Consider the following 70,557-nt stretch of genomic DNA (forward strand, 5'->3'; position numbering starts at 1 on the left):
CATTGGCAATGCAAAAATCGAGGACAAAACATTATGCAATGCATGAACATGCAAATCTAATGAGCTTTCACAAGTATACCACAAAGCATTTGCAAATGCTAGAAACGTCAAAGGGTTGCGGAAAGTAGAGGATGGAGCTCACAATTGCAAAAAAGCTCAAAAAGAGACAGTGACACAAGAACATGAAGCTTCACAAGCTAAATCCGAAGAATTGGTTAGCACATTTAATTTCACATAGCCGAATAATGTTCAAAGCGACTACCACATAAGCATCCACTCGTACCGAGGCAATACAAGCATTAAGAACTAGCCAACTTCAATCCCAAACAAAGCAAACAAGCATTCATGACAGTAGGCTTTGCAAACGCTCACATATGAAACTGAGACTTAGTTAGATCACGTGATTAAAACAAAACTGATCTTTTCGGCACATTTTTTCATTTTTTATCCTCAAGTTGCCTCTTATCCAGGCGAAGTGTCGCGCGACTGGGTACGGTAAACACCTCGAGGCTTCAAGACAACAGTATTGGATCACATTTTTGCGCAAGAAACTTGATTTTCACAAGATTATTCAAACTTCACAAGTTATCAAGTTTTCACAAGATCAAGTCAAGTAGTGTCTTCGCGACACAAGGAACACATGTTCCCCCAAGATTTTATCGTGAGCTAAACATTTGACAAAGATATAAAATATAGTGCAATGTTCCCCAATCCACTGACTTGAATCAAGAAGCCTAGAACAATATATCCTTCAAACTAGCCTTCGCACAAGCATTAACTAAGCAAAAGCAATTACAAATATGGTGATCAAGAATGTAGCATTTCATAGTCTACATGATTCATAAAATTGTCAAATTTCATCTTAAGAAAAGCTAGCTTGCTTGAAATGTTTCATGTCAAAGCATCAAGAAGAGTCTAAGATTAAAAGCTTACTCCACACAACTATTTAACTTAGTCCAAATTCAAGTCTAGCAACTGAAAATGCTAAAGACATACAAGTCAAAGCTCAACTACTATGATTATCTTACAAGATGAGATGCAATACAAATGCAATAAAAATTAGCTAGAGAATATACAAAGGCAACTCCTCCTAACACAATGCCATATGAAAAAAACACATCAAGAATGCCAAGGAAACCGAGAAAAGACATCAACATCTAACTCGAGAAGCACATACCATATCATCCCAAAAGTGATGTACTCATGCCGCTTCGTCGGGGTGAGGCTGGAGAACCAATTTGAATTCTCGGTCATATGATGCAAACAGCCGAAATCCATGAGCCACATGTTCTTCAGGCCTTCGTCTTCCACCTACATATGAGAGGAATAATAAGTGGATGACTCAATACTGGGTTTAGACAAAAACCTCATGGGAATCCAGTACTAGGCCATCCGCCTTGAAGCAGTAAAAATAGGTGCATGCAAATCCACACTCGCACCAGGGCGAGTACCGCCAAAGTGTTGTGACTCAAATCCTCTTACACGTGGATCAAAATCATATGAGTCATGGTAAAATCCACGCGGGGCACCGCCTCTAGGAGGGAACTGAAGAACGCCAGAAACACGTGGGTGAGAGTGAGAAAAAGGCTCATGTACACTAATAGAGGGGCAGTACACATGGGTGAGAGTGAGAAAAAGGCTCCACTCCCACTCACGCTGCTAATCTCTACTGCGGCGAAAGCAAAACCCAACCAAGTGAACCTCTCTCCGGCAGTAGGTGCAGTGGTAGCGTCTCTAGGGAACTCAACTGCCGGTCACTCTGGACTCTCTCATAGACTCTCATCTTAGGCTATGGAGCTCTCTTGGGTTGTAGTGTTGGCTTCTTTTTTATAGGTTGTGGTGTAGGTTTCTTTTTATGGGTTGTGGTGTGGCATCAATTTTGAATTTCTTGGCTTCTAGAGTAGTAGGTGAAGTGAAAATAGTCTTATCATCCCCATTGTAAACCACCCTCTCAAAACCCAACCCAAGAGTCAAACCCTCCTTGTCAGTACACATCTTGGTCTTGGCCAAGATCAAATTCATTTTTTCTTTGCCCTCTGAGCACTTCTCCACTAGAGAAAGGAGGTACTCATTCTATATCAAGAGCTTCTGAACTTGTCCTCTAACCCAGCTGAGCTTATTCTGAAAAATAATGCAAGTGGAATAGGTTGGCTGCACATTCTTCGAATACTCAGCACTCTCCAATCTAGACTCTAGCTCCTTAAGGCGCTTGTCTTTCAGTTCAATATCCTTTGCAAGTAGAGGACAATTCTTGCAAGCACCTAAGAGAGTAGACCTAGACTCCTCCTCAAGGAGCTTCTTCTCAGTAGTCTCAAGCCGACTAGCAACTTGAGCATGCAAAGTCTGAAGCTCGGCAAGCTCACTCATGACCACACTGCTCATCATTGGCCCTAGACTTAAGTGACTCAAGCTCAGAAGATGAACACTCTAGCCTAGACTTGAGTTCCTCAACCTCATGAATCGCTTTCTTAAGCAATTTATCATGCCTGATGAGAGCATCATTCAAGGTATCAACCTGAACAGAAAGCTGGTCATAGGTAGGCAATACCTTAGAGGGATGAGGCTCAGTCCACTGTCATTATCGTCCGTCATGAAGCAAAGGCCAGTAAAGTCCTTGTTATTCTTCTTCTTGTCCTTCACGAGCGGCTCCTCCTCCTCCGAGCTCTCATCCTCTCTCGAGGATGTGTCAATGTCGTTGATTGCTACCACGAATGGCCGTGAAGCCGCCATGGCCACCTTCTTGGTCATCTTGTCGCGGTTCTTTAAGAAGAGCTTCTTGTTCTTCTTGTGCTTGTCGTGGTCGTGATTGTGGTATTCCCTCCTCTTGAGCTTGGGGCAGTTCGCTTTGAAGTGGGTGGTATCATCACACTCAAAGTAGGCACGAGAATCGCCCCTCCTTCGGTCTCGTCTGTTGTTGTAGAAGCAGATGAACTTCTTCACAATCAGCGCAAGGTCCCCATCATCAAGTGCGTCCACGTACTTCTCTGTAACAGACACCAAAGAAGACAAAGTAAATCCACCAAATAAAGTATTAGCACAAGAAACACCAACTCCAACCTAATTCCCACCACTATGTCCTGAAATCAAGCTCAAACAATCTAAAACTCGACAAGCCAAATCGCTTCATTTTTTTCATTTTATTTTAAGTCTGATGATATATTCAAACCCCACGATCCGTGACAGACAACTACTAGCCATTACCTCATTTTCAAACCATGCAAATTATGTATTAATTAGATGGGTATCTTATCCTCTTCCGCTGTATAATTTTTTGCACAAGCAGGTTTTAACAATGAATTCAATCAAAACTTGGAATTAATTAGCTCGATGGGCAAACAATTTTCCTTCGTACATGTACAATGAAAAGGATTGGATATCTTTTGTGGTTCCTCGCCGTCTGCTTCACACGTACACAGAAAAGGAAAAGGTCTTGCCGGCCGTTTTCGTCGCACACGCTTCCATCGCCACTCGCTACTCGCTAGAGTTGACAAACGGTAACAGTGGGCTGGAACGCGGAACGAAATCGATATCCCACCCAGTGACTTTGTGCGGTGATCTTTGATGATTGTTGACCTGATATAACATGGTTCCATAATAGATATATGTCTAGATCTTTTTAATTCTCTCTGATAACATAGAAATTTCCTTGAGTTTATTGTTAGTATCAGAATCAATAATTGTAACTTTCAGATAGTTTTAATATTTTGCAGTGATACCTAGAAAATTTAAGAATTGAGAGACACATATATAATACTGAAGGGCTACCAAGTGATAACCGGTGCTGAGGTCAGGGGTTCCTTAGGTACGGTCTGGCTGGATGTAGCCGGCCGCCGGTGTCCAACTGGTCTGTCTTGTATGCGCAAATGGTTTTGGGTGGTGCAATTGCATACTAGTTTTCTCTTAATAATGTAGTCATCGAACATAGAGTCGACCGAGACAGAGTCGATGGCATAGATATATTTTTCAACCCAATCATTCTTATTCTCTACAAGCCACATGCCGTTTGTATATCTCTTGGACCAATTCAATGCTCCAAATTTATAATATATTGTACTAAACCACCCTGATGTAATCAACTGTTGAAATATACAACGAGTGCTCGAGTATGTGGGTTTAGGAGAGCTCCAGCTTAAAATTCTTAAAGTTGGATTTGAAGAACTTTTTCAAGTGTTGACTTCATCTACCTGTAATAATGGGTTTAGATGAACTTAAGTTCATATTTGCGATTTCCCCTTGGATATATAGGAACACACTGCAAGTAGTTCTGCTGTGAGGCAAATATTCTTAGGTGTCGAGGGACAAAAAAATGGAAATATTTCACAGTGAACCGTCAAGAAAAGAAGTTCCGGACACGTAATACTAATGGATGACATCGGGAAAACTCCCAACTGTCACTAGACATATGGTTGCTACTGGCGCAATTCTGCTAGTTTTCTCTTAACAATGTAGTCACTGAAGGTAAAGTTGACCGAGACGGAGCAGTTGACATGTACGTATCTTTCTCTCTTACACACTAGAACTATTCGACGCATTATTCTATATTCCTGTTCTCGCCAAGCCACAAGCCATATACATGTTCTTCGATGCATTCTATACAATAATACTCCAGTTCCTTAGCATATTGTATTGATCACAAGGGTATTAAACAAGTCACCTTTTGTAGGATAAATAGAGCGCCCGGGTCCTCTCGACCTCCAACGCCAGAGCAAAGAGCTGAAGATCTAAGAGCGCCGGACCCCTGCAAACTGAGGTGCATATGACTCTCTCTAGATCTCTCCCGCTCTCTTTGTTTCTCGTTCTATTTTTTACGCAGATCTCACCGCCTCCACACGCGGATTGAGACCGGGTGCATTTGCTGTTGGAACTATGTATTATATGCTTGTTTCTTTAGGCTGGTTACCATCTCTTTGACGTACTCTAGATCTGATGAGTAAACTAAATAGTAGCGCATCTATAAAAGATAAAGATCATGCCTAATGAAGACTGGTACCTTATGATAGTCAGTTGGCGTCGCATTATTCCACTAATCATTGTGTCGGACTGATGTCACCTCTTTGAATCCCAAGCCTTTGATTTCATCTCGGATGAAGACGTTTATCATTCGAAAATGCGGCAAGTAGCATAGGTGCACAAATTTGTTATCACTAGAAATCGAAGGACAACACGCCTTTCCTAGGATAAATAGAGCGCCTGGGTCCTCTCGCCCTCCAACTCGAGAGCAAAGAGCTGAAGATCCAAGAGCCCCCCTGCAAACTGAGGTGCATACGACCCTCACTAAATCTCTCCCGCTCTCTATGTTTTTCGTTCTATTTTTTACGCAGATCTCACCGTCTCCACACACGCGAATTAACACCTGGTGCATTCGCTGCTGTAACTGCACAATAGCAACGGGACCGTACCACGTCCATTCATTAATTTGGTAATTAGATGCTTTTCATTCTCTTATGCCAGAACACCAGAAAAGGGCAGCCGCTACTAGTATCCTTCTTTTCGTGATTAGCTGCCGTTGTATAGTGATTCGGTACCTTTTGAGTAGGGATAATTTAGATGTGTTTTGATAAAATATCACCTCACTCTTACTAACACATAGCGGTCATCTGTGTCAATAACATGTGTGCGAGGATAATAAATCTTCAAAACTAGTTAAATTAGTGGTATTCAAGTAATTTTTCCTTTTGAGTAAGGCCAAGGTAAGTCAGTGGCCTCCAATTCTACTCTTATTTTTAGAAGTAGTACAAAACTTGCATAAGTTGCATGCAGAATCATCGATAAACCAAATTGAACATATTTTGTTTCATCAAATGAATAACGTGTTTCCTATTGCTCATACAATATTTTTAGTTGATGAGATTTGGAACACCGCCGGTGAGCTTAGATATGCTCCCTCGGCATAGAGGAATGTCCGGGACAACAAGATGGCTCGACAGTGGTGGTAGACCCACGGGAGGGGTGGCAGGGACTCCACTGGCTATGAGAGGTGGAGGATCAACTGTTGGACAGTGCGGGTGACAGTGGAGATAAGGTGATGGCTCGGTGGTTCGGGTTAGCACGGTAGAAGCCGAGAACTGCAGATCCGACAAGGGGAGTAGCGTTGGAGACGGAGAAGGAGGGCAAGCCGAGGGAGGCAAGCCAGTGTGGTGGCGCGGTGAAGAAAGAGAGAGAGAGAGAGAGAGTTGTAGGATGATTATACACAAAATATGAAGGGGGTGAATGATGCGGAAGCCAAATTCAAATTTTAATTCACCCTAATAAAAAATTCAATTGAATCTCGTATTCAGTTCAGAACAGACTTGTATCACATAACTAAAAAAGATTTACAGAAAGATATGTGGGTCTAATTTCCCTCAAAGTTTAACAGTAGAAACTAGACAACGTTATAAAGCTATTCCAATAAGAATCGAGTCAATCGGATCTCTAGATAAAAAGTTATGATTTTCATAAGCAGACTATGATAGATAGTGTCGAAAATAGATTAAATTCTAATTTCATGATTATACAAGAATTATGAAAATTAACCAACCAAAATTTTTATAACATTACCTAGATGTAGAGTATGATTTTGGATAGATAAAACCAAAACAAATTACATTTACCGAAGTATCCACAAAAATCAACACCAAGTGATAAAACAAAGAACACGGATGAAAGAATGAAATTAGCAATTCATCAACTTACAAAATTTTATCTTCATTACATAGATAAGTTCACAAGATACATCACAACAACATCCTACAAGAGTCTCCACGAAATTCTAAAATCCAGATGATTCTCTTTTTGTTTTTAGAGTAGAAAACAGATTCCATTAGACCCAGGCTCAACTAATCGCTGGTCACACGACTGGTTACAAAATCCCGGAAATGATCACGCCATAGATCAGGATCATCCCCAACTAGGATAGCACCATACTTTGCTAAAACATCTGCTACTGAGTTACAATCGCAGGTGCAATACAATACCCTAGTTTTGGTGAAGTGTATCGATAGCGTTCCATCTCCAAAACACCTAGAGGAGAAAGATCAAAACTAGTTCTCTTCAAAGCAGCAACAAGATTTGACATGAATCGCTGAGACTCTGATCCAACCGTTTCGCCTCTGCTACAGGAAAGAGCGGCGACTCCAAGGCGATTTGCTTCCCTCCGCCGATTTGCCGGCCCCCTCACCTCCGACGGCCTCGCCGGCGTTGGATGACGAGGGTGGCCCGGCCGTCGGTGGCGGGATCGTAGTTTACTAGGTTGTTTTAGCTAGATCCGCTAGTTTAGCTTGCTACGTTCTAGGGTTAGGTTCCCGATGATGACGGTGTGTTGTTCACCGGAAGGTTTTGGCCCTCCAAGGCGGACTTGGTGCAGGAGTCGACGGCTGCGCCGGCGTCTTCTTGGTCACTGGGTTCACAACTTGGAGGTTAGTTTGCTTCCTCTTTTTGCGAAAGGAGGGAAGCCTTGCTTATCCCTTTTAGTGGGTTTGTTTTCCTCGTCGCCGGCAGCGCTGACGACGGTGGAGTTTTCTTCCCCCATCTTCGCCGACGAGAAGACACCGATACGCGTTCTTCGGTTCCAAATTCGCCTCGGTTCGCTAAGGCGATGGCTCTTGCGGCAGATCCAACGTTTGTGGCTTCTCGTCGACTGGATGGTTGGGACTCGTCTTCGGCTTCTGCGTTTCCTAACAGCGAAGGTCACCGGAGTTGTCGTGAAGACCCAGTGTAGCTCAAGCATGAATTTGATGATGTCTAGGGTCTTCCCTGAATATGTTGTAACTGGGGAACCTTGTCTGTTGGGCTTTGTTGTAATTCCTTGTTTCCCCAGGGTGCTACGTGAAAAGCGGGGATGTAAGCATGGTGCTTCCTTTAATATATTTTAATGGGCTTCCAGCCCCTTCAAAAAAAAAAAAGATTTGACGCATCAGACTCAAGAATAATTATGGTCATATCCGAGATGGTCTCCTAATGGAGCGCTGCTAGCGCTACTTCCAGTTCTGCACGGAAAGTAATGCCAACTCTTTTAATTTTTCCTACACCTGCTGCATGGATCTCGCCCATATCATCACATACTACAAAGCTCCATCCTCCTTATTTGTTTTCCTCATTGAAGGAGCCATCAATATTTACTTTTAGTACCTGACAAGATGGTGCTTTCTATCATGCTTTTGGTTTCTCGTTTGGGCCCAGAACTTTCTTTTTCAGCTGGTTAAAATTTGACAAAAGGTAGGCAATATGATGGTTGACTGTATCATTATTCCTATTACTCTCTCCCGAATTTATTTTGTTTCTTGCTAACCACCGGACCCACAACAGAGTGCAAGTTTTTGTCTGCATTGCTGGCTCCAAAGTCCCGAATTTATTTTGTTTCTTCGCTAAGTTCTGGAGCCCAAAGAGCTCCTTGGGGATCGGGCATGCGAGGTCTTCGTTGCCACACTTGCTCACAGGATCCGAGCAAAATGAGTCGTTGTGGTTACTGTAAAGGCTGGGGCCCTGGTGAGTGGCCTCTGGCATGGAGCGAGGCCTCCGGAGGAGCAGAGCTCAGTGAGGTACATGGTGCACTCGAGTGCCGCCAACATCAAATGAGCGCCACAGCACTTGATGACGAGAGCGCGGCGCTGATGTCTGTAGTCTGTGAAGCACGTAGTGGATGCAGAAGCACGCGGGCATGTAGTGTGTCATTTACCCATCCACTCACATGCAACTGTGGCAGCAACCAGCACGCGGAGGAGAGTCGACGCGCTGTTGGGCGGTCCGGAGTACTTCCTCCGGCACAGAGCTTGAAGAGGCTTCGGTCATGGCATGGAGGGCTCCTGGCAGGTGGATGGAGCTCCGGAGCCGGAGTGTGCCTTTGGTGCAATGGTGCAACGGAGAGAGCCTCTTGCATGGTCGTGAGTTGGAGGAGGCCCGGCCTAAGCACGGAGATGCTCTGGCCACCGCTTGTAGAGGCTTCGGTAGCAGACCGAAGGAGCTCCGGCGATTGAGGTACTCTGGTATGGAGAGGATGAACTCCATGGAGGGTGGAGGTGCTTTGGCGTGGAGCGCAGCGAGTCCTGCAGCGAAGGGTGCTCCAGCGTCGATGCAGCAGGCTCAGTGGCTTCGGGCATGAAGATGCGGGGAAGCTTTGGTCTAACTAGGCTCCGGCCGTGGTGGCGCGGAGAGGCTCCGGTCAGTGGAGCAGAAGGGCTCCGACCGATGCAGTGGAGGGCTCCGACTGAGGCCAAGCGGAGGCCTCGGCAAGTGAGCAGATGGCTCCAATGAGGCTCCGACCGAGTGCACAGGGGCATCAGCAGGCTATCTAGTGCTCAAGCCGGAGTTAGCAATGCCCAACACGGTGAAACGCCTCGGGTGTGAGTGGCTTCGTAGCTTTTATAAGCCTGCATGCATGGTGAAATGACAGAGGCAAACACAACACAGCACCGTCAAGCTGCATGGCCTTCATAATACACGTGGGATATAAAAAGCAAGGGACTTCACACAGGTGAGTAAAAAAAGGAGCATGGCATGCTGTAGAGCGCAAAGTTCTAGGTGGGAGGATAAGAAGCAACCTGTAGCACTAACACAAGCCTTAACTTTGCCATATTTTAAACGGGTCTGCTCTCTTTAAAGGAGTGGCTAGCAGGCAACCACCTTGAGATATTTTACCTTTTTAGGAGTGGCTAGCAGGTAGCTAGTATAGAGAGGAGTGCGTACTCAAGTTGAGTTGCTCCTGGCATTTAGGCGTGTGTGAAAATATCCACTCGCAAATGGGACGCAGGCACACCAGGCTGTCATATTTTAAACGCACCTGCCACCAATAACGCGGTAAGCTTGAAAGAGCAAGGATACATGGGTACCGTAAAAAGTCAAGAGCTACCCTTTGGCACCATCCACGTGCAGCCTCTGGACATGTTCCTCATGGACATGTGTTCGGAGGCGTCGTCTCGGCCTACAGACCCGAGGACATGTTTTGCTCTTTTGATGTCTTCCTAACCTCTTTCCTCTCATGGCTTTTTGTATTTGCATCCCCACAGACGGCGCACTGTTAGAGCAAGAGTTCATCTTGCCCCATGAAGTACAGCGAGATTTTCTTCTAAGTAGGAGACTCAAGTTTGGAGACCAAATTTGAGAGGAATGAACACCACAAATGTATTGATAGTAAAAATATGGACCGGGTTAGGGGGAGTATCACAGGAGGATTTTGTGATTGTGCTCCTCCGTGCTGTGTTGAGCGTGCCCCTTGTGACCTCCCCCTTCCCAAATGACCACGACCCCCTATTTATAAGGTAGTACGTAGCTTAGTGTATAAATTATCATGATGTACAAATATCTAGGACCTGGTCTTATCCTAGATAACTACTTTTTACCCTACATAGCAGATAAATATCTATTGTGGTCACTATTATGGTGCCTGCCCCCTGAGGGGTGAGCCGGTTGCCAATTGCGGCCCGGCGTCGCTCTGCTGTGGGGTGTCAGGACAACTTTCATAGCGCTGGGGTGTCAGGATAAGCACCACTTGCACCGGCATTAATCGCCCATTGCCTCGTGTCAGATCGGCTGCAGGGGTGTCCTTTCTTCCCTGATATTATCTCCGGAGGCCGGCTGCATCTTTAGGCTTTGGAAGGGCGCATGGGCACCGGAGGGGTGGCCTGAAGGGGTCTGCAACCTCTGGGGGCCCGACCTCCTGCTGGGAGTCCAGAGGCCGAAGGCTCTGGAGGGACTTGTTGTGGCTTCGAGTCTTCGGAAGGTCACGTACGTGCCGGAGGGGTGGCCCGAAGGGGTGCGCAGTCTCCGGGGGCTATGCCTCCTGCTGGGAGTCCGGAGGCCGAAGGCACCGGAGGGACATTTGATAGCGATCGTCAACTAGTATACTCAGGCTGGTCTATTTTCCCCAAAAAGTGAGTTCCTTTGTAATGCTCCATTTTATATGTATTTCTACAATTTCATGTGATATTCTTCTTTTAACTCAATTTGAATTCAAACATATACAAACCTAGGGCTAAAAATAATTTTAAAAATTAGTCCATCCTATAAGAAGAATATTAGTGAATTTTTTTTTAGATTTTTAAGAATTTATTTGATGCCCTAACAATTGCTAGAAGTTACAAAAGTACACTTTTTTAGAGAATTTTAATTTAAACTCTACACATGCTTTTTAGATGAATACAATTAAAATGGGTTGCACATGGATTATGAAACATGTAAAAAAAATTAGGATTTTTATAGTATCTAAAGACCACTATTTTGAATAGAGAAATGCAAAGAGAAAATTGAACGACTGAGTATTGTTCACCGTTGGAACAGTACTAACCGCATCTCAAATGGCTGCAAGGGCTAACCGCCCTCACAAAAGGCGGTAAGACCTGCACTTACCACTGTGGCATCATTACTACCTTCTGAAAGGGCTGCAACCCTTTTGAGAGGGCGGTGGGCGTCTATTCCTGTAAAAATTTTTATCTAGGGTGTATTTATTTAATTTTTTAAATTAGAAAATGTAAAAGACTCTTAGGCGAGCCACCTAGATGGATCGATGCGCTGATGGGTCACCAGGCTGTCTCACGCCTGTGCTCCCGGGCCTTAAGACTGCCCCAGCTAAGACTGCCCCTACCTACGCCACCACACGCCAGTACGCCCTGACTACTGAGCTCCACCGTTCCTGCAGTACCAGGTCACGCGTCTCTACCACTACAACACCTTTTTTAAGTCCCTTTATTTTAATTCCATAGCACAATGCATGCTATATGGAATAATTCTTTCATGTAATACATCACATGACACAATTTTCCGCACCATAGACTATACACATCTCCTGTATACGTCTCATAGTGCAACCCATCTTCACGTGCACCGTAGCTCAAATGTATCGCATGACCTCATGACCGTTTTGACCTTAGTTCCTTCTTGAACCTAGTCGTGATTTTGTCACCAACCACATTCGTCCTCAGGACACACCTGTATATGAACAAAGCCAACAATCAATTCCGAGCACATGTTCTTCCCAACTTAACTCAATTTCAATCCACACAAAATCATCAATATACTAAACACTTCTCTTTTGCCAATTTCACAATAAATTCAATTTTCACCATTCATGATTTCACATGTGTGTTGCATGTAGGACTTCCAGTGGAAAGAAGAAGAAAGGGTATAGATTGTTGGATGTTAATCCAACGGTCTCGAAGCAACGACTACATCTATTCTAAATTTCAATTGTCTGGACTGTAGTCTCTCCCAATAAATAATCTAGAGATTAGGGATGGCAATAGGGCGGGTCAGGTGTGGGTTTAGCCAAAATCCACCTGCGATGAAACCTAAAATAGAGAAACTGACCTGACCTTGATGACACTAGTTACGCGTACAATATTAGTGCATGGGTCATCTATAACTTTTCACCTAGAGTATACAAAGGTTATGATATCCACAAGCATCAACAAATAAATTAGATCAGAGTAATTACTTTATAGTAATAAATTAGATGTACTCATGGATATAATTGAATAAGAGATGATGGCAGTGGTTGTAATGGTTGTGAGAAAATAGATACAACACAGAAGATAGATGTACAAGCCTTAACTAGATATGCATTAAATTCTATCTCAGTAGCTAATAGTTGTGGTTTGTAGCCAAATGATGATATTGTATGATGCATGAGAAGCATCTTTAACTCTGTTATTTCTCTCGATTATCACCTACTAAACTCTCAAAGACTTTCCTAGTTCCCTGATACGTCGTAGGTAATTCAATTCTCTAACTTTTTTGTAGATAGAATCTAAGCAGATAGACTTGCTACTAGAAAATACTTAACAGCTCTCAGAAGTCTATAAGGCTTATAGAAATGCAGGATCTTCCAGAGACGTTCCAACTAGGTTAAACTCGGGAAAGACTAGCAATGTACCTACTTAGGCTATACCTTAACTGCCATAATTATTTTGAGTAACATATTTAATTACCATGATTAAACCTATTAGCTAATCATTTAGTGATGAATTAGACTAAGAATAAAGCATACTCATGATAATTAGGACCAAGAGAAAAACAAGATTGCTAACTCAATATAACAATAGATAACACTTCATTGAAGTATGGATACAATCACCATCATGGCATACCTGGATGGCGGCTGATTTTGCTATGAACATTGATCTAGTTAGAACCCAATGGCCTAACTAGATAGCCTAGAGTAGCCTAAACTAGCATAGGGAACTAAAGCTAAAGTGGCGCGAGTTTCATTGATATTAGCTCTGGACTTGAGACCTTGGATGCCTGGAAAGTGTAGAAGGGGTCTCCTATTTATAGTCTTGGAGGTGGTGGTGGCTGCCAGGGTGAAACCCAAACGATGCTACGTGACACTAGAGTTGGTGCCCTATGACACATGTCAGCCTTTGCACTGGCAGCCACTGCCTTCTGGTATGTCAATTTCCCTTCTTCTAGAAGATGTCCAGGGGATTCCATATGGTTCCAATGTGCGTTGATTTCTCTGAGATAAACTCTTAAGGATAAGTCTAAATCTCCAATGATTTTGGATTTCATGTTGATGCTTTAGAATATCTCTAGCGGTGAATCATAGTAGCTTCTGGAAGACTTGCGTGAGGGAAAATCCTCAACCTTGGATGGGCCAAGAGGGCCCCCGAGGGATGGTGCCACGTGGCAACCTCCTAGCTTGGGCCCCAAATGGCCCAAGCCCTAGTGGATGGCCGCCTCTTTTCCAGTAATGTCCAAATATGCCTGATTACATCATCTTTTCTGCTGATTCTGCAATACATGCTCAAACACTATGTATGAAAACTATCAAGGTTAGCAACAATAATCAATAATGATAATGATTTATTGATAATATATTAAGATAATTTGATACTAAAAGTGCTAGCATCAACAAGCCCTGGAGTGATAATCGGGTGGAAATTTGCCACCTAACCTAAGCCCAACGGGCACCCAAAACCTAGCTAGCACCTAGTGGGTCTGGTAATACCAGCAAAGAAACATCTCAACATGACCTGCTCCGTGAGTATATTCAAAATTTTCAATTTAGGAATGCATTTGAACAACATAATCACTCCATAGACTTAACCATATCGACAAGAAAACAACAAACCACTTCATTTTGGCAACAGTTAGCCAAAGGTCTAGAGCATTAAGCGGTAATCATAGTTTATAATTCTAAGTTCCAATTGCAATGAATTAACCAAAGGGGTAGTCAATAGCCAATGTGCCAAACTGCAAAAGTGTCAAACTACCAGCATTTCTGGCTCCTTCTCGGCAACTCTAAGTCCCACCTCCGACATACAGACATCAGCGTCTCGAGCTCTCTGTGCACCACACGTGGCAAGGGGATCTTGCCCACACACACCCGCTATCCCACATGACCGCGTATGGATGGTGGTTGGTTAGCCACTGGTGTGGGTAATCGGTGAGGTGGCTATGGGTGGGGCTATGGCGATAGACGAGTGGCAGCAACTGAATAGAGGAGAATTAGGAGTGGTGGAGGGTCTGACTTAGGTGGTTGGGTGGAGATAGGGTTAGTTTAGTTGAACTTAGGAGGGGTGGAGGGTTTGACATTGTAGTATGAGGCCTGATAGGCACCCGTGGGTGAAATCTTCCGCCCGCCTCCATCCCTGCCCCGGACCCATCTTTGGCCCTAACCTGTGAAACCCTTGAGTGCAAATCAGCGCCCACACCTACCCCCGCCGGGTGCAGAACCCACGGGGACCTCGACCCACACCCATGGTCCTCCCTGCTATCCCTACAGTTAAGATTTTAGTTTTCAACTGAGGTAATTCTAATTCTCTCTCCTTCACGTGTATTATATGAACCACAGTTAAGATTTTATCTGCCCGGTTGTGCTGTCTTGCATGCATGTAGCTCCCATGCTTCTCGTTAGGAATCAAAGATCGATACCGTGCTTAATTTTTTCTTGTTAACAAATGATAGCTTCTGTTAGGTATATTGATTATTGTTTTTTCCTTCATGACGTGTAATTTTTTAGCATTGGATTTACAGATGTGCTAATACGTAGAGTTGTAGAGAGACTATGGTAATTCCTTTTCATACAAGACAAGAATGAAACTTTACTAGGAAAATTCAACAGTGTCGAGATGACTCCATGTAGAGTGCGTATAATCTTTATTGTAAGAAAATAACATATTGGAGATGATATTTGGTCTAACTTTTTTTACAGCAAAAACCAAAGCAATGGCGACGGTCCTGGATGCTTTGGCATCCTACCTCCAAAACATGCTGACAGAGATGGCGAAAGAAGAGGTGCATATGCTGCTTGGTGTCTCCGGGGAGATTAACAAGATGGGTGTCAAGCTCGGGGACCTCAAGAACTTCCTCACCGATGCCGACAGGAGGAACATCACTGACCTCAGCGTGCAGGCATGGGTGAAAGAGCTTCGGGACATCATGTATGACGCCACCGACATCCTCGATCTATGCCAGCTCAAGGTCATGGAGCAAGGTCCACCCTCGAATACGGGGTGCTTTAACCCATTACTGTTTTGCATGCGGGATCCTCTTCATGCTCATGACATCGGCAGCCGCATCAAGAACCTTAACCAAAGGCTAGATGGCATCAAGGCACGTAGCGCTACCTTCAACTTCATCAACCTTAGTTCATACAAGGACTGTAGAAAGCCTCACTCGGCTAGCCGTGAGACGTCAGGGATGCTCGACGAGTCAGATGTGGTCGGTGAGAAGATCATTGAGGATACAAGATATCTTGTGAAGATGCTAACAAAGGAGGAGGAAACCAATCGTGGAAATTACAAAATTATGGTTTTTGCCATAGTGGGAGTTGGCGGGATAGGCAAAACCACCCTTGCCAAGAAGATTTTTAATGATGACATCATACAACAAGAGTTCACAAAGAAAATATGGTTGAGTGTCAATAAACACTTTGATGAGAATAAATTGCTGAGGACAGCCATCATTGAATCTGGGGGAGGCCACTATGCAGCTGATTATCCAAAGAACACGCTTGAGCGAATCCTAAAGGAAGCCTTGGAGGGGTACAAGACCTTGTTGGTGATGGATGATGTTTGGGATTACCGGGCATGGGAGGGTGTACTAAAAACCCCATTAGTGAATGCCCTAGCTCGAGGTAGCCGTGTCCTCGTCACCACAAGGCATGACATGGTTGCCCGAGGGATGAAGGCTGTGGAGCCCTACCACCATGTCAACAAATTAGAACTTGAGGATGCCTGGTCCTTGCTCAAGATGGAGGTCCGTACTGGTTAATTCATGCACTAAATTCTTTCATTTAAAGCATGTTCCATACCACACTATGTGCTGCTCCTGCCGCGCAATAGCTTTTCTGTTCCAAACAATCAATTTCTTCAATGCTACATTCATCTAGCTCTAGTAAGAATAAGAATATACCGGTGGTGTGGACTGACATGAGAGGTAGTTATTTACGGTCTCCTATGAAAAAATGTATTTGAATTAAAGGGTCATCTATTATGCTGAGTAAACCGCTGGTAATTTAATTATGGGGACAAAAATGTTCTGTAACAGAAACGTGAAAAGAAACAATGGCAATTGTTCGAATAGGCACTTTTCATAAAAAAATTAATTAGCAAACCTAGGAAAATACTTAACAATTAAGCAATTCATCATGTCATAGTATGTTTGGTAGAGCAGCATCATTATTGTGCAGCTGCGCTCCTATTCTGATATTGGGCCCAATTTGAATACTACAAGTCAACATGTTACTATGAATATACGATGGCTACATTAGATCTGTTTGAAGTTTGTGGTAAATCTCTAGAAATTCAATCTCACGGAATTTGAGTATTCGTGTCCAAAGTTTCAAATCTGCTATCACAAATTCTGAAATTTTGAGAATCCAAACTCCTAAATTCAGAACATGAAAACTGTTTTCTAATACTTTCTGCCAGTTAAAATTTTGATCTCTAAGATATAGGAGTATATAGATTGACCACATGGAAATGATGTTGTAAGAATTTCCTTAGAACATACTTTATTAAAATATTGTGTTAGCAACCGCATAAATTAAAAACAACATATAGTTTGTGACGTGGTTAGTTTCTTTCTTGATGTTATTACTAAACAAGGGCATCAGTTACTACCGATATATTCCTTACTCATTGTTTGGCCTTAAACTTCTTGCAGGTAGTTAAAAATGAAAATGACAAACCTGATATTGACATGCTAAAGGATATTGGAATGAGAATCATAGCAAAATGTGATTGTTTGCCACTTGCTATCAAAGTAATGGGAGGGCTCTTGCGCCAAAAAAAGCAGACAAGACGAGGTGATTGGGAGAAGGTTCTAAAGGATTCTATATGGTCAGTATCTAATTTGTCCGAAGAGCTAAACAACGCAATATACCTTAGCTATGAAGATTTGCATCCTTCTTTGAAGCAATGCTTTCTGCACTACTCCCTCATACCTAGGGGTAAATTGCTTTCTATTGATACCATAATTAGCATGTGGATTAGCGAAGGCTTTGTTCACGGGAACACGGATGAACTAGAAGATTTAGGGGTAGAATATTACCGCGAGTTAATATCCAGGAACCTTATAGATCCAGACCAACGGTGGGTCGACCAAACGCATTGCAGCATGCATGATGTTATTCGCTCATTTGCTCATTATGTGGATAAAGACGGAGCATTGGTAGATCACCTTGGAGAAATCAATATCATTAGTAAACTTAATTCCCAAAAATTCCTTCGGTTGTCCTACGAAAGATCAGAAAGAAATGAATTAGAGTGGAGTTCTCTACAAGCACAAAAATCATTGAGAACAATAATATCATTTGGACATTTAAAGATTAAGCCTGGAGATTCCTTTGTTTCTTTTTCAAGTCTGCGGACGCTGTATTTAAGCTTTGTAAATTGTGATGCATTGCTTGAATCGTTGTTTCAGCTCAAGCACTTGAGGTACTTGTGCATAACAGAATGTGGCATATCTATATTACCAGAAAACATAGGCATGATGAAACTCTTGCTGCACATTGACATTTCTGGTAATGAAAGTTTGGTGAAGCTCCCTGGTAGCATTGTAAAGCTACGTCAGCTGAGGACTCTTAACCTTTGTGGCACAGGAATAAATAAGATACCCAGGGGATTATACGTTCTTAATAATTTGTGGAAATTGGTAGGGTTTCCCGTCCACATGGATGGTGAGTGGTGTAGTTTGCAAGAATTGGGTCCTCTTTCCGAGCTCGAGGTCCTTTCTATAGATGTCCTAGAGAATGTGCCTGCTTCCTCATTTGCCACAAAGGCCATGCTTGGTGAAAAGGTGCGTCTTGACAGTCTGCACTTAAGATGCACTAGTAGATTGGGAGATGATGGTCGGTTGGTAAAAGAGGAAGAGCAGCAACTAATCGAGGAAGTCTTTGATGAGCTCTGCCCTCCACCCTGCTTGAGAAGGCTTGGAATCTACGGGTATTATGGTCGACGGTCCCCAAGGTGGATGATGTCGACAGCAGTGACGCCCTTCGAGAGGTTGAGGTTTGTAATGATGTATGACCTGACTAGCTGCACGGAACTCCCTCATGGCTTGTGTCAACTCCCTTGCTTGGAGCTCTTACAGATTGATGGCGCCCCAGCTATCAAGCGTGTTGGGCCTGGATTCCTGCAACACTATCATCATCGCCACAATCATTCCCAGGTAGCACCTGTGTTTCCTAGGTTGCAGGAGCTGTACTTGGCAGGAATGGTGGAATGGGAGGAGTGGGAGTGGGAGGAGCAAGTGCAAGCCATGCCTGTCTTGGAGGAGCTTCAACTCGAGAGGTGCAAGTTGCGGCACATTCCTCCTGGCCTTGCCTTCCACGCGAGGGCTTTGAGACGATTATATGTGTACAATGTTGAGCACCTAAGGTCTCTAGAGAACTTTGCTTCTGTTGTTCACCTTGACTTGTTTGAAAACACTGACCTGGAGAGGATCAGTAATCTCCCGAAATTGCAGAAGCTCGACATCAAGTTCTGCCCAAAGATGAAGGTGTTGGAGGGTGTGTCTGAACTACAGAGACTCAATCTAGAGGATTATGGCATGGAAACGCTCCCGAGATATCTGCAGGATGCAAAACCAGGGCATTTTCAGCTAGACTGCACCTTATCTCTGCTCATTTCCATAGCCTCTGGGAAATCTAGCCCTGAGTGGGACAAGTTCAGCCATATCCAGCGAGTCAAGGCATATGCAAAGGATGAAGGCATTCCAAGGAAACGGTATGTGCTGTACACAAGAGATCCTTTCAGCTTTGAGACAAATATCAGCCGCTCTGCCATTGCCCGAGGTAAATTAACACAACAACTGCTTCATCTGATACAAATTATTTTCAGTTGCTCTGTTTTGTTTTGTCTATTTTCTTATTTGCCTCTCGTTGATTCAATCCATCATCCGCAGCCCGCAGGCATCGCATTCAGTTTGCCTACTTGACAACATGGCCCATTGAAGAGGAGTGGCCGGTAGGAGATGCGAATGCGGACGAACGTCAGAGACTCTGCAGATACTTCAGGTAAATTAACACAACTGCTTGCCTGCAGCCTGAGTACACTTCACTTGACTACATGTCCCGTTTCAGGAGATGGAGAGGAGGAGAAGAACTTGTGTACGGTGATACACGGTGGCTGTAATCAGTCCGCTGGCGTCTACATTGCATGTGGCATGTGTGTCCAAACATATTCCTTTGGCTGCCTGGTTGCGTCGAGTGTGCGTGCAGCTTCTTGACAGATGTCAGAAATGTAAACAAGTACGTCCATTGCTAGTGAGTACTGCGTGCTGGCCTCCCATTGGTCTGCCTTTCATGATACAGTATAATATCGAACATGCTCACTAGGTGCCATCCACACCATCACAATCATGCATACATGATACATTTCATCGTGTTGCATTACAAAACCTCAAAGAGATGCAGAATTGACTTCATATTGCAGTGAATTGCTGCAATCTAACGCTGGCAACTGGCATACACAACTTTGGTTTCAGTCCAAGAAGAAACACCGATATACTACCCAATCAAAACATCCCGACACAACTGATATACAGAATCCATTGTGAGTTTATGATGATACCTGCCGAAAATGACTCAGAAAAGAGCGAAGACCTGATTTCAGGTTAAGTGGCCATGTCCATGACTGACTGCATCAGTCCACTGAACGAGCTTCTAGCAGGCTCAACACTACAACCTGTATCTACATAGAAAAACTACAGGCACTGCAAGAACTGAAACTGACAGACATTATAACGAAAACCATTAATCACAGTATTCATTCTAACACTTCTACTCATCAAATCATAAACCGAACATATAATCTATTGATCATTGAAATATATGCAACTAGTTACATAAGGCAAGCTCATATATAGTACAGAGCAAGACATATACTAAAACCAACGAAGCAATGATTTCCTGAGCCATAACAATTGCCCTTTGCGCATTGTGAGGCCTACTGGACTTCATCCACATTTTTCAGCAGAAAAGAACTCTTTACTATCATCATGGTAGAGCAACATACAGCATGTTCACAGTGTACTGTATGGCATGTGCTAGCCACACACATCGGCATGCCTAAATTCTAATGTTTAGATGATCTAGAGCAAGATAAATCAGACCATGCGGTTATATCCTCTTGATGTAACAATAAGAGTCAATAAAGTTTCCATTATCAAAAAAAGACCATGTCCAGTCAGTGCCACCAATCAAGATGCCCATATCGCACCATATTCCATTTCTTACGTTCAAGTAGATTCTGAAGTAGCTTCATACTCCAAAAAAATATAACAAGTGCAATTGTTTTCGCTTCAGTCTAAGAACCACTAGACACTAGTACATTATCCATTTAAGACACATTCACATGAACCATTACGATTTACATGTCTGCGATGATTAACTATAAAAAATAAATAATAGAAGGGCCAAAGCACACCCTGTATTTAGAAAAGCAGCCATGCCCTACAAGTGGAATGTAGTAGCAGAACCATCCAACTATTAGCAAACCCAATACATGGAGCAATGTCCATATGACCAGTCCATGCTACAATTGCGAAGAAAATTATTTCCTTGCATTACCATAATATAATCAATGAAACATTTAGCATATCTTGATGTTCTTTGCATCTCAGTCTTGTTTAGCCTATTTTTATCTAGATTCATTGGCATGTAAGATATAATGTACAATTCGTGGTAAAAAAAATTTAGAAGTAAAGAACTGAAAAGATCATTTTCTTTTGAAATAAAAGCCAGACAAGTGGCCTTTATTCACTTCTCTTTTAAAACTAATTTAGCATCTCTTTTCACTCTAATATCATTTAATTAACAGAAAATCAAATTTAGGTATATGATTACATGGGTCACCAAGTGGTGCTATTGCTAAAAACTCTGGGATACATGATGACTCAGTACAATGCATAATATGCATACACGGTGAACCAATTCCACAAAATAGTAAATGAAGTACAGAAAAAAAAAATCATTAAGATGTTATATTCTGTGCAAGAAATGCATGAACAAAGCAATTCAAATTGATATTGTATATAAAAAAATAAGTAGGGTATACAATGGAATACTTTATGCAATGTTAATCTATAAACTGAACCATGAAATTCCCTGGAATAAATTAGCTCATCAATCCATCTAATAGCAAGGTCAATGCTGCCGACTATGCATGGAACACAGGCCAATTATCAGTTGAAGTACAATAAAGCATCTTTGTAGAAACTATAAGCACAGACAGCAGCAAGAAATACATGGCCAAACGAATTAAGACTGACATTGAAACAAAAACCATCAATTACAGCATTTGTTCACTGTCTCCTCATCAAACCACCAAGAATCATGAAAATTGTTGATTTGTGAACTATATGCAACAAGTAACATAAATAAGTTAACATACAACACCAAGTTGGCAACATACTTAATCAACTGCTGCCAAGCCATAGTAATGTTTTTACGCATTGCAAGGTCTACTAGAACCAAGTGCCTTCAAGCCATAGTAATGTTCTTCCGTCTCATAGCAAGGTCTAATAGGCTTTCACCAATATTTAGTGACACACACACTCATGACTCATCAGAAATCAACTATTTACCATCACCATGAACACTCTTACTGGTTGTAGTGCAGTTGACCTCATTTGGACACAAGCAGCATGTCTGGCTTCCGCTGCTTGCTTGGTGTGTTTGGCTTTGAACTTGGCCTAGAGCTCGACGCAGTACTCCCGGCTGTGCCAGATGCCACAGTTGCGCCGGAAGCTGCTGCAGCTGCTGCCTTGGAAGCCTTTCGTGCACTCTTGTCAAGCTCAATCAAGCTTCGGGCTGCTAAGATTGCCTGTGGCACAAGGTCGTGGCACGCGCGAGCATAGACAACCCTCACGGCTTCTGCTGCGGCATCCCGCACCTCCGGTGGGTTCAGGGGTGCAAGCAAGCAGTGCCCAAGAACCCTCATCACCGGCTGGAGCAGCTCCCACGGGAGTGGCACCCTCGCCTCCTTCACCTCCTCCTTGCCGCAATTCCGCCCACTGCTGTCTCCATTGACACGCATCCTAGCCAATTCCTCCTCCAATTCCTTCCCATTCTCAGCCTCAGACGACATTGGCGACATGGACTCAAAAGAATCCCCCTCCTCTTCCTCCAACTCCTTCTCATCAAGCTCAAAACGGCATTTACAGTACTGCCCCGCCCACGCCGCCACGGCACTGCAGGCATCCACCTTGGAAGCAGCCGGCATCTGCGAAATCTTGGAGTGGTACGCCTCGAAAGCGACTCCGATAATCCCCGCGCGCTTGGTCGACTTCACGGCCGCCTGTGGCTCCAGCGGCGGCGACAGCACCCCCACCACCGGCGTCGCCGACGGAGGAGGAATAGGCGGCGGCTGCGGCCGGCGAGGAGACCTGGTGCTGGGGGTGGATGCCGGCGTATGGTACAGAGAGGGGACGGAGAGGTCGGGCACCTGGACAAGGACGGGCTTCCCCTGACGGTTCTTGGCCTCGGAGGAGTAGACCGCGAGAAGGACGGCCTCGAAGCCGGAGAGAGAGGAGGGGAGCTCGGGCGGCAAGCGGCGGAGGTAGAGCGCCGCGAGGAGGGGCAGGAAGGCGAGCGCAGCGAGGCGGAGGTCGGGATCTGCGGAGAGGAGCGTGTCGTAGAGCCAGTGGCAGGCGGGGTCGTCGGCGCCTCCCCCCGAACGGAGCGCGCCAGAAAGCGCCGCGTAGGCATCGGGAGAGCGGAGGAGCGCGCGGGCCGGGTGGTCGGAGTCCGCGAGGGCCGCGATGTCGTGGGCGGCGGGCGGAGGGAGGATGGAGGAGAGCGCGAGGATGCGGGAGCGCGCCTGCGAGACGGACTCCCACCAGGAAGGGGTGGGGTTAGAGGCCGACGCCGAGGCGGAGCCGGAGGGCGAGGCGGCGCCCGCGCCGGCGGAGGACGGGGAGGGAGTCATGGCCCCGGCGGCGGTGGCGGCGGAGAAGCCGAGATGAGATCTCGCGCGGCTGTAGAATGGACGCTTTGGTGATTAATTGTTTCTTGAAGGGTTCCGTCGTAAAACTAGAGAGTAGAGACAGGTAGCGGGTAGTCATAAGTGGGCTTGGCGGGTCGTGGATAATATTCGTGATCCATATTCTCCAAATGGGCTGGCAGATTGCGGATAATATTTGCGATCCATTTTCTGAATGGGCCAAATGTGTTTTGGGTCACTGTGAATATCGTAGTAGTTAATTTTTTATTTTTTTTATTTTAAATTTTCAAATTTAGTAATTTTAGGTGATCGTCTGAAAATACAGTAACTATAGACGACGTCCGCACTCAGCTGAAATTTATCTTTTTTTCCTATTGTATAAGTGAATCATAAAGCAAATCCAACGGCCGATAATCTGACTGAAATCACGAATTAAAATAGCTAGCTACTGTATAGCAGCTGCGTTTTTTAAGGACCTGGCTTCTTTTGTGCGACGCAACATCTGATGCAATCAAAGGTGGGCGAAAAGAAGTTGGAGTTGCAAGAAGAAGAAGATTCGGCGGGGCCCAGCCCAGCCCAGCCCACTTCGGCGAAGTCAAAGCAAAAGCGACCCGGGTCGCGACCGAATCGGACTCGGAGGCCCAGCCAAAGCTCAACCCCAAAAGTGAGACAGCCCGCCGCAACGGGACAAAAGCTCAGCTCGGCCGGCGTCATTGGATCCTCCGCCCCGCCCGCCGCACCTGCCTTATTTCCCTCTCCACCTCCTCCTCCTCCTCCTCCCGTCCTCCGCCTCCGTGCCAACTGCATTGCTCCCCGTCCTCCGCCTCCGTGCCAACTGCATTGCTCCCCGTCCTCCGCGCGCAGGTACGCACGCGCTGCTCCCCCCGTTTCTGGCGGTTTGCCCTTCGCTCTCCGCGCGCATCAGTGCCCATTTCGGTTGGAGTTGGGATCGGTAGCTCGGGTTCCTCCGGGGAGAGTCCTACCTGCGCCGGCGCCGCTGAGCTGGATTTGAAATGCTCGCTCGCTACGGGCGACCTCGTGGTTCAAGTCTGCGTCTGGACCCTGCTCCGGTGCTTACATTTAGAATGCTAGGATCGATTGCGTCGAGCATCGTCGTTAGCTGTCAGGCTTCAGTGACCCAGGTCGTCTGCGTATATGTTTGATTACTTGGTGAAAACAATTTTGTTTGGTTGGGTGTTAGTGGTTTCTTGGCTGCGTCATTTGGGACTGTCAGCTCGTTGAACTACGTAGGTGAAATCCTTTGCCAGAACCTGCTATAGTGCTATGAGTCCCATCCATCCACCATGGTTCGTCGTCAAAACAACGTTTGCCCCTTGCTCTAAGGTTGAGTTCCTTCCATCTATGAGGACGATGCACAGCAGCTCCCGGCATCTCGCTGTGTTCTGTGCAAAAGCAAAATTCCTCTTTACAAATACTACTTAGTTACTCGCCCCTCCATTGAAGAAACTTTCCTAGTGCCGGAGTTCTTGCTAGTGAGAACGAACTGAAGTTCCAATAGCTGGTTGCTGGAGTTCTGCAACATCTCAGGATACAAAGTTCTATGTGCTTGTGGCCTTCTAAAGTAGGCTGTGCATGAGAAAAGGAATCATATCACTGGTAGTGTTATTTAGTTTTTCTAGCGATGATATCTGGGGCCAACATCTCGGGAAGGTTCACCCCATGAAATTATTATTGCAGGTTTCTTGCTTCAAGACCTCTGTCAATCAGTATCTACTCTCGGTGGGCTAGAAGTGATATAAGGGGTGTCGTCCAAGAAATATGAATCCGTATTTTATTGGTTTTGTTTTCCCTTTTGTGGCATCTCTGCTGTTCACCAAGAGAAAGCCTGAAAAGAAGAAGAGGGGAGTGATAGTTGATGTGGGTGCAGAGCCTGGCTATGCCATCCGTAACCAGAGATTTGAACAGCCTGTCGAAACACACTGGGAGGGGATTTTCACACTTGCTGAGCTATTTGAGCAATCATGCAAGCAGTTTGCCTACATGCCCCTGCTTGGCACCAGGAAGCTCATTTCAAGGGAATTAGAGGTAGCTGCCGATGGGAGATCCTTTGAGAAGCTCCATTTGGGGTGTTATGAGTGGAAAAGTTATGCTGATGCATTCAAGACTGTCTGCAACTTCTCTTCTGGTCTAGTGCAAATTGGACACCAGAAGGATGAGCGTGTTGCTATTTTTGCTGATACACAAGCTGAGTGGCAGATTGCATTGCAGGTATCTTCTCCACCCATCTACCAATATTAGCAAATACAGCTGCTATTGGTCATCAAGTATGCAAGTATCTGGAAGCGTAGATGGTGTAAATTCATCTTCAAGTTTCTTCATCTTCCCTTTTAAAATGCAAGCTTTGCAAAAATACATAGATAGCGTGTGCTACAGTACTAGGGTGCTTGTTCTGCTTGATGAGTTTAGCTGTGGATGTGTTTTAAGTAACTACCTCATGAAACATGGTAGATTTAGTTTTACAAATGAGCTTCCTTATTTTGACAATATCATGTAAAGGTAGGATTGAGCATTCAAAAGACAATAAAGACCAAATGTTCTACCATTGTCCTTGTATAGAAATGTGAAATGATCTCATGGGAAGGAAGGGAGTGATGCTGACATTCTTGATGAATGGACATTGCTAATGATAGAGATATGAAGATCTAAGAAATTATTTATATCTTCACATGAAAACCGGTTTCCTTCAACCATATTGCCACTTGATGGAGAAATCAATTATGCTGTCGCATTTTGCTTATGTTTTTTCTTACAGTAAATCAATTCTGCTGCCACATTTTGCTTATATTCTTTACATTGAGTTAATATTTAGCTCTTCAAATCATTTGCAAGTTCTATAATCTTCTTTCCTCTCTTTGCAAGGCGTGCTTCAGACAAAATATTACAGTTGTGACCATATATGCCTCCTTGGGGGAGGGGGCGCTATGTCACTCACTAAATGAGGTTGGCTGATTTCATCCCATGTTGTCCATGCATTTGAAATCCTTGTTTATACCATACCATGCTCAAGTCCCATACTTATCAGTTATCAGTTATAACAGCATATCTCAACACAATTGGTTTTTATTGTTATTAGTCACAGCATTATCTCATCTTGATAGTCAGCAAATACTGTCATATCATTTCAAACATTATTGCTAAAGTATTTACGATGCCGTACCTATTATATGTGTAACTGCTATACTTTCAGCTAATCTTATTCCTGCTTTGACTCTTTAGACTGGGGTAACTACTGTTGTCTGCGGACGGAAAGAACTGAAAAAGCTGATTCATATAAGTGGCCAACTTGATACTGTGAAACATGTCATCTACATAAATGAGGAAGGTGTCTCCACTGAAGTATCCTTGGCTCAAAAATGCACGAGCTGGACCATTAGGTCATTTGAGGATGTAGAGAGGTTAGGATTGGAAAGACCTGTCAAAGCAAACTTGCCTCTCCCATCAGATACTGCAGTGATTATGTATACAAGTGGCAGCACAGGAATGCCTAAGGTTTGTTCAAATCCTAGTATTTCAACATTTTATTTTCATTCTACTGTGGATCTGAAATAATTATCTCTCTTGCTAGTGCTTATGTTAGATCACTTCAAGATATGTAAAATTATCAATGCTTGTTTTTTTTTTTTTCTGAGATCATCTACTCTACAACTTCTACTGATCGAGGCAGCATTCTCGTTTGTATAATTTTTCACAGGGAGTCATGATGAGTCACCGCAATGTCTTGGCTACTGTTTCAGCTGTTATGACGATTGTGCCTGCACTTGGTAGGAAGGATGTGTACCTGGCATACCTCCCGCTAGCACATATCCTTGAATTGGCAGCTGAGGTAAGCATTGTCATGACATCCTGATCTATTCCACATTGTTGGTCTTTTTTTTTCTAATGCTGATTCACTTTATGCAAATGGGATGTTTAGGCAATCATAACTGCTGTTGGGGCTTCAATAGGATATGGATCACCATTGACCCTGACTGATACATCAAATAAAATAAAAAGGGGGACGCAAGGCGACGCTTCAGCGCTGAAGCCAACACTTATGACTGCTGTACCTGCTATACTTGACCGTGTTCGTGATGGCGTACGAAAAAATGTAATGCCCTTTACAATTCATTCATCCATTGATTTTCATGCTCTTTTATGTTATCTCAGCTGTTCTGTTTTTTCATACCCATATGAATTCAGGTAGATGCAAAGGGTGGGTTAGCAAAGAAATTATTTGATATTGCTTATAGCCGCCGCCTAGCTGCTGTTAATGGAAGCTGGCTTGGTGCGTGGGGACTAGAGAAGCTCTTGTGGGATATGCTTGTCTTTCAGAAGGTGCGTGCAATCTTGGGAGGGAGGATTCGCTTTATTCTTTCAGGTGGAGCACCTTTGTCAGGGGACACTCAGAGATTTATAAATATATGCCTTGGGTGAGATTCAAGTCTTTTTTTTAAGTGATTCTCAATTTGTGTTGTTAATGTTAATTGTGTCTGTAATTCAAACATTTCAAGTCAATAGCTTGCATATGAATATACAATATTTTATTGTAGTGCAGAATTGATAGGGTGAATTATGCTGTTGCAGGGCTCCAATATCGCAAGGATATGGCTTGACTGAAACCTGTGCTGGTGGGACATTTTCGGAGTATGATGACACATCTGTTGGTCGTGTTGGTGCTCCTCTGCCTTGTTCATACATTAAGGTATAGATTTTTTTTCTTCTAGTGGTTTAGCTCACGTCCATTTCCTGTAGAAACAACTATTGTCTTCAAGGAAATATTGGAACAGTTGATAACAGATCTTCATCTTAGTTATCTAGTGAAGTATGTCTGGAAGATTTTCCCTGATTAAAGTGATAAGCTCATGTTTTTTAATGTATGAGTGCAAAGCTTGAAACAGAAGCTATTGCATGAAAATAACCTCTGTGCTGACAATTAATGTTTTTTTGCATGTCCACTTTTATTTTTATGGCTTTCTCCTTTCATTTTTGTGCTTCATATGAGTCGTTTTCTTCTCCTTTGCCTTCAGATTCAATATTTTTCCTAATATAGTGGCAATTATATTCACACATGACAGTTGATAGACTGGGCCGAAGGTGGATACTTAACAACTGATTCGCCAATGCCTCGGGGTGAAATAGTTATTGGAGGTCCAAATGTAACTAAAGGCTACTTCAAAAATGAAGCAAAAACAAATGAGGTCTACAAGGTATGTCTCCAATAATGCCCAGTCCACGGAAAAGAGTGTATCGTGGAAATTGTTGTTTTAACACTAAGCCTCATATGAAGGATGATGAAAGAGGCATGCGGTGGTTCTACTCTGGTGACATCGGGCGCTTGCACCCAGATGGCTGTCTTGAAATCATTGACCGTAAGAAGGACATAGTCAAGCTTCAACACGGTGAATATGTATCGCTAGGAAAGGTATGCAGGCTTCTTTTCTGACCAAACAATACAAGTCCCTGTTAACTCTTTTTAACTAATGATACAATCACAGGTGGAGGCTGCTTTGAGTGTGAGCCCATACGTTGACCAGATCATGATCCATGCTGACCCCTTCCACAGCTACTGTGTCGCACTTGTTGTAGCTGCATACAGCGAGCTGAAAGACTGGGCCTCCAAACAAGGAATCGCATATACTGATTTTTCAGATTTGTGCCAGAAGCAAGAGACAGTCAAAGAAGTCCTCCAATCTTTAGCAAAGGTTTGTGTCCTCCCTACATTTATGTTAATTCATGGTTGTTTGATTTCTCAACATTGCGCACCTGGTTGATTTAACAATTCATCCATAGACCCCCTCAACACATTTCTTCCTTCAGTTTAATGTTTCGGTAATGATTGCATTTGCTGGAAGATTTAGCAACTTATGATCTCTTCTTTGTTCCTATTCTTCTATGTGAAATACAACAGCAATGTGCTGTGCCTGTAGCTGTACCGATATGAGAAAAAGAGAGGATCTGTTAGACCTCAGGTGTCATACCAATCGAAACCTATGCACATACCAATCGAAGAACAAATTGAATGTTGCAGGCATTTCATAATATGCTGCTATGATGGTAACTCAGATTGTACTGACATGTGCTTGTTCTTCAGGCTGCTAAGCAAGCGCATCTGGAGAAGTTTGAGATCCCAGCCAAAATCAAGCTGATACCAGATCCATGGACACCAGAGTCGGGCCTTGTCACGGCTGCCCTAAAGCTCAAGAGGGAAGTCATCAAGAAGGCATACGAGAAGGACCTTGCTCAGCTGTACAGCTAATGTTGCTGCCGCTACAGTCTCTTAAGGATAGGGTGTTCTTCGGTCGCAACAACAAAAGTTTTCTGTTCGTAGTATGCTTGAACCGCTGGTTTTTGTGAAGACTTGTAAGACAACAGCTGATGGTGAATTGGTGATGAGAGACGGAGGTAAATCAATCGCCAAGAATGTGTAGTGTTTCCCTGCGCGCCAAGAGGGGGCTGTACCTTGCAGAATTGAGGATTCCTTGCATGTCTAAGAGTATCTGTGTTCTTGCCAGCACACCTTGGTAGAATCTTGTTGAATTTTTACTGCTATGGTTCCTACGACTTCCACAATTTGGAATAAGCAAATTTTGACATTGATAACTCTAGAGTTCTTTTGAGATTCCAGCTTTAGAACAGCATGTTCACGAATCTGGTACCTTAGAGAAATGCATACTGCCCACCAAGTTGTAAATGGGTTCGTAACATCTAGCAGCATGAGGAACTCGATGAAAACATTCAAGCAGAAATTATTTTAGTTCAAACAATCAGCCATCAGCTCAGGCCTAACTAACTTAATGTAAGTAAAAATATCACACGCTAAACCATCAACAATCACAGCAACCTTGAATGATACAACCAGCAACAAAACTCAAGCTCAAGCATAGATGACACAACATTGCAAATAAGGCATGGAGTAAAGGGATGACGATAATATATCACATTATTATTTGGCTACAATTCCGTGTTTTTTATTCATCAGGAATAAAATTAAAGCCACTTTGTCCAGGAGCATCCATCCAGCCTTAACCCAAAAAATAACCTCTGCTTGACGGTAAACAGCAACCACCAAGAAGAACATGACTGGATGTGCCACCTTCCCCTTCAGTTATAAATGTTTCCTTAATACATGGTCACAAGAATAAACTAGACAAGAACCCCCGAGTTTCAGCTCCTCTCAAAATAACATAATAAACAGTGCAGTAATAGTAGAATGGTAGTGGGAGGTGCCTAATCCGCACGGGATTGGCCAGCACGGGATGAGAGGATGATGCCGACAATGAGTCCGTAGAGAGCAAGTGCTTCTGCGAAAATGAGGATGAGGATCATGCCCACAAATAGCTTTGGCTGTTGTGCATTTGCCCTGAAATCAATGGCCCAAAAAGGAAGTCAAAATAATATTCAAAACTAAGCACCCATGCAGGAGCATTAGATAATACACAGATGACAGATGAAAGCAGGGTGAACTTAGGAAAGGAACATATCAAAGCAAATAATATTTAAAGCAGAAAACATTTCTGTTTCAAATTCCAACTGATTTAATTTACATAGAGCCTACAGACAGAATTCAGTGATTTTTATGGATTTATCTTGTGAATGAATCATAACTCACATTCAAATCTAATAATCATAATTCAGTGATTTTATGGGTAAACTTAGGAAAGGAACATATCAAACCTTAATGGAACATAGGTTGATCATAATTCAGTGAGGTAGCAAAACATAATTGTAAACTCCATGTCTTTCAATCATAAATAATCACAATGTTCCATGTACACCAGCTACACAGCTATTATTCACACATGAAAGTTTAAAGATACAGAAAGACCGGTAGCATAAGTTAACAATGTTAACTACTGTTTTCTGTTATCTGCTTTTTGATGAACACTATTTTTTGGTTAAAGGAGAATGTTTCCAAAAGTATAGCATCAAAATAAAATAAGCATGATGTAGCATACATATATATTATCACTAAAACAAAACGAGATAATCAAAATGGGAAGAAACTTCTTTAATCGCAAAAGTAGCACCATTTGGGATATTTTCCTCTTTCACATGTATGATGACCTAAGAAGAAAATTTATGTACAAGCCCGTCATCATTAGGACAAAAGAACATCAGGTCTACAAAGAACTTTAAATGCTAATAACTACCTTACAGTACGTAGATTTTGGTTCTTATGACTTATGAGGCTAAAGCGAGTGAGCAACACCATTATGGCTTATAGTGTCACAATCTTAACCCAATCAACCTTAAAGCAATCAGAAGGTACAATATCAACATTATGGAGAGGATCTATAAGGTACTCCATTGGCATTAACAGCAGACAGTAGCAAAAGAAAGCATAAGAAGAAAAAAAAATGATATTTGATGCTTACTACATGCACAAGATGCAGATGTAAAAAGCTACTACATTGACATCAACCATAGATAATGATGTGAAATCGAAAGATGGTCTATCTAACCATCTAACATAGAAAAGCAGGCAAGAACAAGTTTACCTGACTCCAGCATCACCGACGATACCGATGGCCATGCCGGCGGCGAGCCCGGCGAGGCCACAAGCAAGCCCAGACGAGAGGTGCGCGTAGCCATCAAACAGGTAGTACGGCTTGGCCTTGGGGTTGATCCCAGTGCTGATGATGACGGCGATGATGAGACCGTAGATACCCAGAACACCAGCCATGACCACGGGCACGATGGACTTCATGACGAGCTCGGGCCGCATCACGCCCATCGACGCCACGCCCACGCCGCTCTTCGCCGTCCCGTAGGCCGCACCCATGCCTGCACCGGATCAAGAAACGGAAAGCGTCGTCAGCAACAACCCAACCAAGAAAGCGCTTTGATTCCAGCAATCCTGCCCCCGATCGGACCAAATCTGGCCCAGCAACGGAAGAATCCGGCACTGGCACGCCCGGGATCGAGCTAATCGGAGGCTGGAATTCGTTGACGTCGAGGCAAACTACGGAGCCCCGATGATAGATCGGGGCATCGGATGGTGAAAATCCAAACTTTCTTCGGAAAAACTAGAGCTTTTGGTACGGAATCGCTTGATCGCTAGGATGGAAGAGGAGAGGAGGATGAGGGGAGGGTACGTTCGTACATGAGAAGACGAGGGCGGCGGCGGCGCCGAGGAAGCCGAAGAAGGGAGCCGTCTCATCGCCGCTGAACACCGACGACATCTTCCTCCGTTCTCCTCTTCTTCTCTCTCGCTCTCGCTGACTCGCTTGCTCGGTCGGTCTCGGGCTTGCCGCGTCGCTGAGGCGAGGAAGACGGGAAGGTGGGTAGATGCGATCCCTCCCCGAGACCCCGACCTGATCTGCAAGACTGCAAATCTCCAGAAGCGAGGGCGTGTGCTTTTCCGATTTTGCCCCCGGGGTTGGATGGGTAGAGCCGTATAGGCGTATAGGCTGTCTTATTTTTTTTAGCGTAGGCTGTCTTTTTTAAAAGGAATACAGTGGAGAACCCACTGTTGTAATTAATATATTATTTAAAAGAAGAAGACCAAACTGTACAAAGAGGCTAGTCACGAACAACGAAGAAGAAAAGAAGACTATATAAAGGAGTTTATCCAAGCAGAGAAAATTTCTCTAAGAGGGCTATTTATCTCGGAGAAGCTACTTTTTTCAAAGAGACTAGTCCTGTTGAAGACCAAACCATAAGGCTGTCTTGTTCAGCTTCAAACGTGCAGCCATGCATGGGTGATCTTATTCGTCGTCGATCGTTCATCTTGAATCGTAGCGTCAGCCATGAAACAAGAGTGTGGGAATCTCTTATGAACACGCAATCGATCTCTTTCGTGGCAATGAAATAGTTATGTGGATACTCTGTGTACCGATATGTTACGTGATATTAGATTCTAAGGTCTATTGGCACTCATGTGTTCTGCAAACGATATTCATAAAAAATTATATTTTTTATATAATCTTAAATAAAGATGATCTTTATATAAAAAATATACGTATCGATGATATCTATAATTTTCTGTCAAATATTTAACTATAAAGTATATACATATAAAGAGTATAACATATACAGATAAGGTACGTTATGTGTATACTTAACAACTCTAAATATTACGGAACTGAATATACAGTATATGATAATCCCAAAGATACAGAAGACGCATGCTAAAAAGGTCTTGATTAGTTACCCAATTTAAGAACAACTAGTATCCTAACCGAATTTATCTGATCTTTCTTGGTAAATAAGATGAAATATTTCTCTATTGATTTGATGAGATAGGAGATGGTACAAGACCCCTATATAAAGTAAGGACCCAGACCCCTGAAGAAGACTCTTTTTTTACAGGAGCACAACTCATTTATAACTCAATGCAAGCACTAGAAACTCAATGCAAGCACTAGAGCCACAGGAGATACTTGACGACTTCATCATTAATCTAGTTTAGATCTTATCTACTCATTGTAATAGATCTAGATATATTATATGTACTCGAATGAATACAGATATATCATCAACCACACATGACATATGGTATTACTCTAATCAGTGGCATGAACCTATATATACATTGTGTGTGCCTCGTCTCTGGTTCGATTACTGGATCACAAAGACAACCCCATTATTCTCACGGACATATTATCAGAAAAAAAAACCCTCGATATTTTTAATTAATTTTTTTTTTCATTCGAATCTGTTTAGATACCAAAAAATAGTTATAAATTTATAGAATTTGTAGCCACTTTTTGGTATCTAAATAGATTAAAATGAAAAAGTGTTCAATTATAAAGTTGTATTATCGATAGGTATAATTTTCATATAAAGATTATCTTCATTCAAGATCATATGAAAAAATTTAAATATCATCTTCGTTCAGTACACAGAATGTTGATATGCCCTAGGCCCCACTGCCCGTAGTATATCGGCACATAAAGTGCCGGTAGTTACTTATTTCTACCAATATCGGATTTTAGATATTATTTTATAATTTTTTAATAAAATAATATTATTTAAAAAAAGCTCCAAAAAGAAAAAGAAGGGAAGCTACAATTAGTGGAAGGGAAAGTAAAAAGTCTGAGCTCCTATAGGCTGGAGGTTCACGGTCGTCATTCCGAGAATAAATGTGAAATTTAAGGAGTGAGTGCCCAGATTGATGATTGAGATTGTTTATTTTGCATTTAGTATATCACAAACAAAGATGTGTTTTCTTAGCTCCAGTAAGCATAGGAGCATTTCGTGCTATATAGGATCACGTTATTTGACACGCTGCGTGTTAAATATTATTCCACGCGTGGTGTTTGGACCAAACCGACCTGGCCGGAGCGACCAAATAGGTTTGCATACGGGAAGAAACAGAAAATAATCTATTAAAAAACAGAAAAAATACCTATTAAGAAACTAAAAAGCCAAAAAATACACGTTATGAAACAGAAAAACATACATTGTAAATAGGAAAAAACCTATTAAGAAACAGGAAAGCTAGAAACACACGTTATAATACGGGAAAATACTCATTATAAAACAGGAAAACCGGAAAACATATATTATAAAATAGGGAAAAAGTCTATTAAGAAACCGGAAAGCAATTGTTGGTAGCAACGTCATATATGGAATACAAAAGAATAACAACATACGAGATTTTCTCTCTAAATAAGGAAACTAATCATGTAATTAGGAAGCAATCTTCAGCTAATTAAATAAAAGGATAACAACAAATGAGATTTACTCTCTCAACAAGAAACTAATCACATAATCAACAAACAATCTTCAGGCAATCAAGAAAAGATATAACAGTCTGTGAGATTTCCTCTCTAAACAAGAAAACTAATCATATAATCAGGAAAATAATTATTGGGTAATCAAGGAAAAAATAGGTAAAATTATCAAGTAATTATATATGTGATGCTTTCCTATGATGTTTATTATTTTAATATTGTGGTCATATATGTGGTGCGTGAAATAACTTGTTTTGTTATTTTAATCTCGTGAAATCACTTGTTTCGGTGTTTTGATAATTATTTTCATCGTTTTTCGATTTCGATGACTATCTTTTCTGGTTGAGTAAAACACGATTTCCATGTACAATAAAAATATTTCATCATTTATTTGATACTTTTTTGGGTCTAATAATTATCGTTTCCTATTTGCAATATCCATCTTTTACTTATAGTTTTTGGGACTAAGGAACATGAAAATAAAAAGTATGGGCAGAAACTGAACCGAATAGGAAGGTCTGTCTACTTAAAATTGAACCAAACAAAGGTGAAAATTATCATAATATATGATTCAACCAATCTCTTTGTATACTAGAAAAGATTTCAAAAATATTCCCTTAACAAATCACATTAACTCAAGATCAAAATTGTACACAAAAGAAACCCACGCTTGGATTGAAGGAGATGGTGAGGGCATGACGACCACCGTGCCGCCACTTGTACCGATGATGGACCTTGATGTCTGGCAAGCACTACAAGAATCGTGGGTGGTGCTGCACGCGGCAGTGCCTGTCGAGGTCCAGGAGTGCGAACACTACCGAGCAGCGCATGCACCCGCCACGGCGCCTCCGCCGAGTACGTCAATTAGGTTGACAGTGGAGACTCGAGAGAGCGCTTGCACCGATGGATGACATCTCGGCTCATCAGTGAACGTTGGGGAGCGAGTGCAGCGAGACAGAGGGATTCACAACCCTGTCAAATTGCCTTACCGGCATTAGCTACAAAATCGGATTTAGAGATCTCCGACAGTTTGTGAGGGATTAGAAGGGAGAGAATGAAACAACTGCTATTTAAAAGCTAGCAGGATGGCTCATTTTCTAATTTGGCACGAGCCAACAGGATTAGATCCCGTTTTTCTAGTAGTGGGATCAAAATTTTCCTATTCTGTAGTTGGGTCAGACGGGTGACGCTAGGTAGCACGTTAAATATTTATTTAACATGTTGTGACATATATATACACATACATAAGAACGCTATTCTATACCTAAAGTGTAGAATACTATTCTACACCATTGACCCAACCCAACCAACCGGATTCCTCCCACTAAACCGAACCCAACCCAAGCTCCTACCTCCTCCCTCACCCACCCGACCGAACTGCTTTCCACCTGACCGCACATGTCATTCGTATGCAACCCACCCGCACCCGAGCATAGCTCCTCCCGTTTTGGATCGCGTCGACCTCCTTCCTTCCGCTGCCACACTGGACTACTCTTGCCCCCTGACAACACTCCCTCATGCCTGGCCCGCTGCCACACTGATCCGCTCCCACCTCCGACCACGCTCCCAAACCACTCCCCCAAGCGCAACTCCAAGCCCGCGCCGCTACCGACCCCCAATTTGCCACCATTGCGGCAAAATTCCCGCCGGCCACTGATTTGTGAATCATACCCACCACTTCCTAATCGGATTCTGACATCCGTATCGATATCTAGTAACCTGCCTCGCGCTCGTACCGTCCTGCTACTCTGCGCCTCTACCTACCATGCTGCTCCTGATTAACCCCTAGTAATTCACACTGATTTTCCAGCGTATTTTTCTCAAGTTAACCACTGATTTAGCAGGGCTTTTTTTTTCTCTGCAGTACCATGACATGCATTTTTGTTCTTACCGGTCGTTGGGTACGGCAGGCAGTCGATCTCGTTTTTCACGGCCACCAGCACTCCCCGTCCATGGCAGACAGAGGTGCTCCTGAAGTGAAAACAGTAAATGAAAATAACCAAAGGCCAAGAAATGATGCAAATTGCAATCCGGCAGGCTGCATCAGACATTATCTAAAAAAAGTAGGCTGCATCAATAAAAAAAGCTTGCAATACAGTGATGAAGCAAAAGGGAAAGATGCGATCTCTGCCTTCAATTCTACAGATCAGCAAGCCAGCCCCAGCACAAGGAGGAGTCCCTGTCCCTGTGCTCGGGTGCTTCGCCCTGGATGCAGCGGCGATGAATGCTCGTTTCAGGGATCGCTCAGGACCATGCATGTACGTATGCGCGCATCCAGATCAAATGATCTAGCAGATGCTGATTGATTCAGCAGAGCTCAAGCCCATCGACGCCATTTCTGTGAAATCTTCATCGACTGGAGCGTGGCACGGTCTGGATGTGTCGTGTATTGTCAGGTTTTTTTTTCTTTTGGAAGACTGCTTGAGGAAGCAACTTTTGTTCAGAGATGACAAGAGCTGATTTCAGGCTCTGCAAATGTCTCTCTGTAAAGGAGTTGCTGCCATTTCCAGACTCTGCAAATAGCAGGCAGGAGCATGCCTGATGCATCACTGGCCTACTAACTACTTGGTGATGTACTACTGCTGTATCATGGCCAAGGTTGTACATGGTGCTGTAAGAATGATGGTGGTTGTGACCATGACTTCTGACAGTTTCTGGAAACAAGATCCGATGGGCTGAACCCTAACTGTCAATGGTGATCAAGGCAAGACAGTGAGGCGTTGCTGAACATTGTTTGAGTACTGCTCTTACTATCAATTTCTACGGTGATATATTCATTGATTCTAACATTCTGTTAGGGAATTGGGCACGAGAGACAATGATTTAACGTGGAAAAAACCCTCCAATGTGGAGGTAAAAAACCACATTGGAGGGTTTTTTCATGTTAAATCTGTGCCTCCCGTGTCCTATTTTCCTAATATATTCGCTTAGCTGCTACTATGCAGAATGTGGTAAACGCAGGACGACAGAATGTTTCAGTACCTCGCTGGTGTCTGATGGTGGACTCCTCAGCCTGCCTCATGATGTCTTCAGGGTCGCAGCTGATGAACAGGGCCATGTTCAGATCAGGGCATGAACATTCTTTCACTGCAGCTTGGAATCTCCTCGCCACCTGCGGCCATAAACACACTTTCTTGCTCATGTTCTCGCAATGATTTTTTAGGGCTCCATCTCTTATAATAATTCAAATTCACTAACGACAACGTCCAACATTGATTGTGAGGAATAAGTATTTGTAACCTGCTAGCTACAAGATTCAGTCATTGCATTTGGAGCATTCCGATCATGATTATCAGGAACCAATAGTATCTATTTCCTCCGGATTTTGGTGCAGAACTGATATTGGAGGTAATGGACATTCTAATGCCATATGATAGACTACCACTTCGTCTAAATAGTTACTAGTATCAAGTATGAGCAATAAAGTAGAGTAATAAAATGTAAACTAGATTTTCTTTTAAGTTGGACTCCAAAATTATTAACCATGTTCAGTAAAAAAAGAAAACTTTACCATGACAGAGGTAGTTTGTCCTGAAGTGTAGGCTTTGGAGAAGTCCTGCATCGTCCAACGCCTGTAACCCGACGACGGATCAGCGAGTGCCGATTCCAAATGAGGAGGAAGGCAGCTAACAGCCTCCTGAACGAGCTCCGCAAGCGACAAGCCGGGCTTCGTCAGGGCGACATTCTGCTCGGGAGTGTCTGCACCAGGAATGCCATGGTTTCAGAGTTCGTGAATTTTCTTGCCGAATGCACTAGCGTGGCATGATCAGAACTCAGAGGCGAGGAAGACAGAGAACCTTGACATCTGTGAGTTGCAGTGAACAGTGTGAGATACTAAGTTGAAATATGTTTTAGTTTACGTAGGATAAGTTATTGATAACGTTGGATTTGAGATGATTTTGGTTGGTATGAGCTTGTTTTGGTGTGTTCTTATTTATGACTAATCAAAGTTTGAATTGGAGTAGACTATTTGAGTCCAGAAAAACATCTCACCGGAACATTTGGTGTGTGAGTTATTGATCATACCGGATAGTCCGGTGCTACGGTAAAGTGAGCACCGGAGCATTTTCAATGCTGAAGAAAAAATGAGAGCAAACACTAGATAGTCCGGTGTTTTAGTGTGAGCACCGAAGCATATCATCGGACCTTTATTGTAAAGAGGTTGCAGAAGAGTGGTTTGGTGGATTTGCACATGTCAGATTATCCGGTGATGCGCATGAGATCACCGGAACCTTCCATCAAACCTTTTTGATGCAAAGAGGTTGCAGAAGGATGATTTGGTGAATTTGCACACGCCGGATTATCTGGTGATGGGCATGAGATCACTGGAAGCTTCCACCAGACTTTTATTGCAGAGAGGTTATAGAAGGGTGGTTCGGTAGATTTGCACACGCCGAATTATCCGGTGATGGGCATGAGATCACCAGAAGCTTCCACCAAATCTTTTCTTGCATAGAGCAAAAATTTTCTGAAATAGATAGTGCTACACTCACCGGATGGTCGGTGTTCAGAGGCAAAACACGCGCGGATCATCCGATGTTCACGTTTTCAGTACAATGTATTTTGAACTGAGGATTTGTGATTTTGGTTTTGAACTAACTTGGTGTGGAGTTAGATAAACATGTTTGTTTGTCTAATGTTGTGCATGTGATAGATGCAACTTAGCGATCGACGATAGGATGATCAGGGCCAAGCGAAAGGCTTAGTGCCGAACGATCAAGGAGACCAGACGGAGTCAAGGGTGATACTAGTTGTACACGTGGAGGTCAAGCAAAACATGAAATGGAGGATGAAGATAGCATGTTGATAAAGTCAAGCGAAGGAGGTGTTAATGCAAGTGACAAGGCGGCTTAATGGATCAGGAGCAGGAGAGACTTATCAACGGTTAAGATCGCAAGACAAAGGACATGCATCATCATCGGAGCGCTCGCTTCAGGTGGAAGCAAGTGACGACTAGTCACGCTTTGAGAAGCGTGCTAGGGTTTCATGGTTTGATCTCAAAATCGTGGGAGGACTGGAGGATTACGTGGCACCATCGTGAAGCTTGCGTCGAGATGAAGTTAAGTTATGAAGGCATCGTGGCCGTCCTATGAATGGAGAAGAAATGAACTAAAATACCATCGGTGATAGGTAGAAGTATACTCCAAGAGAAAGATATTTTAAGAAAAAAGGTAGTAAATTTAGGAGTCAAGTTTTCTAAGCCTACAAATAGATGACTATGGAAGGACTTGAACTAGACACTTGAGCCCCTTGTGCTATCCATTTGAGAGTCTAGTGCTAGAGTTCTAGATGAAAGAAAGATGAGTGCTTAGTCTATGTAACATGTGAGAGTTTTTAACAAAAAAAATTCTTATAATCCATCTAAAATAGGACTGACCTCTTTGAGTAATAAAGTTTATATTTTTCATATGATTTAATTCCCCTCTTTTTAGTCTCTCTCTACTGGTTTCCTTGCAAGTTTGCCTTTTTCGGTTGTGTTTTTCTTGTCAATTTTTGTTTTTGCCTTTGTGTTACATCTTTCAACCTTAGAAGTTGTTCTTCTTATACTAGAGGCATAAATGTTCATATGCTCATGTATTTGAGAGAATTTTTAATTCTCTTACCTCTAAATCATCAATTTAGAGAGTTGTTTCTTTTGATGACTGTCTTTTTGCTTTCTTATTCATTTAAGTTTTAAGCTTTTGTATACAAAGACACATGAAATAATTTTGAATAGAGCTTATGACACATATTTCATCCGTGGAGTCATATTGTTTTGGAACTTTCTTTCTTTTTGTCTCTCTAACGTTTATATTTCTGTTTGTACATGTTTAAGGGGTGTTGAATAAACAAGAGTAGGATATATATTTCGTAAGAAATTTGTAAGATGTCTATTCATCCATTTTTAATCGCCGTTCTCAGTCCTACACAGTGGCGGCTCTGTCAGCATCCGAGACCATCTGCAGTTAATGTGTTCGAAAATTCGTCAGGTCGAAGAAAAGTTGCAACAGTGTTCATACAAGAACGTCGCAGTTTCAGTGGTACTGTAACAACTGAACCCAGGCGAAGATCTTCACCAGAAGCCCGGCGACGCGAGGAGCTGTCGAAAAGAAATGCACATCAGCTGAAGCACAAGGCAGAAATAGCTTTCGAGGACTGAATTTCTGGATGCCAAATTATGAACTGAATTCTGTGTACACAGCAAGTTAGCAGCAATCAGGGAGGGACCTTTGACGTTGGGGCTGATGTAGTGCTCGTCGCTGTCGGGGCCGAGGTTGACCTCGGCGGCCGGCTTGTAGACCTTCGGAGCCGAGCTGAAGAGACCCATGGATAATGAGCGAAGCTGCTGTGTGGGAAGAATATGTTGTCTGACAGTTTTGCTTGTGGCTGCCTTCCTAGGAGGCCAAAGAATGTGTTGTCTGAAACTGCTGTGTGCTTGCTTATAACTGAGAACCAAGAAACTGCTGTGCGCTTATAATTGAGAACCAAGAAAAGTTTTGGAGAGAAACTGGCCTGCAGTTTTGGAGGGGGAGTGAGGTGAGGTAGTTGACGTTCTTCACCAAGGGGTTGGTGATTCTTGTCGGCTGCAGTGTTTTACTTCAATGCAATGTACTGGTAATTGTTTTTCGGCCCACTTAGGACAAGATATTACATGAGCCATATGATCGGGGAAAAAAGGGGGAACAAATTATAACACCCATAGTACTTCTTTACTAGCTCAAAGAATTGTAGTACCTGTTTTCATTTCACTAAAAAGCTCGCAGTTAAATCCTTCTCTAGCTTGAAAAGACAAGATGGTTGAATTGGCGCGACGCAGAATGCAGCGTGAAAAATTCACAGCAAGCTCACAAACAATAAATTTGCCACAAACCTGCAGGCTCACACTACCAACAAGCAGTGAAGATCAAGGCAGCAGGAACATAAAAACGTTGGAAGAAAAAGAGGTGAAGAAATAGATGGCACAAATGTAATTAACCATCAGATTCTGTAAATGTACACCGATCTACCATCAGGTAACAACTGACAACATCCAGGAACTGTCAAATAATTTATACACAATACTCTCATCGGATTTCACTTTCTTGTTTTGCTCAAGTAGTTACTAATAGACGTGAGACCCCCCGAAAACACCGACATTTCCGCGGGTGAGGATGGGGACTGATTCAATGGAACTGGTGAGAAGCAGCTCCCATTCCTTTTAGGAAGATCCAGTTCGTACAATCCATCTGCCAAGTCTGCAGAGAGCAGCCCATCATCACCATCTCTGAAGTCCGGGTGCGTGTCCTTGGATTCCAGCTTTTCAGACTCCGATGCCACACCATCAAGGTCTGTTAGTGATTTGAGCTGACGACCAAGGTTAGCGATGGTCTTCTGGCACTCCGCAAGCTTCCCAGCAGCACTAGATAGCTCTTGCTCCTGTGATGAAGCAAGATTGGCATTCAGGATTTTTTGAAGTGTCAGGTGTGATTAGACCAGTATGTAACAACCAATGTTTTGAGCATACAAATTAGGAATAAACTTATTTTTGGCTCAAAATTGTGAGCCTAAAGTATTACAATATTTGGGTCCGTTCGGGATGATATTTCTAGACTAATGCAGTCAGACAGAGATATACCTGCTTGACCTTCAGGTCACCATTTGAGTTAGTGAGACGCCAAAGCTTCGCCTCTCGACTGTCCCTCGACAGCTGAGCCTCCAACTTGCGGCATTTTGCTTTGTAATCTTCTGACATAAGCTTCTCCTGCTCAATCTTCCCCTGTAGCAAGCTCACCTTGTTTCTCAGTTTTGTGAGTTCCAGATTTGCTGCTTCAAGTTGACCTTCCGATGCCTTTCTCCGGGACACTGCATCCTCCGCCTTAGCTGTAAATTCTACAATCAATGAGGTCTGGTCCTTAAGCCTTACTTCCAATAACAAAACCTTCTCCTTGAGCTTCATGGTCTCCTGGTGTGAAGACTCAAGTTCAGACTCCAACACCTTCCTGATTCCTTCCACTGCCTCTAGTTGCATCTGGAGATCTGACGAATATGCCTTCTCTTTTGCCGCATCACACTTCAGTGCATTCACAGTCCTATGCAGCTTTGCAACTTCTGAGTTCACTACCTGGAGCTGCGCCTCTAATGACTCTTTGGTAGACGCCACAGAAAGTGTTCTCTCTGATTCAATCTTCATGGCCTCTATTTGTTTCACAAGTTCTTCACGAGACACCTTCTCTTTCCGCACCTCGCTTTCCAAAGTTTCCATAATCCCTCTCAGCTTCGCAACTTCTGTGTTTGCAGACTGCAGCTGTGCCTCTAATGATTCTTTAGTAGCTTCTGCCAAGTCTGCATTTGCTTGGTGCTGCATAGAAAGATTTCTCTCTGCAACAATCTTCTCTTCCAAGGATGCCACTGTCTTGCAAAGATCTGCAGACTCTGCAGAAACTAACTCTAACTGCAACTCCAACTCCTTCCTATCTACACTTTCTTCCAGTGAAGCCACCATAGTCCGAAGCTCCTCAACTTGTACTGACTTTGACTCCAGCTGTGATGCCAGATCTTTCCTCTCACCATCCAGTTGTTCAGCTTGTCCCAAAGCAGCTTGTTTGGATTCGTTTGCCAAGTCCAACTGCATCTGCAAATCGACCAACTTGTCATTGGCCACCATTAAAGCATCACATGATGTGCCAAGCTGATCCCTGGCCTCTGCAAGAGCCATTTCAAGCTCCCTTTTCTCACCTTCAATCTTCTCAACCTTTGCATGCAAATCTGTCACCTGACGCTGCAATGACTCAGTTTCAATATTTGATGATTTATCTCTAGTCACACCCTGGTCAGAATCAGTTTCAGCTCCAAAGCTAGAGCTCACTCGGTCTATTTCAGGCAACGCGGCCAGCTTTTCCATCTCGAGGAAATCATCCATCAGGTCAATCTCAATAGGATTATTCACAAGATTTCTTGTGCCAGAGTTGCCATTCTTGAATTGGTCAAGTTCAGCTATCAGAGCTGATGCCCATGAATCAGAATTTTTCATTTCATCATCAACAGCTACCATTCGCTCCCCACTGTCAGACTGACTGTCAGTCAGAGATTCCATGTAAGTATTGTTGGGTATAGGCCTAGAATCATTGGCCAAGGAAGTTCTCCGTGTTAGATGACGCAACCTAAGGCATTCCGCCTCAACTCTCGTAATCCTTTTCACACTTTCCAGGTGAAGTTTGCTTGCTGTCTCTGCTGCTTGGTTGCTCAGGTCTCTTTCCCGTGCGAGTATATTCAGGTCCTTCGACAGTGTGAGAAGCTCTGCTTTGAGGTCTTTGTTTTCTTTCTCCACCATCTGAAGCTTTTCCTGCAGATTGTGCTGGACATGCACAGTGGTAGCTTCTAGTTTGGTGGCTTCGAGCTGCTTACTCAGCTCGGCAATATGGTCCTGGAGCTCAGACTTCTCTGACTCCAATTTAGACTTCTTAACAATTGCATCACGGATTTTCTCCTCTTGTTCTTCTCGTGCCTGGCGGAGCTGCCTTACACATTCTTTAAGGGCATCATCTAGGTGGTTGACCTGATCCTCCAGAGAGAGATTCTTTTGAGATGCAGTTTCAAGTAGTCGTTTCAGGGCAGCAACTTCAGCCTCAGCCTGTTCCCAACCTACAAATAAAGAAAAATACAATACAAATTCAGTACTATACTAGAATCAGGAAAACCCTTCTCGCCTGAAGAAGTTGCAAAACAAATTAATCAAATGAATTTCTTCTTTTTTTAATTATGTTGACTTCATCACATGTAAAATTGATTCTAAAGAACAAAAGGGAGCTACTGAGTAACCTTATGCATGGAGTCGCTCAAACTGCAAAATTTATGAAGTCCGACTGGAAAGAAAAAAATACCTGCAACAGCCTCTTCTGCAACTTTTGTATGCTGCTTCACCAATTCCTCTTTAGCACTGATAGTCAAAAGAGCAGCAGAATATTTCTCACTCAAACTATTCACAGAATCTTGGACATCGTCACCCCTGACATTTGGGGACACCTCTGGTTGAGGTGATTGGCCATGCCGTGGAGAAGAATCATTTGAGCTAGTTGCCAACATTAGCTTCTCATTCAATGATTTTGCTGTTTCAGCTGCTTGAGTCTCAGCATCAATTATTATTGAAGAAACTTCAGGTGAATGACTATGATTTGGGGAAGAATTATCGGGGATAGGTTTGGCTTCCTGATTTGAAAAAAAAAAACAAATCAAATGAGAATTTTGAATTTGAGATAGACATCTATAATAATCAGCGCTGTCTTAAAAAACTTAAGCCCAAATTACCTAGTGGAAAATCAAGCTTGTGACCCATGGCATAACCACAAAGATACTGAATGATTTTGAAGCAAATTCAACATATTTAAATATATCATCTGGAAAAATCCAAGTACACCACTAGGGCAATGTTGAACTTGGCTCTATGTATACATTTAAACGCAAGATAACCAAATTGGTTTACCATATATTTGGATACAACTAACTCAAGAGTCAAGAACATATTAGTCTAGTTGCAAAATAAGATGGCCTTTCTGTCCACAATGCTATATTAATTGAGTATCAGTAATTCAGTAGAAATTCCAGCCAACACATCACTACATGATATAGTAATCCAAATGAGAATTGCATGACAGATTGACAGTTGAATGCTAGATCCATTTACAGGTTAGAATAATGCATCAATATCACCATTACTGGCATAACATGTTATCCGATTTGTGCAGTAAAGTAAAAAAATGCCAACTGTTATTCTCAGAGGAACAAAAAAAAAATACAGCAACTTCGTTCCAAGCACCTGAAGAGATCCAAATTTCCATTTGAAACTAGAGCTGTAAAGCTAGTTTCTCACCCTCTCCATCGTAAAAGTAACACCAAAGGCAGAATTGCCCAAAAAGGGTCTTGGCCAATCAGCTAAAAAGCATGAAGAAAAGCTAATGTACCAACTATACATAATTCTTGCAAAAGCATCTCAATTCTTAGGAAAAGCCAAAAGTGCAACCAATCTGTTGTTGAAATGTCACGGATATGTCGCTTAAGAACATCAAGCTTGCTCAACTCACCACCCATTTTGCCAAACTAGGGAAATAAAGGCCTGATAAAGAGGTTAAGAGATAAAAACATTGAAACTTCTAGTTCTATCTATATCCACTTTGCTACACACACAAAAAAAAAAAAAAAACCTCGACCCAAGAGAAGAGACATCCTGAAGGCATTGCATTAAGGTCGATAAAAGACCCCGAAAGCTGGCTACAACCAGCACACTTTCAGCCTATCGCTGAGCTACCGCGCTATGACCACAGGGAACACATAGCAAGGGGCCTTTTTTTGCGAGAACTAGGATTCGAGCCCTGGTTGGTAACCTCACACCTGGAGGTCTTACCACCTTGCTATTGGCGCGTTCTCATCCTCTTTGCTACCATATAACCATACTTGGGAAGACAAATATTTGTACTGTTCCGTGTTTTCAAAACAAGTTTTGCACTGTTCCAATAGCCATACGAACAGGAAATATTAAGCACAGGTCTGACTACACTGCCTTGCTATGTGACATTCAATAAAACATCGATACCCACTTATCAAACAAGGACTACTGTCATAAGCATGCCAATCGGATGTCAAATTTGTAAGAGCGTATTCACCAGCAAGTAGTATGGCATATGAATTATGAACCTATTCTGTCGCACAACCAACAGGTCAAATTACAAGCCTACATGCTTCATAAATCTGTCAAAGGCAGCAAAAATGGCATCATGCCTAGATATGCCAATAGTAACTCTCATTTCCACTTTTAATTAAAAGTTCCTATATCGCTCCCTAAGAAAAGCTGCTGTCCAAATCTGAATAGAACACCTGAACATTCACCAATTCATGATGTTTAAACTACAGACGCATCCCTGTATTTATTGGAATCAAAATGTCTCTAGCATGCAGAAATTAAGAAACAAATTCCCTTCAAAAGAAATATAAGATATGAAGCAAAACCTGATCATCGAAGCAGTGCTCCGAGTGTGATGACATCGAACCGGAGCTATCACTCTCCCCAGGGCTCTTATCTGATGACTTGCGCCTCCAGAGCCAACTCCGGCGATCCATCTCGCAACCACCAGACCATTCAAAGCAGCAACAGGGGTTCTCTTGGTTCCTTTGCCACCACCAAATGTCCAAAAGCGGAGTTCATATATCAACACTGAAAATGAAGAGAAATCTCCTCAATACATAGCATATTGCAGAGTAGTACCATAAGGTGTAAGTAAAATAATTCCTGAAGAACATGGCATTTTAAGGATGAAATTACCAAAATCTTTACAAGGCAGCTCCTCACCAACACAAGATTAGATTTTCTGCTGTTTATAAATATACAGATCGATACAGAATGCAACCAGGCACTGAGTATGGTCGCAGAAACTAAGAAATTGTACAACCAAACATTTTTGCTGCGAAACTCTGCAATGTCGAAATTTATCAGCCATAGAAATCCATCCTGACTTTTTCCAAAACTCTGTGTTCTAGAGAATAGAAAAGGAAATCCTTTTGTAGAAAAACGCCGCAAAGATCGAAACTAGGCTAATATCCACTATCCACCCCTAAAACCCCTGAATCCTATAGCACAGAAACTGGATAAAACTACAAAATGCAGGAGAGGGATGAGATAGTTAAGCCAATATCTAGGCCTCAAATCCGCCAAAGAAATCAAAACCACTTGGAATGCGAAAAGAAGAAATCGCCCGAAACACACAAAAATCCGCACGAAAGAGCCCGTTTGCGAAACGACCGAAACCTTGCCTGCGCCGATTACCAAATCTCCTCAAAATCCCATTCTGGAGACAAAATACACGCCAAAACCCTACCAAATATAGCCAAGAAAAAGGAACAAGAGAACATCTCTACCCCCTACCAAAAATCACACGCACACAAAAGCATCAAGATTCAAGAAAAGGAGGCCAAGAAACGCGAAAACGCGAAATAGGGAGCATTAATACCTGCGACTACAATCAATGGAGACTGGCAACAACCATCACAAGAACCGTGTGAAAACCAGACGAAAGCCTCGGTTTTTACTACTGGCACCACTACCTCGTTCCCCTCTTTCCTGTTCCACTTTCCTCTTCAATTAATCCCTCTTCTTCTCGGACAGAGACGAGAAGGAAGCAAGAACAGCACCCACGTTGCGCATCCCACACAGGCACAGATCGAAGCAGGCACGCATGCACCCAGAGATGTAAGGAAGAAGGCAACTCTACCAGATTAGCAGCACCACCAGGTGGATTGGAAGAAAGGCCGTGGCTTCCCACGCGAGGAGCCTCGAGAAGCGCAGAAATCGACCCCCTGCAAGAATCCAAAGTCTGCGCTTTTCTTTTCCTTTTCCCTGCCCTGCACTCTTCTCACCAACTCGCTCGCATTGGCCTCCTTCTCCCTTTCTCTTTCCCGCCCAGGCAGCTTGAACAAATCAGGGAGAGTCTCAGCAGTGGTTCTTTGTGCCCTTGCCTCCGCTCCTACCTGCACTAGAGGCTAGAGAGCAATAGCCTTTTCTATATTTTCTCCCTGCTCTTCACTGTGTAGAAGTGTAGCAATGCTGCACCTATTGATAGCTGCTACCTGTACTGCTAATACTTGCTGTCTTTGACCAGATAGAACTACAAGAACTGAAATACTTTCTAGTATTGGTTGTATTTGATTCAATCCACTGAAACAGTGCTTGAAAATGATGGATCAATGGGGTTTCTTCTGCAGAGTGAGATTGCAATTGCATGCAGATGCAGGGTGGAGAAGCAAACGGACAAGCATGGCTATCATTGTTTTTAGTGAGCTCGGTGCTGGTGAGGGATCAGATTTATTTATTTATTTATTTTGTTTCTTCCGATACGGTGGGGCTCACCGGTGCGTTGGGACCGGCGAGATCACTCACGCACGCCCTCTGCCAGCCAGTCCGTCACGCAGGTTTCTCGGAGCATTTGTATGGCGTACCAATGAGCTTCTACACGAAGACTTAGGGCGTGTGTTTGGTTGGTTTGTCTGCTAGCCTCGCTCAGCAAGGTTAGTCTTGTCGGTGTCGGAGAGTGAACTTATGAGCCGTTTAGATTAGTTACCCACTCGTTTAACTTATGAGTCGTTTGGATTAGTTACTCACTCGTCTACCTTATGATCTGTTTGGATTAGTTACTCACTCGTCTCGTCTCGACTCGCTCAGCAAAGTGAGCCTTACCAGCGCTAGAGAGCGATTTTTGCTCTTTCATATTGGCAATGCGAGCACAGGCAAAGGTGATCCAGATATGTCAAAACTTGTCTAGACTGACAAAGCAAGCCACAACAAAGGTTCCAAACACACCCTTAATTTTCTCACGCTAGCGAGGTAAGTGCAGGCAACGGGCAAGAGATCTGAACACGCGATTTTTTGCTTCGTCACGCAAAACAAGGGCGGCAAGGCTACCAGACACACTCTTGGTTTGAAGCTTGTTCCAAACAAAAAAACAGTTGTTTAGCATAGCAGAATTAATTGAACGTGTTATTTATCAGTGAAAGTGTAGAGTGTAGCTTTACTAAAAGGAAATAATTTGCCCACGCATGTTTCAAAGTTCAGGATAGGGATGAGACATGGAATCTATTTATAGAGGTATAAAATCAGTGCCAAAATAGTTTAGAGTTTAGAAAAAGAAATCTAACATTTTTGTTTACAGTGAAAAAATGGTGTATGTTATCTTGCACTTTTTGCGATGAACTACGGAAAGTGCCTGTGTTGTGTACTCAAAAGAAAAGGTCAAGTTTAAAAGAAAAAGCTAATTATATTAGAGGTGTAAAGTCTCAATATAAGAGGTTTTGAGAAAGTTATACAGCAAACTCCATTCCATATGTCTTGGATGCTTGATCTAAAGTGAACTTTAGGGACAAACATAGTTTTGATTCTCCCATTAGACATGCAGTAAAAGCTGTTTGATTATAATCTTAAGATTTTTGCTTGTATTTCGTCTAGTCAGTCACAAAGAGCACTATTTCAGATATTGATAGGGTATCTACAGTATAACTTCAATCGTAACTTTTATTGTGACATATTTAATAAGCGCGACAAATTATAACACTGCGAAAGTTTTTTCAAACAAATCTAGTGATATTATTCTCATCTAAATGTTAATAATGATACCAATAGAGTGACAGTGAAAGTAGAAATCAGATCTGTGGCACAGCTGCACAAACACTGACTGATAAATCGATCGGCCCTTTTCCTGCTGGCACAGCACGTCTGGGTACAAAAACAGTTGGCCTAAGCTACCTTGCCTGGTAGTACATAGGAGTAAAGCAGCAGCAGTGGCTGTAGTACCGCACACGATTAACACGCAGCCATAGCAAAATCCACGGGTGATTTGTTGCTGGAGGCCCACCTGACCTGACGCTCGCTTTTGTCACTTGAAGTTCACTCAACTGCTCATCACAATAGTCCTCCAAGCTCCCAAGGAGTAGTGTCCATCAAACATCAAACAACTCCTTGATCTTTTTCCACCAAAAAGCATCTTCCTTCCCTTTCGTCCCTGAAAAAATTTTAACCGGACAGACGGTAATGTTGTTGGAATTGATCTTAGCTATATAAGGAGCACTCTAGCGATTTCAAAAATGGAGCACTATCTATACATGTTATGATTGGAGAAGTAACTAACGTTATATGTTGTGGTTCTACCTGTGCAGAAGGAGTCTAGTGTCTAAGGACTAGATTAATGCTATATCCATAAATCATCATGAGCATTGACAGTAGGGTGAACACTACATCATCTACATACGACTATAACTACAATTGCGACTATATCTGCATTGCATCACCTTCACCAATAAAATGCAGTGCTAACTCTTTGCTCACCGATCACCAAGATAGCATCATCTAACGAGTAGGTATATATTCATGTTTCTGTTATATGTAATGTTCAAGTCTAATAGCTATGATGTTACATGATTTCTCAGTTTATCAAATGTTCCTAACTGATTTATTTTAGTCCAACAAGGTTAGTAACAGTGACTGTTCTTTCAAAAAGAGAGAGAGAGACGGTGAATGGTGACACTGGTAATATAGAGGAGTTTAGGTCATGTACCTTGTGGTATTCATCCTAGTACCCGTTTGGAACTCTGTTTCCTTTCAACAGGTCCTTCGGCATTTCCTAGGCCTTTTTCAGTTAGGCTAGTTTATACTTGTATGGAAAAAAACGTGGACAAAAGATGCAAATGTGTCCTCTGTCAATTATGATATGTAAAAGGATAAATTATTTCTATACCATTGTAATTTTGTAAAATCTTCTAAATGTTTCACTGACATATGAGTCAATTATCCACATGTTAGTGACATATTTTAGGATTACAAAATTTTACAATGGCAAATAAGAAATTTTCCTGTTATAAAATTAACTCTTCTGTGCCAGCAGATTAATATATCGTCACGAGAACATACGATGCGGATAATTACAAGATGAGGCTTGGAAAACATTCTCAAGGAACAATCCGAAATTATGAACAAAATCATATCTATCAGCACTTCGGAAAGTTGCCGATGATAGCATCATTACAACAATGAACAATATGATAATTACCTTTGAAGTCACGTATAAAACCACACAGCGCAGTTGCACAATAAAGAAAAGAATATTAATCATTAGGCTCAATACCGGCTACTGATCACAAATGTGTGCTTTGTTGTGCTCCCAAATTTTGTCTCGCACAAAAGGCTTCACTTGCATTACATGCAAACCCATGAGAAGTAGACACCTCACCCTCTCTTTGGTTTTCATAATGCACTCATCTACTTTCATCGCCATGCAATATTGTTGATTGGTGTCATTATCGTTCAGTCACAACCAGAAGGATTGCAAGTCCTTTTATATATGTAATGGGGACACATAACCTCTCTGTGTGTGAGAGAGAGAATGGATAAAGGTGACACGGATGCAACTTTGAAAGGTAAGCACCATAAAATTGAGAGTTTACCGGTTTACTTACTAGTCACTGCTGCTATTTGTCTTGTTCTTTTCAAAGACAAAAGAATTTGCCTGTCATGTTCACGAGTTGTCGGCCGATATGAATTTTTGTTTTCTTGCATGTTTTGACCTGCCTCTTGCAGAGCCAAGATCTACTGTCTCCAGATTGAAATGATCACTCTGGACTCCAAAAAGAAAAAAAGATTGAAATGACCACTCGAACTTTACTATCCTAGTGAGCAAAGCGGTAACTGAAATTGGATAGAGTAGATAAGATTACTAATCGTATGGTTTTACTGATTTATGTAAAATTCATATGTTCCAAACGGTCATGATGTATTTGTCTTGCTAGATGAGTCACTAGAGTTGAAATATGTTCAACTGGAGCTTAAGATACCCGAATATACCTGCTATTCCTTCACCAATTTTTCATAATGTTGTATCATGCGGATATATGTCATTAAGAGCTATACTTTTTCGAGAACCAGCAGCTGAGTGGGGGATGGGAGGCTGCCCTACGGCGAGGCAGGTAGGGGATCATGCGAGTTTTTCTTCTCCTGTGCCTTCACCGGAGCTGGCCGCCTCTCATTCCCAGCCGCCACGGGTGGAGAAGCTCCTAACCTTGTCATCATCGGATCCCAAGTCGGAAGGGGCCAAATCGAACAGTCAAACCCAAGGTGGGGGTGATGAGAGCTCGGCTTGCGTCGGTGATGGGAGGGGAATGGGCGATGAGACCCAGCGGGGATGTTCGTCAAGGGTAGCCAATACCTGCGCCATGGATTCCAGCGGGATGTTGACAGCCTTAGAATCCACCCCGCCGCAAGGAGTGGTTAAGTAGCCCAACAATGGGATGTCAAGTCTCAACCGGTATGAGCAATATATCTTAAGGAGGCTTAGCGAGCGCTCGACCTCGGCTCCGATGAAATTGAAGTGGAAAGTGGAGAAGGAACGCCAGCAACTGGCTGAGGAGATCAAGCAACAAATCTTCCTACCTGCGCCAATCTCAGCCGATTACGACAATTTAGAAGCTACGGTGCGGGATCTCAAAGATTCAATGCGAAAAATCCCAGAACAAGCAGATCTGGAGGACTACCGGTGAAAAAGCTGGCCGCCGTTGTTTGTGGCGGTGAGAGTTGCGCCAGAGCCGAACAAGGAGTCTAATTCAAACCCAGCCCGAATCCTCTGCAGCATTTTAGGCCAGTTGGACCCGGGTTCAAAAGTTTGCAGGCCCCCCGACCCAGAGTGAGCACTATTTGGATATTCCCATGGGGATATTTTTGCCCACTCCTTCCTTGTGATAACTCCATCTTGGATTTAAATCCCAAAACACACCACACCGCGAGGGTTAGGGTTCCCAGCGACAAGAGCGGAGATCAGGCGATTTGGATCTCATGCGAAAATGGCAAACGAGGCGATCTCGTCTTCACCGCAGTTGCCTTCCTTTGCGCAAGTGGTGAAGGAGGGACCTATGGCGAGGCGTCCAGATCAAGTCCAAGGGAGAACCTGGGGCAAAGGAGAAGATCTACCCTACTGCGGCCATGGAGGCTGTGGAGGGGGGGGTGGAAACACAAAGGCGCCGGCCGGCCATGGAGCCCATGGTCTCGGTGCAAGTGAGTCTAGATCTGATGCCGGCCATGGAGGTTAGCGTGGAAGACAGGAGATTAGGTTGGATGGAGCAACCAGCGACTGGCAGGGAGGTGGACATCAACAATGGGGTTCGTTACACCATATACACAAAGGTAAGCAAGTCAGTAAACCTGTCGATAAGCTTCAATGTTTTAGATGCCAAATGGAAGGTCACCATCAGGCCGACTGAACAAATGAACCGGTGTGTTACAAATGCAAACAATCTGGGCATATGGCAGTTGATTGCGCCACTGGGTCTGGGAAGACTAGGAAGATACAAATGTTTGGTTTTGCCACTCAAAATTTGGGATTTTACTCTATGCACATACCTGTGGAGAAATCTCAGATTTTTCATACCACTGGCTTGCTAACAGTCCTCAAGGGAGAGGCGATAATAGAGAAGATTGAGGTCGAGTTGAAGCATCTCATAGAGCCCAAATGGGACTGGAGAGTGAAGAAATTGGCTGATAATGAGTATATGGTTGTTTTTCCAAACAAGGAATCCCTGACCACCTTCTCAAGAATCAATTCAGTAGAGTTGGCTATACACAAGCTCAAAGTGAAAATCAGTAAACATGGGAAGGACCCAAACATTACTGATGTTCTCAAGTCCACTTGGATTAAAATATATGGGATACCTGCTTTCGCCAAAGATGTGAAATCTGTTAAGAAACTCACATCTTTGTTAGTTGAACCTGTTGTGGTTGATAAACTGAGCTTGTTAAAGGAGAACCCTGTCAGAGTAGAAGTACTTTGAATTGATCCCCATAAGATCAGAAATTTTATAGAGATATATTTCAATGGGGAAGGTCACCTGATCAAATATGTAATGGAATGTTTTAATGAGAAAAACCCCAAGGATGGGCCATCAAAACCAGACAAACCGGATGATGATGAAGGCAAGGAGTCAGATGAGGATGGAATGACCGAGTTTGAAGAAGACTCAAGTATGGGAGACACAATACAAATGAAGGAGGGGACAAATCTTAAAAGAACGGTGCCAAGATCCATAAATCTATGGAGAAAGGAAAACAAGTGCAGTATGAGGCTCCTTTGCCCCCTGATTCATACAAGCTTATTGATCCTTTGGCCTCTTATAACCCTTTTCAAAGGAAGCTAATAGTCAACAAGAAAGTGATTAAGGAATAGGAGACAAAGAAGTTTCTAATGCCTGGTGATGACCCTCTCATGATGAAGGAGATAAAGGGTGAAGGGACACCTATGCTGCTAATAACTCAGGATGAAACAACTGTGAAAGATGAACCAGGGGATCTCCCAGATCTTGACATAATTACCAACTACTCTAATCCCCTAGCAACTGCACATGCTCTAACCAGCTCCATGGAGGAGTAGATGGTGGAGGAACTTGAACCTCAAGCTAATGAAGACCTCCCACCATCTACTTTGTAAGATCCAAGCTTACCCTCAAGTGCATCTGAAAATGTACGGCCTCAAGGGGGGACACTGCAAGAGGACCGGGAAATTGATACTGAGGATTTTGACAATCTCTCACAAATTAGCTAAAACTGAAGAGGATGTAAACACCTAAGGGTGGGCCACTACATCTAGAGGGAAGAAGAAAAGAGCGGTAAAGAAGAAGGTCCCTGCGATGGCCATCAGAGCCAGTGCTAGGATCCCTAGAGATAGGGTCAATATCCATGCAAAAGTCATGAAGAGAGTTCAGGAAAAGAATATGACTGGAGGTACTCCCATAATCCTTAATCAATTTTCTATTTTGAATAATGTTCCCAATGAATATATTGTTGATGTCATTGATAGATCAGATATAGATGTAGATAATATAAATGTCCATATTGATGCCATCAAAGCAGATGAACTAGTTAGAGCTGGTATTGCTGAAGCAAACTACAAAAAGTACCTTCAGAAGCAAAAGTGAAAAAGAAATTACTACTATGTAGAACCTGGAAAAAGAATTGACCATGAAGGTCATTGATAATTCGGCCAGAGTAGCTGAAGTATCTACATCAAAGGCAGGCAAGGTCACAAGGAGTGGTCCTAGGCCTAAGAAGTGTAGAGACAATCACCTTAAGAAATACAAATGAAGATCCTACTTTGGAATGCTAGAGGGCTGGGAAAAGCAGTCAGGAGGAAACAAGTCAAAGACTACATCTTGCAAGAAAAAGCAGACATCATAGGTATTCAGGAAACTGTGAAGCAAGAGTTCACTGCCAGGGAAATCAAGGAGATTGCTAGCACTGAGAACTTTGCTTGAGGGGTGCTACTTGCCCAAGGTCACTCTGGGGGGATTTTAGTGGGTGTAAAAGAAGACACCTTGAGTTAGAGGAATGTGAGGTCTATTAATTCTGAATCAAAGCCACTATTAGGGTGAGGGCTTCTAATTTGAGGTGGGACTTGATCACAGTGTATGGACCTGCTGATCATAGCCCATCCAAGGACTTCATCTAGGACCTTGAGGGTATTTGTGGCAAGGTGTTGCTGCCCTTAGTGGTGGGAGGTGACTTTAACTTAATTCGAGATGCTAATGATAAAAACAATGATAACATTGACCATCACCTGACTGACCTCTTTAATACCTTTATTGGGAAGTTTCAGCTGAAAGAAGTGAAAAGCGCTGGCCTTAAGTACACCTGGACTAATAAGAGGCCAAATCCTATCATGGTGAATCTAGATAGATATCTAATCTCCAGTGAATGGGAAGCTCACTTCCCCCTATGTCATGCATGGAGCCTGACTAGGGTGGGGTCAGACTATAGCCCCATCCGCCTTGATTCTGGAGATGCTGGTCTTCAAGGGCACAAATACTTCACTTTTGAGAAACAATGGCTACTCCATGACAACTTCAAAAATCTGATCGTGATAGATGGGAGGAGAAGGCCAAAAGACCTATGAATGGATACTCCCTGGACAAGTGGCGGGGAAGCCTGGGTGATGCCAGACAGTTCACAAGAGGGTGGCAAAGTCAACAGATGGGAGAGCAGAGGAGAACAAAGGATGGTATCCTGGCTCAGCTATCCTGTCTTGATACAAAGGTAGAATGTGCCGGTCTAAGTCCAGCAGAGTGGGAAACAAGGTGTAGCATGGAAAATGACCTTGAAAAAATCCTGGTCATGAAAGAAGCCTTTTGGAAAGAAAGGTGTGGGAACACCCTGGTCAGAGAAGGGGACTCTAATACCAGGTTCGTTCATATGCTGGCCAATGGGAGGAGGAGGAAGAACCTAATCCTCTCCCTAGACACTGATCATGGGTAGATCACCACTCAGGACCAGATTATGGAACATATCTATGCTTTTTATAAAAAAATTGTTTGGGCAAAGCTCCAGGGAGGGGCTGACCCTTTCAGCCACCTTTTGGGACAATCACAACAAGATTTCAGAACATAGCAAGGTTGCTTTGGTTCAACCTTTCTCTTCCAAAGAGATTGAGGTGGTTTTCGAGGATATGAAAGGGGACTCTGCTCCTAGGCCAAATGGATTTACCTCCACTTTCTTCAAGGTCTTTTGGCAATGGGTTAAAGATGATATCTTTGAGATATTCCGGGACCTTATGAAGGCAGGCTAGATTTAAAAAGGCTCAATTATGGGGTCATCACCCTGATCCCTAAGGTCAAGGAGCCAACATCATCAAACAATACAGACCCATCTGGCTCTTGAATGTTGACTTCAAGGGCTTCACTAAAACTCTCAACAATAGACTCACCCCAGTAGACAAGGAGATTATTGGACCTAGCCAAACTGCCTTTACTAAAGGCATAAATATTCCCGAAGGGGTTGTTATCCTTCATGAGGCGATCCATGAGATGAAAAGGGCCAAACAAAGAAGTGTGCTGATTAAAATTGACTTCGAGAAAGCATATGATAAGGTCAAATGGGCCTTCTTGGAAGAAGTTATGAATGGAAAAAGTTTCCCTTCAATCTGGATTGACTGGGTTATGCAATCTGTCAAGAGGGGCAGAGTTTGCATAAATATAAATAGCCAAAGGGACCCTTTTTCAGAACTTATGAAGGTTTGAGGCAGGGGGACCCTCTGTCCCCTGCTCTCTTTAACATTGCAGCAGATGTGCTTAATGCTCTAATGATTAAAGCTAAAGACAAGGATCTCATTCAAGGTGTTGTTGATCACCTGTTGCATGGAGGGATCACACACATACAATATGCTGATGACACTATTCTAATGATAAATAGTTTGGACAACTCAATCCTCAACATAAAGATCATCTTATATTGTTTTGAGTGGCTTTCTGGACTAAAGATCAACTTTCACAAGAGTGAGGTGTATGCTTTTGGGATGGATCAAGGAGATCAAGAAAAAGTGGCAAATATGCTAAATTGCCAACTTGGACAGCTCCCACTCAAGTACTTAGGCATCCCCATTTCTGACTATCAGTTGGGAGTTGATGCTTTCTCAAGTTTGATCTCCAAAATGGTTAACAGGCTTGATCCTTGGAGGGGTAAAAATCTGACCTCTGGTGGTAGCCTAACAAAATCTTGCCTTTTCAGCCTCCCCATGTATACTATGGAGTTTTATCATCTGCCTGTTGGTGCCCATATCAAGATGGACACAATTAGGTTAAGATTTTTCTGGAGGGGTGCTGAGGATGCGAACAAATACCATATGGCCAAATAGGAGGCCATATGTAGGCCAATTGACTATGGAGGTCTGGGCATTCTGAACACTAGGATCATGAACAAGTGCTTGCTGGTCAAATGGATTTGGAAAATCTGCTCTGGATCTGATGAAATTTGGTGTCAGCTCCTTAGAGCCAAATACATGACAGAGGAAAATTTCTTCATCTCTAAACATCAAGTTACTTCCTCTTTTTGGCAAGGGTTGCATAAGGTCAAACACTTGTTTTAGTGGGAGCCATTTACAAGGTCAACAATGGAAAAAGGTCTTCTTCTGGAAAGATGTTTTGCTTGGGGATACACTTTTGAAAACCCAGTACCCCAATCTATCTGCATGGCTTCTCATCAAAATGCCCTTGTCTCCCAGTGCTGGGATAGTGGAAGTTGGGATATTAAGTTCAAAAGAAGCCTAGTGGATAGAGATATGTCACGGTGGGAGGAGCTGATGGATAGATTGTAAAATACTCAGCTTAATGAGGATCAGGATGAAGTTCTCTGGGCTTTAGATAAATCAAAGGGGTTTACTACCAAATCTTTATATAAGTTCCTCACCTTTGAGGGTGTTCCTAGCAAGGGTGCTCAGGACATTTGGAGTTGCCAACTCCCCCTCAGAATCAAAGTTTTCCTTTGGCAAATGATTCATAATAAGCTTCATGTTACCGCTTCCCTTAAGAAAAGGGGGTGGGGTGGAAGTGAGATGTAATCTGTGCGACAAACCCGAGAATATAAATCACATTTTCTTCAGATGTGCCATTGCCCAATGCATTTGGAGCGCCTTTGAGAGAGATTTTTGGTTGGAGTGGCTTCTCGTGCTCGGTGGCTGATTTATGGGCGAGTTGGCTGCAGGGCATTTGCAAAAATTCTCAAAAATTAGGACTATTCTTTTTGCAGGTCTTGCATGAGCACTTTGGCGTTCCAGAAACAAGATGATGATCGAGATGAAGTTTCCAAACAAGCCTTACGAAGTCTTATTCCTCACTATCTCCTTCTTGCAGAGGTGGAGCTCTCTACTAAGAGACAATGATAATATCCAAGTGAACGTCATTGAGACGCAGATCAGAGAGTGGTTACGAGGCTTTATTCCCACCGGAAGGTTGCCTTCTGATGTGTATGAGCTGTAGGAATATGGCCTTTTGATGTAATCGTTTAGCGCACTCCAGGTTGTTTATGTTGCTTTGGTTGCGGCTATCCTTCCTATCGATTGAACTTGTTTTGTAAGTTGAAGTCCCAACGCCTGCTGATGTATATGTGTGTCTGTTACCTTGCTACCCTCATTTGACTTTCAATATAAACCGATGTTCTTCTCATTTAAAAAATATATATGTTCAACATTTCTTCTCGATGTGACATTTTGAGCATATATAATTTCACGGGTGGTTTTAGATCAATAAGAGTTATTCAGTAAGGAAAACCCTTCAATGGTTATACAAAGCATCGAGCCCTTCAATGGTTATACAAAGCAATGAATAATCAATGGGGACATCATGCGTCCAAATTTCTATAGAGACACCAAAGCGATAATTGTTTAAAACCAAAACGACTTTTTACTTGGCTGATTCAGGAGGAGTAATGGTTTTGTCTCATGAAGAAAGAGAATCCTTCATCGCGCCGTATTCATAATTTAATTAAAATAGAAGTAAAACGAAAGTAAATGCTGGAGCAAATATGTCTACACCATATACCGAGAGTGAAATCTCAACCGAAAGTTTGGCATCTGGTCGATTTAGATCGAATTTTAAGACGTTTTTTTAAGGCGTTTTTTGCAACTTGCAACGTGTGTCGAATCGTATTGCCAGTGGATTTTAGCTGCGATGGCTCCATCACGCACTCTGTTCTTCCTTTTTCCTCACTACGGTCTGGTCTGACTTTGTGCCGTTTTGTTTCATGTGGAAGCCAAAGAAGCTTGTATCATACTCCTCTTGCAACCAAAGGGAAGAAATCTTTTGTTTATTGCTCTCGAGCAAAGAGAGCATCCAAATTCAAAAGTAGAAAACCAACGAAATACTTCAGCATTGGATACTGGAAGTAGCAAGTTTTGGAGTTTGGGGCACCCTGTATTTTACTACTCTTAAAGCATTGGATCATTGGATTTCGCAAAGCTTGTATCCTCGCCCGTTCTTGTTTTATTTGATAATATTGTTGCATTTTAACCATGTTCATTTGGTATCGTTAGATGTAACTCGTACCGGTTTTTTTCTATTTGAGCACATGCAACCTTGTAGTTGCTTATTTGAGCATGCAATACCAGTATTTCGATATCTAAGCAGGATACCTACGTGTGCAACGGCAACGAGCCGTTCTCAGCATGGCCCAGCAGCCACCATCCTCTGTGTTGTCCTCTGAAAAAAAAAAACTGCCATATTACAAGCAGCAGCCAGGTCCTGTTTGTTCCCCTTAGATTATAGATTCTGTATTATGTATTGTAGAAATTTATATTAAATGGATTGTGGATTGTGTCATAATTTAGACATATATTTACAGAATCAACTTTAAGAATCTGACCGTTTATTTACAAAATTCATAATCCAAAATTTAGGACAACAAACAGAGCCTAAGTACTAACCACATGCACATACATCTGCATACTGAGCAAGTTTTTTCTCCTATCACGCGAAGCATCGAGTGTTTGTGCCATTCTCCTCAACCGTAAACATGCCAAATTGTTCTCAACCTGCTGAGTCCATATTTTCCATGAATTTGCAAGATCAAGAGCAGACTGCTTTGTAGCAACAAACCATTGTAAGCATTTGTTAAATGTTTCCTCCACTATTGTTGTGACGGGTAATCTTCTTGAGTACTTAACATATTATTTAATGATTCAAAACCATTACCGGTGAATTGGCACATGCTCAATAATTTTAGTGTCCAGATTATTGGTAGGTTGATTATTTCCTTTTGTCATGCCGCTAACATTGTGATTTTGACTCGGCCCAATATTGATTGATGTGATTTCAACATACAATTCCACCATATGCCAAGCCCGCGCCAATGTCATTTCAAGTATTATTTGCAAAGATCTCACTTCATATAAGGGGATCAATTGAAAAAAATAATATATTCCAAGTGCTTTGACATCATATCTAGCATGTATATCCAGCGAATGATCAACCTCATAATATTCTAGGCCTCGAAAAAATCTCATTCTTCACATCATCAAAAGTGGTAGACTTGCTTACAGGAAAAATGATCTTGGGAGGAACGTTATACGCTGCACCTGTTCCACCATATTGCACTTCACCGTCCGTGTACACAAGAACAATCAACATGATGTCTAAGAGAAGAGATAGTAAAAAATTGATGTTAAAAAACCTCGTAAGAGCGTGCACCATTGCGTGCTCGGAATTGAAAATATGTTTGTGTTTGCTCCTAGTGTTAAAAATACAATTGTGTTTGATTGTTTGTTATACACTGGTAACATTTTCCTAGACTACACTATCATAATCTGGTACCATAAAATTAAGATGCGTGAATCTTACTCAATTCATGGGAGAATTCCTAACACCTCTCGTGTGGGCGATCCGTGTTCGATCCTTAGCGCCTATACTTGAAGATGCTGTTCAGCACCTGTGTGACCGAGGAGTGTGGATCTCCTTAATAAAAAAAAGAGAATTCCTAGGATCTTCTTTTTCCTCAGATTTTTCAAATCAAGTTTTTATTACGAATGCAGATTCTGAATCTGTTTGGGAAAAACTGAAAGAAGCACAAGTTGTTTGATGTTTGTTTCCTTAGGGCGTCTGGCAAAACCAGTTGCATCACTGTAGCAGAACAGGATGCCGCCTCTGCTCGCCCGCGTCGCACTCCAGCAAAGGTCGTATCCACGGCTACAATAAGCTACAGTGATGCGGCTGCCCTCTCCCGTTCGCATATTTACTAGTCCCTCTCTTCCTCATAATACTGTTTATAAAAGATGACTACAAACTTGAAAGAAAAAAAAGAGTAATAGAATATAAAAAATATGATAGCTACTGAAGATAAAAAATAGATAATATTATAATAATATTAGAAGATATTATAATAATATTATAAAAAATAAATCTATAGAATACCTACTACTTAGATATGGCTTTCCGAGAAACCTTGGTATAAAAAAACTCGTGCGACCCACGAATGCCTCAGGCGATTGCATCGCATATATACGTCAATCAATCACAGGACGAAAGTACGCCGTATCTTTTTACATGTATCTGGGCTTACGTATTTTTGTACCATCATAAAGTGGTGCTAAGTACCACTACTGCATCTCACTATCGTTGTAGTAAAAGGCAGAGGGTAGTACGTACGTACATTGCTTATTGCCATTTTTGGAACAATAACGAATGATTGACATACTACATCTTTTTGCAGTAGTCGTTGGTACTACACCTCACTCATCATGCGAGAGGCCAGTGTCCTGGAACTAACCCTAGTAAAGACGGACAACTAGGCCTGGTGGACCAGGCCGGTACGGACACGAAAACAGCCCAACCCGTCAGTCATGGCCCACCGGGCATGATCATGTTGGCGGGTCGTGTGGGCTGGCCCACGGGCCTGAGTGGTAACCCATAGCATGGCTCACCAGCTTTCGTGTCATGTCGGACTAGCCCATCAAACACGGGTTTAGTGGAAAATCAAAAAATACTAAAAATAAAAAATTGAAAAATAATGGAATAAAAATAGAAAGATCATACGCATGTAATTAATCGAGGAGAGCATCGTTTTGGTGATAGTGCGCCCGCACTAAGCAAGTATAGGTGGACTAGCTATGAAATCACAACATTTTGATGGTGTACTCACGTACACTACAAGCCAAGTTGTGCAAAGAAAATAAAGGGATGCTAGGGAGTAATAGAGGTGCCCTTGATATTCATCATGTGCCTTCAGCTGTGCAAGCCATGAAGTACAGAAATAGAGTTGTTAATTGTGGATTATAGAATATTATCCATGAAAGTTTGCTGCGCTTGCAACATCCTTTTGGCAACACAGATCGAAGGATAAAATGAAAAAAATAAGAATGATGGCAGGATGAGAGCGAATGAATAATTGTAGGAAACCAATTTGACATAAGCAAAGCCATGTTCCGTGATGCTGGAGTTCTAGCAGAAAGATCCATATCTAATTCACTATTTTTCAAGACCTACAAGATCGGAAAATCTTACCATAGCCTGACCGATGAGGCGGGACATAACACGTTCCTGACCGACGAGGCTGAACACAATCCAAACTTTTAGCTTGAACTCCGTGTATAATTGAATATGGTATTTTGAGTTGTTCGAAAGAGCGGCGAGCCCGGCAACATTTTATTTGTTTTATCTCATCCATCATTCATACATGGAGTACACGGCAGGAGCCTCGAGGTTAATGACTATTTTGACACAGCTTAATTGGAGGTATTTCGTAGGCTCAAGTTGCGGATGTAATTACCTAGAGTTCTTATGAGACTCTAGGATTCAAAAACTATACAATCGTCTGTATATTAAGGCACTATACAGGGGTATTTGTAAAAGAGAAGACTTGTAAATTTCTGAGATTTAATAAAGAATGCAAGTTTTCCCATTGTGTTATGTCTCTTTGTGATTTATTCATTCATTTGTATACAATCGTATACTGGTATGTACGCACTCTATTACGCCATACACAGAGAAATTTATATATTTCTCTCGTGGGAAACAGCGCCATCGTCGCCAAAGGCAGAGCTTTGAACAGCTGAGAGATGTGGACAACTAGATGCACGCGACATGTCTCCGGAAGAGTGGGCTTGTATGCCACTGCTCCACACGTTTAAGGACCTAAAAAGGACCATAATAGCGGAAAGCAAGTTTGTGATTAAATCTCACCGCGACGTATGATTGCAAGTATGGCTGTAGCTTCAATACACCTAATCACTCTCCAGGAATGAGCGCTCAGATCGATTGCGGTCAGCTTGATCTTTCATGCGCTGGCATGCTCTGGTCAGATGTTAGCATAAAACGGTTAGACGTAGCTGATGTTCCTTTGCCCAAGCTGCTAAATCTGAAACATTGCTCGCTGAAACATCAGACATACCAAAATGCCGAGGAGCATGGCCATACAAAGCTTCGAAGGGTGAGCAGCCTAAAGCAGAATGAGAGGACATGGTATACCAGAATTCAGCGAGCGGCAACCATGAATTCCACTTGTGCGAGCACGAATGGACGAAGCACCGGAGATATGCTTCGAGGCACTGGTTAATCCACTCTTTGTGGATGATACATCGAGCTCATGCTCAATTGAGTGCCTGTCAATTTGAATAATTCTTTCCGTAGCACACTGGTGAATATTCTATCACGATTGGGAACAATTGACCGCGGAAGCCCATGCAATTTATAAACATTGTTCAGGTATGCATGCGCCACATCCCAAGCTGTGTTTGGATGTGCTAGAGGGATGAAATGGGCGTACCTTGTTAGCTTATCCACCACTACGAGGATGCTATTGAAGCCAGCTGATCGAGGAAGGCCCTCGATGAAGTCGAGCGAGACAATTTGCCATGCTTGCTCCGGCACAGGTTGTGGCTGAAGGAGGCCTGGGTATTTCACATGCTCGGGCTTGGCTTGCTTACAGATCGTACAATTGGCGATGAATTCTTTCAGCTGTTGTTTTAATCCCAGCCAAGAAAACAATTTTCGGATGGGACAGTACGTAGCTTGTATGCCGGAATGACCACCCACCGCACTGGAATGGAATGCCCGCAAAATGGCTTGTTGAGCTGCCGTGTTTTTACTGATCCAGATGCAGGACTTGTGTCGCAGAACCCCATCCTTCAATTGATAGTGTGATACTGCTGCGGGATTGATGGTGATCTTGGCAATTAAATCCTTTGTGTGCGGGTCTTGGTCATAGCCTTTCACAATTTCTGACAACCAAGACGGCACGCAGGATGAAATGGTCATCAGAGTTGCTGTTCCGCTCGGCTCACAAAGCGACAGGGCATCCGCCACTATGTTATCCCACCCTTTCTTGTAGGTGATTCGGTATTGAAATCCCAGTAGCTTGGTCAATGCTTTCTGCTACCACAGGGTCGTCAATCTTAAAATCTGTGCGAATCAGAAATTCGCAGCTCTACAAATATGTGCACCAGGGATCGACCGCCATCAAAATCGCCAAGCATTCCTTTTCGTAAGTTGACAATTGCCTGTGTCTTGGTCCCAACGACTTTCTCAGGTATGCGACAGGGTGTTCTTCTTGCATTAACACCACTCCGATCCTGTTGTCGGACGCATCAGTTTCGACAACGAATTGCTTACTGAAATCCGGCAACGCTAACACCAGAGCCGAGATCAGAGCGTGCTTGAGCGCCTGAAAAGCCTTCTTTTCCAGATTTTGTCCATCGAAATGTGTTATGCTTCTTGACAAAATCAGTTAGTGGACGGCTCAGGATGCCGAAGTTGCGCACGAATTTGCAATAATAGCTGGCCGAGCCGAGAAATCCTCGAACTTCCTTGGCTGATGTGGGCGGCAGCCAATTTCGAACAGCTTCAATGTTCTTTGTGTCAGTTGCCACTCTGTCAGAACTAATGATATGTCCCAAGTAGGTGAGTTGCCAACACGCAAATGCACACTTCTATATCTTGATTTTGAGCTTGTTGTCTGTCAGAATTGTAAATACCTGCCGCAACATATGAGTGTTCTCCACTAGAGTGCGACTGTAGATCAGGATATCGTCAATAAAGACCAAGACTCCCTTCCCTCGTAGAGGACAGAGAATAGTGTTAATCACACTCTGAAATGTTGTCAGCAACCCAGTGAATCCATATGCCATCACCCTAAATTCGTAATGGCCATTGTGTGTCCTAAATGCTGTGTTTGGTTTATCCACAGGCATCATGCGTATTTGGTGATAACCTGCTCGGAGGTCCAGGCTTGTAAACCAACACGCACCTGCTAGCTCATCAAGTAGTTCATCGATGATAGGAAGTGGATACCGGTTTTTATTGTTATCGCATTCAATTGACGATAGTCAACGCAAAACTTTGCCATGTTATTCCATCCTTTTTTTGAACCAGCAGAACCGGGGAGGCAAAATGATTATTGCTGTGTTTGATGACTCCTTGAGCTACCATCTCTTGTGTGACGCCCGTTCTTTTCACCGGCCCAGCCCAATCTTTCGAAGTCGGCCCAGCTAGCGCAGCCCAGCTCGTTCCTCCGCGTTTGCTCGCTGATAGCCGGGTCCCACTTGTCGGCGCCTTCGTCTCCACCGTGCCCGCGCCTGCGCCGCTCCCGCAACCGCCTCGCGCCCGTACTCTGATTTCGTCGGCACGCCCCGCCCCATGCGCCCACGTCCATGCAACGGTTGCGCACGCCCTCGCCTATTTAGCCCCCTGCAGCGCGCTGCCACTTCTCCACCCCATCTCGCCGAGAACACCGAGCGCCATAGCCGTCGCCGCCGAGCTTGCCGAGCACTCTGCCGCGCCCGAGCCGTCCCCGCCGCGTCTGAGAGCACCGCCAGCGTCGCCGGAGCGTGTGGAGTCCATTTCACCGCTCGCCGAAGCCCCTCCGCCGCCGGAACCGTACTCGCACCGACCGCCAGTAAGCTCCGCCGCCCCCTTGCCGTGGTCAGCCAACTCCGAAGCTCCCCGCGGTCAATTGACGCCTCCTCTATCTCCACATGCCTCCCAGGAAGCTGTTCCGACCTTCAATTGAGCCATCTCGTCGTCGCAGCTGTGATTTCGCCGAGTTTTGACCGCCGCTGACCGCCATTCCCGTCGCCGACCACCGCCAAGACCTCCCCGGCCGTCGACAAGCTCTCGGTGAGACTCCCCGTGCCCTCCTCGTTCGTTTGAGCCATCTCCCGTAGTGAATGGTAGCCCGTAGCACGATCTAGAGCATCTCCGGCGAAATTCCGACGAAGTCCGAGGCGGCGGCGCCGTTCTCCGGTCGCCGTCGGCCCTGTTTTCCCCCCGATCAGCCTCGGTCGTTCGATCTGAGATGAGCGCCCCAGATTAGAAAGCCCCGTACCCCTTCGCTAGCCAGTTAGAAGTCGCCACGCGTCCGCTTTAATACAGTCAGCAAGCCGAGCTACGTCAGCGCGCCATGTGGGCGTTCCTATCCTACGTGGCAAGCCACGTCAGCCCTAGAGCCTAGTCAGCCGCCATGTCAGCCAGTGACGACAGCATTGCGTAATAAATAGGGTTTTCAGTATAAAAATAAATCAAGTTATTCTCTGAAATTAGGTAAACTTGCAGATAGACCCTTAGACTTTACTGTTTTCACAAAAAAGCCCTTCGATAGTTCTGTTTTATGCATTTAGGCCCCTGAACATTAGGATAATTGCAGATAGGTCCTTGAACTTTGCACATAAACCCCTAGAACCTTCTGTATTCACAACTTAGTCCCTGCAACCTTTCAGAAAAGCCCTTGTAGAGTAAAACTAGCGTAACTTTTTCATACGAGCTCCGATTTAGGTGATTTTTGCGCTCCCGAGATCGTAGCAGCGCGTACTTTCCTTTAATAGCCTTTTTAAAGTTATTTGCCCCTGTTTGGTGTGCTGTACTTAGCTGTTTGTTTGTTGCTTTCCAGTGCGCACTTTGGCTTTAGGAGACGAGCAGAGTGTCAGTGTTCAGGACCAAGCTTTTGAAGACTTTGAGGAGCCTACTTTTGAAGGCAAGTGTCTTTGATCACTTTGATGCCATTATAGGACATTATGGTTTTATTTTTCCTTAGCTGCATGCTTGTTTAATTATGAAATCTCATGAATAGTGTTTTACTAGAATTTGTGTGACCATTCCTTGTAGCCTCTTTTGGGTCTTGGAACATGAAAAGGGTAGTCATGCTAGTGCAGTCAGGGATTGGAATAATCATGAATTTTGACTTATGTCTATGAAAAAGTATTTGGGAAATGATAATCTTGTAGTAACTTGAACTAGGGATCCCAACTAGATGGCTAGTATGAGGTGGAGCTGCACAGCAGGGATTGTGTACGTTCTTGTGTGGGATCCTAAGGACCGGTTCTTGAAGCCTGTAACCCGACATAACAGCACAACCATGAGGCCTATATGGATACGGCCTGGCTAAGTAATTAGTGCCCATCATATTCTGTACGCACCAATGGTCGGTTAAGTGGCACAAGAGGGGGCATCTGCAGTGGATGGAATCCCTGTTAGCGGTGAAACCTTAGTGGGTGCAAACTCTGCAGAGTAAATAAACTGATCGATCAGCCGTGCTCACGGTCAAGAGCGGCTTGGACTTCTTCATGATTAGATGGGAATACTAAGGGTTGGTTTGGGTAGTCGGGTGGTGGTACTCCCGATGAGTCGGTAGCTGGATATGGGATATCTGGTGAGTCTGGTAGTTGGATGGAATCCGATGAGCTATGTTCTTTATTTGTTGGAGTTTAATCTAGTAAATAGGTTGCTAGGTTATTTGAGTCTTATTTAGTTGGGCATAGTCGTAGTAATCCCCAAGTCAACTTTTCCTTGTCATTAGCCTGCATGTCATACTTTTCCCCCACTTGCTGAGTACTCTGTGCACTCACACTTGCCTTCTCCCAAACTTCCGGATGCTGCTCAGAAGGTGAAGCTTTCGAGGATTTCCCAGACGATGATGCTGAATTCTAGAAGGAAGAAGGCGTCACTTGAAGGCCATATCCTAGGCTGGTGTTTCCCTCGGACAACGCCTGTGGATTGATGGGAGTTCTGCTGCCGTTTGAAGATTTCCTAGTATTTTTCTTTCAGACCTTCGAGTCCTTTTGTAAGAAATGTTTTCGTTATTTAAGACACAGTTTATGTTATCACTAATGATGTCGCTACATGTATGAAAAACTTGATCCTGGCATACATGTGGAATACATCTGGTTTGTTTCCTTTAAAACTGGGTGTGACATCTTGCACTTGTTTTTCAATCTCATTTTTCTGCGCTAGATTATACTGATATGGTCTTATGTTTACTGGTTTAGCTCCTAGAACTAAGGGAATTGAATGATCCAATGCTCTTGCTGGTGGCAGTCCCTTGGGTTCAGCAAACAATGCTTCAAATTCTTGCAATAGTGTCTGAATTTCCACTGGTTTTGATGGTGCTTCGCTCCTATGATCGATCTGACACAATTGAACCATTGAGTGTACAACAATTATATTGACTAAGCTTTTGAGTTGCGAAGCAAAAATCATAGCACATTGAGACAATTGTGGCACCACTCGTTGAATGGTGATCCAACTGTTGTGATGGTTGAAGGATATAGTTTTCAGACCCCCATGTATAGTCATTGGACTTAAGGTGTGAGGAACCGTGAATTGTATTCGGATTAATTATTTGGATGATCATTTACACAATCACGTCCATAATTATTAACCAGAATTTAATCCCGGTAGTCCTAATATGTATTTTATGCCTAAGATCAGAACACACACCCTTCCAACATGTTTCATCACTTCAAGGCCTAATAAAGAGCAAATAATGAAAATATATTTCAAGTCTTTAAGTGATTATAGCTTTTTCATCCATTTATAGAAACGGACGCTAGGAGGACAAAAGTAAAACTTCAACTCCTAGTTGTTTAGAGTTACTACGCGGCGGAATATAAATTCTATTAAGAACAAAAGATAAGTGGAGCCATTTTCCCAGAGGCACCACCCTAAAATGACATCACGCGAGTAGATAGCACTACTCTTGTTCGTCACCAACATCGGTGGGCATGAAGTAATAGAATACTAATTCTTCCTCACATGCAAAACTCATCAAAGCAACGTGAGTACGAAGGTACTCGCAAGACTTAATCCATAATGGATGTATATAATAATCCAACTCTAAGGATAATGCATCTGGATGATTTAGCAAGGAATCAGTCATAAGGTTAAGTGAATTTATATGCAACAGTAAAAATTCGACTCAAGTGTGTGAGCATCTACACTTAACCGATTGCACCCTTCTATCATGTGATCATCAATATAAACATATCTGTAACTTGAACCAACTCAACTCATCATCAACAATCACTAACCACTTTCCAACCTACCATAACAACATCGAAAACTCTACGATTGATGCGGATGGATAGAAGCATGCTCATAACCGAGAGCGTGGCAATTTAAATTAATTTTACACCATGCAGGGAGGCACATCTTTACCCACACGACTTGGGTTCATCCTCTTGGCCCCCGAGACAATCTTTCTCATACCCAGAACTGTCCACTTGAACATGCCCCTATGGCATCGGGGTTACCGTGAACGTGTCCCGGGCACCTCCGGCTCCCCGTCACCTTGATTCTCCTTATTCTTTTTCGCTTACGCGCCATAGGGACGCACGGTAAGCATTAGTATGGCGTATGATAATTGGCTCATTTATACATTTATTGAATATGTGGAAGTATGAAAAATGCTTAAGCCATCGGCAAACAACGGTAGGTGATTAATCGACTCAAGCAGACCTATAGCA

At 43.1% G+C, this 70,557-nt stretch overlaps 5 protein-coding genes across 10 annotated transcripts; 2 read left to right on the forward strand and 3 right to left on the reverse strand.

Moving 5' to 3' along the window:
• The first annotated feature begins 4,667 nt into the window (after nucleotides 1-4,667).
• Nucleotides 4,668-19,934, forward strand: LOC133887339 (putative disease resistance protein RGA3). 2 transcript variants are annotated; one of them, XM_062327268.1, is made up of 5 exons: nucleotides 4,668-4,750; nucleotides 15,125-16,170; nucleotides 17,080-19,210; nucleotides 19,321-19,432; nucleotides 19,499-19,934. In XM_062327268.1, exons 2-5 carry the CDS (start codon nucleotides 15,139-15,141, stop codon nucleotides 19,548-19,550), a joined length of 3,327 nt encoding a protein of 1,108 aa, XP_062183252.1. In that variant the 5' UTR covers nucleotides 4,668-4,750; nucleotides 15,125-15,138; the 3' UTR covers nucleotides 19,551-19,934. The 2 variants fall into 2 exon arrangements, with proteins under 2 accessions (XP_062183252.1, XP_062183251.1); XM_062327267.1 differs by lacking the exon at nucleotides 4,668-4,750 and adding an exon at nucleotides 4,873-5,258 and having other exon boundaries at nucleotides 19,499-19,933.
• Nucleotides 19,935-21,749: 1,815 nt separating this feature from the next.
• LOC133887143 (uncharacterized) lies at nucleotides 21,750-23,445 on the reverse strand. The gene has a single exon (XM_062327082.1). The coding sequence runs from the start codon at nucleotides 23,343-23,345 to the stop codon at nucleotides 22,044-22,046; it is 1,302 nt and encodes a 433-aa protein (XP_062183066.1). The 5' UTR covers nucleotides 23,346-23,445; the 3' UTR covers nucleotides 21,750-22,043.
• Nucleotides 23,446-24,172: 727 nt separating this feature from the next.
• On the forward strand, nucleotides 24,173-29,963 carry LOC133886574 (long chain acyl-CoA synthetase 9, chloroplastic-like). 2 transcript variants are annotated; one of them, XM_062326244.1, is made up of 12 exons: nucleotides 24,173-24,224; nucleotides 25,059-25,589; nucleotides 26,241-26,321; nucleotides 26,598-26,870; nucleotides 27,073-27,204; nucleotides 27,295-27,468; nucleotides 27,561-27,790; nucleotides 27,945-28,062; nucleotides 28,436-28,567; nucleotides 28,648-28,782; nucleotides 28,856-29,062; nucleotides 29,452-29,963. In XM_062326244.1, exons 2-12 carry the CDS (start codon nucleotides 25,140-25,142, stop codon nucleotides 29,614-29,616), a joined length of 2,097 nt encoding a protein of 698 aa, XP_062182228.1. In that variant the 5' UTR covers nucleotides 24,173-24,224; nucleotides 25,059-25,139; the 3' UTR covers nucleotides 29,617-29,963. The 2 variants fall into 2 exon arrangements, with proteins under 2 accessions (XP_062182228.1, XP_062182229.1); XM_062326245.1 differs by lacking the exon at nucleotides 24,173-24,224 and having other exon boundaries at nucleotides 25,385-25,589; nucleotides 26,252-26,321.
• Nucleotides 29,964-30,269: 306 nt separating this feature from the next.
• LOC133886575 (V-type proton ATPase 16 kDa proteolipid subunit-like) lies at nucleotides 30,270-32,682 on the reverse strand. The gene is made up of 3 exons (XM_062326246.1): nucleotides 32,464-32,682; nucleotides 31,859-32,144; nucleotides 30,270-30,720 (listed from the first exon to the last, which is right to left on the reverse strand). The coding sequence occupies exons 1-3, from the start codon at nucleotides 32,540-32,542 to the stop codon at nucleotides 30,588-30,590; spliced, it is 498 nt and encodes a 165-aa protein (XP_062182230.1). The 5' UTR covers nucleotides 32,543-32,682; the 3' UTR covers nucleotides 30,270-30,587.
• A 9,280-nt stretch (nucleotides 32,683-41,962) lies between these two features.
• On the reverse strand, nucleotides 41,963-48,863 carry LOC133886809 (filament-like plant protein). 4 transcript variants are annotated; one of them, XM_062326655.1, is made up of 6 exons: nucleotides 47,995-48,863; nucleotides 47,310-47,458; nucleotides 46,997-47,201; nucleotides 44,878-45,202; nucleotides 42,633-44,638; nucleotides 41,963-42,433 (listed from the first exon to the last, which is right to left on the reverse strand). In XM_062326655.1, exons 3-6 carry the CDS (start codon nucleotides 47,105-47,107, stop codon nucleotides 42,092-42,094), a joined length of 2,784 nt encoding a protein of 927 aa, XP_062182639.1. In that variant the 5' UTR covers nucleotides 47,108-47,201; nucleotides 47,310-47,458; nucleotides 47,995-48,863; the 3' UTR covers nucleotides 41,963-42,091. The 4 variants fall into 4 exon arrangements, with proteins under 4 accessions (XP_062182639.1, XP_062182640.1, XP_062182638.1 ...); XM_062326656.1 differs by lacking the exon at nucleotides 47,310-47,458; XM_062326654.1 differs by lacking the exon at nucleotides 47,310-47,458 and having other exon boundaries at nucleotides 48,256-48,860.
• Nucleotides 48,864-70,557: the final 21,694 nt, after the last annotated feature.

The sequence above is a fragment of the Phragmites australis genome, chromosome 12 (assembly GCF_958298935.1).
Source record: "Phragmites australis chromosome 12, lpPhrAust1.1, whole genome shotgun sequence".
NCBI classification, from domain to species: Eukaryota; Viridiplantae; Streptophyta; class Magnoliopsida; order Poales; family Poaceae; genus Phragmites; species Phragmites australis.

Excerpts from the sequence above, each read along its gene's own strand:
- LOC133887339 (XM_062327268.1), top strand. The coding sequence starts at position 15,139 with ATGGCGACGGTCCTGGATGCTTTGGCATCCTACCTCCAAAACATGCTG. Across the intron at positions 16,171-17,079 it reads GGTCCTTGCTCAAGATGGAG|GTAGTTAAAAATGAAAATGA; the intron begins GTCCGTACTGGT and ends AACTTCTTGCAG. Across the intron at positions 19,433-19,498 it reads AGACTCTGCAGATACTTCAG|GAGATGGAGAGGAGGAGAAG; the intron begins GTAAATTAACAC and ends GTCCCGTTTCAG.
- LOC133887143 (XM_062327082.1), bottom strand. The coding sequence starts at position 23,345 with ATGACTCCCTCCCCGTCCTCCGCCGGCGCGGGCGCCGCCTCGCCCTCC.
- LOC133886574 (XM_062326244.1), top strand. The coding sequence starts at position 25,140 with ATGAATCCGTATTTTATTGGTTTTGTTTTCCCTTTTGTGGCATCTCTG. Across the intron at positions 27,205-27,294 it reads TCCTTGAATTGGCAGCTGAG|GCAATCATAACTGCTGTTGG; the intron begins GTAAGCATTGTC and ends TGGGATGTTTAG. Across the intron at positions 29,063-29,451 it reads TCCTCCAATCTTTAGCAAAG|GCTGCTAAGCAAGCGCATCT; the intron begins GTTTGTGTCCTC and ends CTTGTTCTTCAG.
- LOC133886575 (XM_062326246.1), bottom strand. The coding sequence starts at position 32,542 with ATGTCGTCGGTGTTCAGCGGCGATGAGACGGCTCCCTTCTTCGGCTTC. Across the intron at positions 32,145-32,463 it reads CGCCGCCCTCGTCTTCTCAT|GCATGGGTGCGGCCTACGGG; the intron begins GTACGAACGTAC and ends GATCCGGTGCAG. Across the intron at positions 30,721-31,858 it reads GTCGGTGATGCTGGAGTCAG|GGCAAATGCACAACAGCCAA; the intron begins GTAAACTTGTTC and ends CATTGATTTCAG.
- LOC133886809 (XM_062326656.1), bottom strand. The coding sequence starts at position 47,107 with ATGGATCGCCGGAGTTGGCTCTGGAGGCGCAAGTCATCAGATAAGAGC. Across the intron at positions 45,203-46,996 it reads AGCACTGCTTCGATGATCAG|GAAGCCAAACCTATCCCCGA; the intron begins GTTTTGCTTCAT and ends TTTTCAAATCAG. Across the intron at positions 42,434-42,632 it reads GTGACCTGAAGGTCAAGCAG|GAGCAAGAGCTATCTAGTGC; the intron begins GTATATCTCTGT and ends GCTTCATCACAG.